General features: G+C 50.4%; 2 protein-coding genes across 2 annotated transcripts; both read right to left on the bottom strand.

The window, feature by feature from the left end:
• Positions 1-7543: 7543 nt before the first annotated feature.
• On the bottom strand, positions 7544-11552 carry LOC119106933 (ribosome production factor 2 homolog). The gene is made up of 2 exons (XM_037230280.1): positions 11463-11552; positions 7544-8993 (listed from the first exon to the last, which is right to left on the bottom strand). Exon 2 carries the CDS (start codon positions 8968-8970, stop codon positions 8032-8034), a length of 939 nt encoding a protein of 312 aa, XP_037086175.1. The 5' UTR covers positions 8971-8993; positions 11463-11552; the 3' UTR covers positions 7544-8031.
• Positions 11553-16054: 4502 nt separating this feature from the next.
• Positions 16055-17638, bottom strand: LOC119106923 (trypsin-1-like). The gene has a single exon (XM_037230275.1). The coding sequence runs from the start codon at positions 17630-17632 to the stop codon at positions 16379-16381; it is 1254 nt and encodes a 417-aa protein (XP_037086170.1). The 5' UTR covers positions 17633-17638; the 3' UTR covers positions 16055-16378.
• Positions 17639-51757: the final 34119 nt, after the last annotated feature.

Here is a 51757-nt window from a genome sequence, read left to right as displayed (position 1 = left end):
TTTGGCTTTGGCAAACCAAATGCCATTGATTGCAGCTGCATGTGAAAACAAACCATAGCTGTCAGTACATACATCTAAAATAAATAGCATGCATGATTCAAGAGCCACAGCTAATAACAGACCCATATGGACACAGGCAGACATTAATAACATAACTTTACAAACACAGCCAAACCATAAAGGTTTTACTGTAAGAATAACACAGCCATCTTCTAACATAAATGCTGCCAGAAAACCATGATGTGACAAATATGTATGAGATAAAACAGTCAAAGACTTGTCAGAAAAGACAATTACTGCATGATAGCAACAAGGCCACAATTTGAGGCTCATTAAAGGTTTTGAAAGCAAATCAAATAGGTTCTGAAGAAATGGACTAAACAAAATGGACTTGACATTATCTCATTCTCCAAGTTTGAGCCAATTAGTAGCCTTCCATGCATGCAGCACAACCTGGCCTTGATCCAGACATTTATCCTTTATTGGTTAGCTGGGGTTAACACCTGTGAGTAGTCAGTGGTTGAATATACATTATAAACACATTAGGTATCCATATATTTGTTTCTAGAGCCTGTGTCAAGATTCATGAATATCTATATAGTTGTATGTTAAGAGGCATGCAGGATTAGCTTCTGGTTTAGAAATGGAATATCATGGCTTCAAAATGCAGGAGTTTGGGTTGGTGCCCATTAGCAATCAAAGGTTTTGCTGGCAAGATCTATGTAGCTGGTCTGTATCATGTGATCTATGCCAACCTTTCAGTCTGTTCTCAGTACAATGCTTTCATACGAAACAGAAAATCAGTGCTTGATTACATGACCTCAACTGTTACTGCAATGGTATCCATTCTCTCAATGTGGATTCCCAGTTGAACATTGTATTTGCACTAGTCCCTGGTTCTGAAGCCAAAATTGTTATCTTGCCTGGTCATGATACGGCTTATATTGGAATACAAAGCATAGAGTAATGTCTGGGGAGCAAGGTCTGCATACCTCAGCATCAAGGGCTGGCTCTGTCTTCTTCTTCTTTTTCTTGGTAAGCTTTTTCTTACCCTTTTCTTCATCAGTAGCCTTTTTCCTTGCTGCTTTCTCCCGCTCTTGATCAGAATCATCCTCAATTTTTAATACTGAGAACCTGGATGCCATAACTGATGCCATCTTGCCTTTCCTGACAGGTAAAAACGTTAGGCAACCAAATCATCAGTACTCTGAAATACCTATATGTTGCACTTAATTACAGGACGAGCCCTCCCCCTCCCCAGCCCGTTGCATTGGCACAGGAAGTAAAACGAATGTTTTGTTGAATTTACTCATTGATAAAACATGGAATGACAACATTGCATTAAAACAACAGCCTGCAGCCAGCACAGAAAAAATGTTGTGAACAGGTTGGTAGCCGCTCCACTTAGCTTGACATTTCCATTGTGTTTCGTTCAATCCTTGTATCCGCGACATACAACGGGAGCGAAAATGACGGTAAGCCACGGGAACAATATAATGCAGTTAACCATACTTACGTAGGTTTCAAATCTTTCCCGTCTACAAGGCAACCCGAAAACCTTGCAGTATTTGCAACTTTCTTTATAACTTGAGGCGAATCACCACCCGCGCAGCGCACAGCGCAAAACACACCGCGACTCAGCTGTCGTCAAGGTGAAACAAATGGCGAGGTAATAAAACAGTATGAGACGGTACCATCGAATGACGTCAGATATCGGAAGAACGTCAAAAGCGGACATCCATGAATAACGTTACGGTAATGTTGTTTTGTATTTCCCCAAGTTCCTGGTAACGGAATAGCAACATTGGCAATTTTCTCCCCTTGGCCACGCTACGTCAAGCGTAACGGACCAAAAAGGTGAGGTTGGCTGGCTTTGACAAGAGGTGCAAACATACGGGCGTGCTAAGCAGCACGTCACGAGAGAAGCCAACGGTATCCAGCTTCAGAGTTTTCAACAAACTCGATCAGCAGCTCCATCTCAATGCAACGTTACGCTATCCAACATCCCTCACCCTGGTCACGCTTTGGTTGTGCACTTCCCCGCCCCCCCCCCCATCTCTTCCTCATCCGCAACGAAATGCATGGATGGACACAAACTCCTTTTCCATCGTCTCTTTCACTAGTGCTGTACCATGAACGCAGGACATTTATGTTTTGTATACAACATGACTGATGCAGGATTTTATACGTTCTTCAGCTCACGAATAGGTGAACAAGTTTGCTGAACGCACTTGCTCGTTCTGCGTGACAATAGAGCACATCCGTTCCGACAATCTGCCGTAGTTGGTTCCGGCGCACAGAAGCAACGGAACTGTCAGTGGTAGACCGAGAAGCCATAGAGCAAATCACACATCTCATTGCACCTCGCAGGTCTTCGAAAACATCATCGCTAATGCTCGGTGACACCAAAAGACGCTCGCAACTGGCAGTTACGTTCGCAAGCGAATGCGCTGATACAATTCCACGCACCGGCAGTGACGAACCACTAATGAACCTTGAGCTGATCGCAGCATTAGAGCCCGTTGTGAGTCAATTGCTGCCATATCATCCCTAAACCACCACATGGCGCGCTCCGTCGAGCCCGGATTTTCACTCGGAAGATTTCGCTGCCGTCGTTAGCATTTACTGTGCATTATCTAGACTGGTCGGTGCACCACAAGCCAACAGGCAGCGATAACGGCCGGATTTCTGGCACCGAGGACAGCGTCTAACACCACGCAACGCATCAGTGTCTAGCTGGAGAGCCCGCTGGCATCATGCGCACCACAATTTCATGAATGCGACAGCAGGCGTATGACACACATCAGATGGGGCACAATCCTGGGCAACAGCTGGATTCTGAACGCCCTGCGCTCAGGCGAGGCATCGTCGCACGTATCAGACGTCATAGAAGAACGCGTACTTCTCCACGGGCAACCGCCGATAGCCGCGCGCCGTGAGCAGTTTGTTGAGCTCCAGAATGCGCCACCACACGGCCTCCATCATCGGGCGGGTGTACACCTTGTCGTCCGGCACGATTGGATGGTCCCGGTTGTGGAAGCCACCCTCCACGTGCTTCAGCACGCAGCGAAGCCGCTCCAACGACGGGGTCACACCGAGAAAGCGCAGCATCCGGTCCAGCTCGTGCGCCGGGTTGGCCTCCAGCCTCTCGTAAGCCACGAGCAACGTGTCGCGAGGCCCTGTGGCCCAGTCTTCCGCCAGCTCGAACCAGAACTGGCTGTAGCGCTCCACAAAGCGGGTCCAGTTTCCGCCCGCGAAGGCAGCGTCGGTCGCGCGGCTGCGAGCGACCAGCCCGCTCGAGCGCTCGTGGTAGTGGCGCAGGGAGATAAGCGCCCGGAACGGGTCGCGCACGAGCAGCACGGCCGGCAGCGGGTAGCGCTCGCCGCCGTCGTCGGCCCGCGGTCGAGCCGTCGCTGCGCCAGTGAGGCGCGAAGGCGTGCGTCTTGCCCACGAGGCAGGCGCGACTCATCGGCGAGAGCGCCTCTCCAGCGAAGCCGGAGTCACGCAGCTCGGGGGAGGCGCCCGCAGCGCCACTCGAGTTGGCCAGCTGACTGCGCAGCTCGACGATGGATGACAGGCGGCCGGTCGGTGGGCTGTTGAGCATCTCGCCCTCCCACGTCGCGCCGCACGTGAAGAACCCGGTCGCAGCCTCCAGCAAGTAGCGACTCCACGTGTTTCCGGAGCGGAAGAAGGACGCCAGCCGCGCGGCCGGTAGACTACCGGAGCGGGCGAAGTGCGTCGTGAACCGTGCGCACGAGGCGTCGTTGGAGAACCACGACCGGCTTGGAAGAGCTGGCTCCACCAGTTTCCGGAGAGGTAGCACCAGCTTACCGTGAATATCGTTCGCGTTGTCTTCTACGGCGGCTGACTGCAGCCGGGACGCTGGCCGGCCGGAGGTCAGAAACAGGACGCTGCCTTTATCTGATAAGCTGGCGACCAAGCCGAGCAGAAAGAGTGCGGTGGTAACGCAGATGACGAGGACGCCGCAGCCGTGGTTCGCCAGCTGCCAGCGGCGGGCGCGGCGGAACGTGCCCCACCGCTGCCAGTGAGCCATTCCGCCGACCGACCAGTTCATCTGGAACACGCGGAAAGGCAATGGACTGTCAGCCAACTGCTTCGAAAGCGTCACGAGCCAGCAGGTGACGCTGCAGTTTTTGAAATTATGTCGGGGTCAGGCGGACGCTTATGAAGCAAGGATTACATAGTGGTATTTGTCCCATAACCACGCCCACGAAATGTTTCAACTGTTGCAAATGCTGCATCTGTGCACCAAAGGTTCATTTTATCAACATCCGCAATGTTTTCGTTTGTGTGCTAGGCATTTGGGAGCGCATATTGAGAGCAGAGAAAGTGACTTAACTGCTAAAATCACTTTGACCGGCATGCTTCCCTGCTTCCTTTGGAATTCGTCGTCTTGCAAACTTTTCACCACTTCCACATCAGCTCGTCAGAAGAGTTTTACATAGCTTCAGAGAAGAGCTTCACTGACGAAACCCTTCTGACAAATAAGGAATTCGTGTGGTACGTCGTAAATGTACATTAAGATTCGCACCGCTAGCCCTCGCGTTTCAGGCTGCAGAGCATGACATACGCTGAAATGAGCTTGAAAAACCTCGCTAGTGAGTTTTTTCAAGCCATTCGTTGTGACGTGTGCTGTGGGCACTGGTCATTTGACAAGTTTGACGCGAGCATGGCGCTTTTGAACGTCCACCCGGTTCTGGCACGATATGAAAGCCTGGATTAGACCTTTTACGGCTATCATTTTTCAAAAAGGACCCTAAGTTGGTGCCAAATCTGAAATGTACTCATGTGAGAGCAAAGAAGAGGGAGCCAAGAGCTAGAGAATGGTCACATAAGAAAATGAGAGCAAAGTGAGGGAAATGAGAGCCCATCGTTTGTCACTGAAACATCCTGATAGCCAATAAATTTTACCACGGGAACAATGTCGTTTTGTCATGCCGCAGCCATTTTCTTGGCGTTCGCGAGTTATGTCCCATCGGATAAAATCATTAAGTAGCACACACGTGAAATGATGATTCAGTGCATGATGAGCCAAAACGTTCCGGCAAAAAGGGACGCCACTCTTCATAGATCTGAGAACAATCAATGGGTTTCGTCCAAGTTAATCTTAGTTTTCATGCATTTGAGAGTTGGCACCAACTTCGGACCCTGGCCTAATCGTGAACAAGACTATTATGAAGTAAACTTCATACCTTGCCCGCAGACGAGCTTGTCAAGCAGGCCAGTTACTCAAAGGTGTCTTCAAACGCATGCGTCCAAAAACACGATAAGGATATCTCGCGCGCATAACTCGCAGGAAATTCAACGAATAAACAGTTACTGCATGTTTGCTGTCACCAGTGACAGCAAAAATGAAGCTACCCGCACAATTTCCTCTCACCACAAACGTGGCATCTGCTCACCTGTTGGCGGCGGGCGGCGGGAGCCGGGCTGTGCTCGTCCGCGTCCGAGTCAGCCGCGCTGCGCAGCTCCCCGGCAGCCGCCGGTGCGTCCGCGGTCCCACCCGGCCGAGTCTCCGCCGCCGGTCGCAGCGGAGGTGAACGGCCGCGGCTCGCCCGACCCCCGGGCCAGCCTCGCCGCCGCCTCGCTGCGGCCCGACCGCACGGGCCGGCTGGCTCAGGGACGGGAGGACGGCCCGGCCGACCGCTCGCCGAAGGGCGGGCTGGGGTGGCGTCCGGGACTCGGGCGCCACGTGGAGAGGACCAACAGTGGTCAAGGGTCACATCAAGTGCCCTTGACCGCGTGAGTACACATGAGGCGAGTCAAACAGTGTGCCACCAACGACCCAAAGACCACGAGGAGGCTACCACCAGCAGTTTACATGATACAGGGCATCCGTCGTCTGCACGCAGGTTACCAGTAGTGACTGCAATGTCGCACAGGGTGCATTCCCAGTGACAAAAATACCACCCTGCGTGCATCACCACTGGTGTAAGCGCCGCACGGGGCGTCCCACCAGTGACTTTACGGCCATAGCGATTTCACCGCAAGTGATTACACACAGTACAAACTCAGCGGCCCACGAATCGTTCCCACTCGCCACACGCTACGCACCGGTGGCCCATGGGCCATACAGCGGGCGCCACCAGAGCCTTGTTCCTCATTGGCTGGAAAAACCTTGAGACGAGTGCTCGTGGAAAAGTACAAATCTAACCCCTGACATGTCATTGCAGGTCAAAAGGGCGAGTGCACATGTTGCGCTGACCCGCCAGGCTGCATTAAGGTCTAACACCAACGTGATAACGCCTCAGACAGGCCCTAAGACGTGTACCATTACTGTTTAAATAATGTGAGTCATAGGGTCAGATCTGGTCACGGTGGTCAATTAAAAGATCATGAACCACTAGGGTCTACAATCTAAAATTTTCATAGGCGTAGACATGCTGCCAGGTGAGCTGCCGAGACCGTCAACACCGTGCCCAAAGCTGTTAAGGATTTGTTTTTGAAAAAAACTTAGCGGATTTTAGGCTGCCTTGCAGGGCGAGGCTTAATTTGAACATTTGGCGATGCGTCTCATCTTCGAAAGCCAGAGCCCGCGAAACGAATGTCCACCCAAACTTTACTGTGCCTCCACAACCTCCTACATGTAGATGGGCTCAAAACCTCCTACATGTAGATGGATTCAAAACCTCCTACATGTAGATGAGCTCCCCAGGTTGGCCCACTCATGCGCCTCGACGGAGCGCATATGCCGCGAGCTTTGATGCGAATACAGAGGATTGAAATCGTTACACGTGCGCACGCGTTCCTTGCTCTGCAGGGTCGTCGCGAACGAGCAGGTTGGGTGACGAGCGGGCGGGCCAACTTGGCCCAAATTATATGCACACCGTCATATATTAACGGAAGAAGCATTCCATACACCACCCGCCGAAGTCCTCCAAAGCTGCAGCGGAGATGCTGGTTTCCACTTTATGCAAGCTCTGGAATGACTTGACGATTTTTGGTACAGCTTACCCTGTCACTTCTCCGCGAAATCAACCACCAGTGTTAGTAGAACCAGTAAAAAAAAAACTTGTGGCCAGCAAGCTGCCAGCAGAGCATGTGACCATAATGGAAGGGCGGCTGTACAACTCGGGCCAAGACACTCATCCTCGTTCACCAGACATGCACGAAAGACCGGAGCTCAACTCACAACGACGCTTGAGGCCGGTATAGGTCGCCTATACAGAGACATTCGGCAGCGACTGAGCGGGAGAGGCGGTCGACCCGCCTACACGCGACTGAACACACCCGTTTCAGGCAGCCGCAGGGCCAGTACCGTGCTCAGACTGGCCTGTGATGCGTCCGGGTCAGGTCTCGGCAGACTGTGAGGCGTCCGGGTCAGGCCTCGGTATCCTCCTGCGCCGTCACAGCTCGTCAAGGCGGATTGAGGTCGGAATTAGATGAGTTCGGGTGTCTTACGCGCCAGGTGCAGGTGAAGAGTAACAACGTGATTGATTGATTGTGATTGTGGTGGTGATTCGCGCGGTGCATTAACCGGTTCAACGAGTTCTGCGGTAAATGACTTGTTCCAAACAACGACACATTTCAGACATGTATATTTCAAAATACTTAGCTGTTTTAGGCGGCTTGGTGAAGGTGCGTCATTCTGAGAGCACAGCCGTTATTCGTGAGCACATGACGCGCGTACCAGGACGCTTGCTACGGCCAGTTGATTAAATAAAAAAATGCGTATGATGTTTGGACATGGGCACATGGAGAGAGAGCACCGCAGCTAACAGGACGATTGAAAACCAAACCCCAAACCTTCCACCATTTCTCTGACGAAATTACACAATGCTCAGCATTTTGCATAAAGATACCAACAATGGCATTCCAAACGGCGTGCCGCAAGCCACGAAGCGACGAATTACCAGTGCCGGCAGCAAAACGTCCGCACCACCTGTCGAACTCCGCCCGCGTCACGTGCCCCGACTGAGTTCACACCGAGGGCACCGCTCCGATACAAAAACGGTGCATACGCATTCCACGTCTACAAGTCCAGTATCGCTCAGCACCGAGCTGGCGACGTCAGGTGGTCACCTCGCCGTCCTGCACGTCCATCGGGTTCTGCACGTCGCCGGCGCCTCCCTCCACCGCCGCATTCTTGCCGGGCTTCAGTCCCTTCAGCTTCCTGGTGGTCAGCTTGCGCAGGTCCTGCCGCTCCATGTGGATGCGTCCCATCTGCGCACCCAGCTTGCCGTCCGACACGTTCTTCACCTTCTTCGCCTTCAGCTGCTTGGGCTGCTTGAGCGCGCGCCGGAAGAGGTCGTCGGAGGCGAGTCGGCTGCGGCGCACCACCAGGTCCAGCGACGGCCCGATCTCCTCGAGCTCCACGCGGGGCACGCGGCCGCCCGAGCGCTGCGTCACCACGCGGTAGCTGCGCATATGCAGGCCGGCCTCGGTGGCCGTGAAGGCCAGGGCGTGCTCGAAGCCGCCGAGCCGCACGGCCGTCGCGTGCTCGCCGCGAAACAGGTCGATCAGCAGGCTCTTGAGCCGCACGTACGTGTCGTCGCTGGAGAAGCGCTCGCCGGCGAACAGGAGGCACGGCTTGGTCCCGGCAGCCACTTTGGCGTTCTTGAAGTCGTGCAGCGACTTGGCGCTTTGCACGCCCAGCTCGACCATGTCGAGCAGGTGGTGGTCGAACATGCGACCCAGGATGAGGTTCTGCGGCCGCTTCTTGCTGTGGGAGCCGATGACGAAGAGGCCGGCATCCAGTTTCGCAGAGAGCTGCTCGACGGGCGTGATGTTTTCGAACGGCACCAGATCTCTTTTCCGGTTGAAGAAGATCGCGTGCGGCCGCTTTAAGGAGTTGATGTCCTTTAGGCATTCTTGCAGAACATTGTTCGTTTTGTGGCCCTTCAAGATGAGAACCTTCTTTTCATTTTCAATGAGCTTTGGTGCTCTATCTTCTATATGTCGCTTACCCTTACGAGTCTTCGTTTTCTGGATTCTGCCCGCAATACCCATGGTTCCTGGCAGCTGCAATGTGTCTGAAAGTGAAAACATGACATATTAACATGATTGTGTTCTGATATGATGTCCGCACTCAGTTCTGTGATGCTTAGCTCAATGCTCACAAAGCATGGTGCTAACACATATTTATAATGCCTACTATACCAGCCTTATCAAGTAAGAAAACTATCAAATAAAGATGTAAGTAAGCTGTTCGACCCATAGCTCACCCTCTTATAAGACCTGGCTCCCAATCCACAGGTAGGGTGAGGGTATGAGTTACTGCTGGTGCTGACTGACTGATCCTAATTGGGAGGGCCAGCAGCCAGCAGGATGTCCTCTCAAAGTCAAGCCAGATACTGACAAAGGGCAGGGAGAAGCATCCCAGCACATCAAACATATGCCACAAGATTCTGCCTCACCACTGGAATTTCATGATCAAATGGTGTGGTCATGGGTTGCAGCTACCACCCAGTGTGATAGCTCTCAACTCTTGGAGCAACATTTTATCTAATCAGAACAATTCATGCAAAATTTGTTATAGGGCAACATACATACCTACCTGAAACACACATGAGTGCAAAATGAGCTTAAAGGGCTTCTTAATATCTATCTAATCTAACAGGGCCTATATCTTTTGCTGTATTAGAGCAGTGCCCTTGCTACACAGTGCATGCTGTATGAGCCCACCTTACAAAATTCCTGGCCAACTGCATCACTTTATGATGAAAGCTAAACAGCAGCATCCTCAACATGGTCTGCCCTGCCCTCTGAAGTCATCTAACCTTAAGCACTGCTGCTGCCATTGCCACCCACCACAATCCATGCCAGACAGGCAAAACTGAGGGCCTACAGTGAACTAAATCCACCTTACCACAGGTAGGCAAATGGCAGGCAGGCACTAACTGAGTTAACACTTCGGTCATTAGGCATAGCACATACATGGCTGAAAGGCAAGCATCATCCAGTCCTTCTCAGGACTTAATAACATGACCAGAGACTAACCGGCTAAAACAGTGTATAAATGACACACCAGATGTGGACAGTAGTATGAACAATAACTTAATTGTGATCCCAATATCTCATCTCATTTGGTAAAACTTTGTATCCATCCCCAACTATCTATAAATGTAGGATCCCACATACAAATTTGAAAAGTAACTTAATCAAGATGATATTCACATTAGAGCAATGTATGTTTATCACAGCATATACATTCACCCACATCAATTAAATCCAAAATTACACCATCTCCTGTTTCTATTCAATATTTTGACTGTTACATAACATTGAGGACCTGGATGGAGACAAATAATTACCCTGCCCACCTCAGGATACTTCTAAGCATCACATATCTGAAATTGGTTTACCAGACAACAGGATAATTTTTTGGTTATCATAACTATTTTTCATTCCAGGCTGGCATTGATAGGGTCTGTACTCTGCTGGTTAATGCAAGGCTACACAACCATGCTTTTACCTAATCTGATTACAATTTGGACACTTTCACCCCACTGACTAAACAAGGGAAAGTTTGACTCAGTTCTACTACAAGGAGGGGCTAGAATGACCAGGCTCATCAAACCTACCAATTGTTATCACAAACTTAAAAAACCCAAAACAACTGTGACACTCCCACATCTAAAATTTGTAAGTGACTACAATGCAATAGGCCAAAAAACTGGCATGGTAAAAGTATCCCTATTACGCACTTGCCCCATACATGTGTGTGTATATGTAAATACCCTACACCCAGGCTGACACTTCTTAGAACCTTTACAGTGCAAACAGAAACTGCTGGCCAAATAAACATATGCAGTACACCAAAAAAACTCGCCACACTTTTTGTCATTTGACTGCTTCCTCCCTATATCGAAAAGACCCACAAAAAATTGTTGATGGCCAATCATCAAGAGGCACAGTAAGCATTAGGTATTTGCACCACAAAAGCACTGAACAACACATATTATCATGCTATGATATATCTACTCAATTGTGAAGAATCCCAGTGCACTGTCCAGTTCAAAAATGCAAACTTCAATTTCCTGCCAGGGCCCACCTTGAGTGCCTAAACACATTGTTTTACAAGTCAGAGCTTAGGGGTCAGACCCCCACATCCAGCACAGTAGCCACAAATCTGCCTGCCATTACATCATTGGCAAACAAACAATACAAACATAGCCAACATTCAGCATAGGCTTACCTAAGAAGGCATGGACTAGCAGATTCCACAATTCTGCACCCCCAGCATTGCAAAATCATACATCGGGTACTCCAATCATTTGAGTGTGGAAATCAGGCATTAGCTAAAGAGTTTAACAAGATGGATGTCTTTTTATGAGGTGTGCCATGATACTGACCATGCCTCCACAATTCTGCAAAATTGCATCAAGTTTGTCAATGTTGTCTAAATATTATCACGTCCGACAAACAAATCGCAACCGTTCCACGAACTCTGGAGGATAACACATCACACCACAATGAAGCGCACGTGTCTCCTCACGTACCTGCAACACTACCTTGTTACATACGCCCGGCTACCACCGGCCACACCACTCGCTCGTATCCTGCCCGCTTGAGCCAAAAGCACGTGCCGCCATGAAGGGTTATTACTTTACTACGGCAGTTGCAGGATACTCGAACCAAGTGCGCAATATATGTATATGAATTTGGCATCACTTCATGTGAAGGTAAAGTAATATCATGCGTGTAGGAACATTTTGGGGAGGAACGTCGCAGGGATCTGAACTCAGGACATGTCTGTCTAGCGTACCACAAATGATCGGATCGAATCTTTGGATGGCAGCAAAAACGGTCTGTTTGTGGAAATACTGCACCGAGACATTTTAGGAAAAACTGCCAGCTCATCGGTAGTCGCTGCAGCCGCTGAGACATTCCTTCGGGTTTCGAGATCGCGAGCGCGATGCAGTACCGCAAGCAGAGGGGGGGGGGGGGGAGTGGCACAGGATGCACGCGCCCCCCTTGGCTCCTACTATTAAGAACCCGATTTGAAAGCCCGAAGGGCCCGAAAGGCCGTCCGGAGGTCGAATTCAGGGGCCCAATAGAGAATATTTGTTGACAGGCACTGGAACGGGACATTGAATGAAAAAGGCCTCTTGCATGGGTCGGGGCCCTCTGAAAATGAAAGGAACCATGACAAATTATGAGTGTTCGCATGGAGGTGTGAAGGGTCCTGTGTCAGTCAAAGCCTCCCGTAACGAACGGTGGGCCCTCCAACCCAATTACAGCATGGGCCCGTTAAGCCCAACTGGAGTCTATGAATTTAGGAGCTATATATATATATATATATATATATATATATATATATATATATGTATATACATATAGCTCCTATATATATATATACATATAGCTCCTATATATATATATATATATATATATATATATATATATATATATATATAGGAGTTTATCACCTCACTTATTGCACCACCTGCGGCGATCAGGGATGTTCTCGCGTTAGTGATGGTTCCCACGTCAACTGCGCTGATCAGAAGGGCTCCCGAGTCAGGGAATGAAACGATATGATGTGATGTACCCCTACATGGACCTCCGGATCGACCAGGGTGCCCCGGCCCCTGTCGCTAGAATGACAACCGGAAGACACCCCGCGGTGGGACGAAATGGCCCTTCAGCCATTGACCTGAAGCAATAAGGTGTCCCCTAGCGTTCTACTCAAGGGAACCCCCGACCAGAAAACGAATAAGGGGTCTTATTAGTGTTGAGTATATTGGGTCGAAATCAGTTCGAAAACGAATGAAGTCGTGCCATATTTGTCTGAAAACGTTTGTTCTTGTGCAGAATCGACTAATAAAGCAAACTACATCGAAAGGGTTGAGCATGCGCGCCCACAATGTCAGGACTAAGGACAGCTACGGCTTCCGCAGTTTTCGTAAATCCGAACGGCGTCGGCCACTGCGAGTGACGCCAGGCGGCAGGCGCCGTGCGCGCGAGGACGACCGCAAGGGTGAAGAAGTGCCTTTTCTGTCACCGATGAAATTTGGAGCCGTCTAAGTTGTCAGCTGGAGGCAAATGTTTAATGTTTAATGTTTAATGTTTAAGAAACCATTGCAATATAACTCATGCGATACACCACAAAAGCAAAGGCAGCCAAACTACAATGAGGTATAACCACCGAACATTTTCGTGTTGGGATTTCATTTGCATATGAGTGTCATTTGCTGGCCACCAAACAATGAACAATGGTCGAGGCTAAATAAACGCAGTTCTTGAAACCTGACTCATGAAATTATTCGATACGGGCGTACTTAACGTAGCCAACCAAGAGGTGTGTGGTTTCCTATTCAGTTTGGCGGGGGGGGGGGGGGACTGTGCCTTCTGACTGAGGATGAAGTTTGCTATTTTTATCTATAATTTTTCACCTTCTTTTTTTCATTCATTATCATTTTTAGGGTTCAGCTTCAAAACAAATTTCTGCACCTGTTTTTCCGCACGCTACTTGAGCAAACATTACTTGAATTGATCCGATTACTTTATACCCTAAACACTGACCTTTGCCTTGGAATTTGCTCTAACAGATAATTACGAACGCACATTTTATGTGAACCAGTACACTGAGTGCATACATTTAGATGCACGTGGAGGAATCCTACGTAAAGGCCGCGGAGTCCCACCGTCTTTGGTCGATCCACAAGAGCCTATCCCAGAAATGCCACGGTGCGGAGCACCCTGAGAAACCGTTCATCACGTCTCACATCGTGCCCGCGCTGGGATCGGACGTTGGCTTCCTCGCGCATGCGCAGCACTGAGTTGCGGCACCTAGCATGCCTAGTACGAAAGCGCCCGACACCTAGCGGCCGGCCGCGTCTCCAGCACCGGCGTAGCCGACAGCCCGGGTGACGGCCGCCTGGCGGTAGATCTTTGAACCAACCACTCCGAGGTTTCGGGTGCAACTGAGGCCCGCGCCATACACGGGCGGCGCCTGCGCTCCCTCCGGCTTGTGCGCACAATGCCGACTGCGAACGGCAAGCAAGTCATACACCGCGACGGGCGAAATGTTCAGACTACGAGCGTTAACGTTAGCGTTAGCGAGTACTGACTAATACAAAGCTATAAGCTTCGTTTAGCTGGGATGGTCTGTTGTAATATGGTTTTGATATGTTGTAATTTGTTGCGATTTTCGCAATTTTGTCTCAAATTAGCCCGCAAAAGTGTCTGTCTTTGTCACCGATCACATCTGGTAAATCAAAAGCTTTTTTCATCCCTGAACGACCGTCGTAAAATAATGGTCTCGAATGTCTTTTCAATATTAATTCATGCCGTTAAAGATGAAGCTAAGCGTATCTCTTTTACAAATTTGAGGATTAACAGTTACAGAAACACGACAAACGCAGATTCTTCTTTTAGTCCTCCAGTTCTACCGCCAGATTCCAGCACCACTTCGTGGTAGTGCGAAGGCCAATCCGTTCTTATCGCCAATCTAAACATCACAGGTTGACAGATACACCTGCACTACATTCCAAATGCGCAGTTTGATGTCCTACAGCGTTAAAAGATGCTTGTTTAAAATGCGTCATCATTTTCGTCCACGCATTGACCACGACCCAGTATGAGCTGCGAGACCGACGCCGTACTGCCTGCGGAGACAGCAACGCCTAGTATCGAGGATTTCGCTGCCATGATTCGCGCGCTCAAAACTGCGTTATTAATTTGCTTCACTAATCAATTCCGACTGTTTGTGTTATATTTCCAGACTAACATGGCCGAGCCATGTTAACACGAATTATTGACCCTTTTGTGCCTTGTCTTCTGTGTCCTCTGTGTCTGCGCTGTATACTCCAGTCTGTGTTAGCAGCGTTAGCAGTCTGTACTCCAGTCTGTGCTAACATGCGGGCGGGGTACTTACTTGTGTGTAGCAGCACATCGGCACTGTGCTTAAGGGCTGTATGGCACGGAAGGACTGCGTGAGTCGCACGTGTTGGCACTGCTTGCTGGTGTTTTTAGGCTGTGTGAAACATTCTTTTTAACATTACGTTCATTAAAATTGTTAACTCCGAGCCCTTGATTCATTGAGCAAATGGTGCCTTCGGTTTCTTAAGTCGGTTTGACCCCCTGAGGCCTCAAGAACTAAGAAGGCTAGATATTTAGAATTCACGGCGTTTGTTGAACGTTACGTGAACTCACTTGTGTCATAATTGGAAGTTCCTAGGTGATGACACTCGGGTCAAATCAGGTCAAACAAGATCAAACTCCAGATTGGTGTCTAAAGTGCTCCCAGACGATCTCATGTAACCACCGTGCACCTAGATACCTGTTCTAAGCAAAAGATTGCTGTCGCTCATTTTAAGCCAGTGACTTAGTTTGCCTTTCGAGGGCCATGGTGACCAAGATCACAAAATACTGCTCAGATTTTGCATTTGAATAATCGTTAAGAATTGCGCCAGGCAGCATGTTGCTAAAAACAAAATGTTGATCTGAGTCATTTAAAGTCAGCGGACTATTCTGACTTTTAAAAAGTCCAAGTAAGATGCATGATGCGGCTTATCAATAAATTCAGAATGAGCGCAAAAGTTCACCGTATACAGCAAGCTGTACAATAAAAACAGGCTGGTTTTGACCTTGATTTGACCTTCATACCTAATCCCAGATAAATGGAATTTGTTTATCCAACTGCTGTGTTACCTAAGAAACTATCTCAGAGATGCATGCCTTCCTCCAACATTCCGTTGCTGGATCAGGTTGAGCGATTCCCTAGAAACTATCTTCACTGAAGCCGTAGATCAGCGACCTCAGAAGGTAAATCTCAGTTTTTGGCACCAAACATCCGCGATTCAATTGTCTCCAGTTATGCCAAATTTGGCGCGGCTGCTCCGCGTGGTTAGCAAATTGTTCCGGAGCCATCTTCGGAGGGAAGGCTCAAACTGCACCCAGCCCAGCGCGTGTTAATGCATGAACAGTGTTTTGTGCCGTTTTTGGAGGGGGGGAGGCTTATTAGTTTGTAGTATATGATCTTCAGTCAAGCAGACCACAGAGTTGTTGGCGTGAAGATTGGCAACTGAGTTGCGTTGCTGGATGTAGCGGAAAATGACCTTTGAAGGTTTCTTCTCTTCCCAAAACATAAAGCTGAACTTTATATTTTCAACGTCAACGGGGGAGACGTCATAGATACAGGTTATACAAAGCTGTCTGAACCCCAACAAGCTAGCCAAGCAAGCAAGCAAACCTATTTCAAGACAATTTGTGACCTGAAATAAACTACAATAGTGAATCAGGCCGACAAATGAAACCGTTCCATGCTACAGCGAAACGAAAGGCACACTAAAACCAAGACAGGACCCCATAGCTATGGCCTACGTTCATTCTTGACGAAATACACGTCAGGCAAGTGCAGTTGTAGAGACGCCCGTCAGCTCAGGCCGTCGGGCGGGCGGACCGCCGCACTCTAGCTACAGTAGGTGGCATCCGCCGTGTTGCTCTGGATCCAGGACAGCACCGCGGTCACCCTGGCGTAGACGTCGGGCGTGTTCGCCACGGCGCACGGCCGGCCGAACGAGACGACGCCGATCAGGGCGTACTTGCTGTTCTCCAGCGTGACGAGCGGACCGCCGCTGTCGCCCATGCAGACCGATTTACCGCCGGCAGGCAGGCCGCCGGCGCAGATCATGGTGCCGGTGACGAAGCTCCACGAGGTCCTGCACTCAGCCTCAGAGCGGACGGGCACCTCGACCTCCTGCAGCTCCGTGGCCTGCGGCCGCGAGGCGCCGAGCTGGCCGAAGCCGGTGGCGATGGCCGTGGCGCCGGCGTACGTCTGGCCGGCGGTCGGCAGGCACACCGTCGCCCGCCGGCTGTTGAACGTCACCGGACTGGACAGCTTCAGCAGGGAGATGTCGTACCCCTGGCTGTACGTCACGTAGGACGGGTGATCGATGATCTGGCTGACAGTGTGGCGCGACTCACCGTCGGCGACGCTGATACGATGGTCGCCCAGCAGCACCTGGATCCCCGACGCCGACTTGCCACTGGTGCAGTGGGCCGCCGTCACCACGTACCGGTCGTTGATGAGACTGCCGCCGCACCAGGTGCGGGTCCCGCCGGGGCTGACCAGGCCCGCCTGCCACGGGTACTCGTTGACCTCGGCCTCGACGCCGCCGACCACCCGGGAGGCGCGGTTGGCCACGCCGCAGCTGCAGCTGCCCGAAGGAGCCTGAGTCGTGACCCCCGACCCGGACGCGGCTGTAATGGTGCAGGAATAACCACTCCTGACCACCGAGTAGTCGGCATGGAAGTCAATGGTCAGGGCCGGGCTGTTGGAGACAGAGGGGCCTTGGGTACCGCAAAACTTGTTTCCGTTCACACGCAGCCAGTCCCACACACAGGAGCTGTGAGACTCGATGTTGAACGCAGAACAAGTGATGGAAAGACTTCCAACGCCCGAGCCCGGCGTCAGGTTGTAGCCGCAGTCGTAGTTGTTTCCGTAGTTGGAAGGATGGTTCGGTGACGTGATGGTGTATGTTCCCGCAGCCAGAGTGTGGGCACCACAAGACAGAGAAGTGCGTGCAAAGCCTAGCCCATGGTCAAAAGGTACGGGCTCCAGAGACTTGGCGTCCTGGGCGGAGGGCGGTGGTCTCCGCAGCAGAGACGGCGGCGGCTTGGCCGCGGCCACGCCCAGAAGAACGATCGCCAAGAATGCTGTCATTGCGGCTCCTGGTACACTGAGATTAGCTGGAGCCGCACGCGTATAAATACCGGACAGAAATCTGCTTATCACTGTCGGCCGTTGTCTTGCTGAGGTTGTCGGGTCTTTCTTTTGTTGTATGTCAACAAAAGAAAGAAGCCACACAGCGGCACCACAGCCTTCCACGTAGCAGCTGGGCTGTTGTCGGCGGGGTTCAACGCAGGTGTTCCATTGACCACACAGAAGGAGATCTGCATGTCGGCAATGGCACCGGTGCACACGCGTACGGCATGCAAAAAAACAGCATGAGAAGGCATTGGTACTGCATAGTTACGCAGAAATGCACCGTCACATTTCTGTGGGGAGGGAAGCGTAGGCGAATACTGCCACCAAATTACGTTTTCTGGTTGCCCGCAAAGCGCTGCTGCGTTCGCCGTACAAACGAATTGCAAAAAAGTGACGGGCTGCTTTCTTGAGCTCACAAAAAAAGTTTAGAAGTGAGGGGCTCATGTTTACCATTATTGGCAGTGGTCCAACCAATTATCAGGTGGCGCGTCGAGAGGAGTCATCTGATATACTCGCAGGGCGTCTGAGCCCCCCCCCCCCCCCCCCGCAGTGCTGGTTTGTGTCCCTCCAATGCTCCCCTGAGCCCCCTCAATGCATATGAGCAGAGGGAATGCTGTGCCAAATAAATGCAGAACAATTGTGTTAACATTGGCGTACCAGGTAATGGGTACTCAACAACATTAATATTAGCATCATTAATATTTGGTGTTAAATAGCATCCTGTGGGTACCAAATGTTTTTAACCATGCTAACTCCCTGATATGTTAAACCAGCGAGCAAATGTTTGACAAGTTTTTCAAAAGATAGCGCCTGGATTAGAATAAAGGGCAACTAACTGCCATGTGCGGTAGCTTTTAAAAGTCAACAACGACTCTGATAAAAGTTAACACAAGTTTTCACCCAACAGTGGCAAGTGCATTTATCGCCTTATCTTGGCTGTGGCGGTTATACAACATGATCAGCGACAGCGGTGGTCATCAGCGATCCCTTATCGCGGTTTACCGATACATTTTTGTGAATTACACCCCGTTCTGATCTTTTCACAAAAAGGGGGCTCCCCTTAACTTGAAATGGGAAGTCATTCCTCCGCAGGAAATACATTTTGATGATATGAATTTTTTGTTGTTGAAAAATTGCATCGAGGAAGCAAATTTAAGTACCCCAAATCCGAGGAGACGTCAGGTTTTGAGGGCAGGTAAGGGTCAACCCTTTTGGCTGGTCCCCAACTGACAACCAGGGATGGACCCCTCCCAGGTTCGCTCTTGGTCGCGGTAAGTGCCTACGTGCAGAAACAGTGTGCGACGGCTCACTATCCTCTCCCAAAACAGCAACGTACCGTGTTGTGCTTCAGGTGCCGCTCTCAGGTCGGCTGGTCCATGCTGCCTTGTGTAACAGAGTAATTACTAATCAGCACCACTATATGTAATTATTAATCAGCACCACTCGCGGTGGACCCGCGACTTACGTGTGTTTCGACTATTCACGATGGGTTCGTGGCTATTCAAGTACGTCGTCACAGCATTAAAACATGGTGTCACTTGCTGCACGAGCAAACACACACACACACGCACCCCCCCCCCCCCCCCCCACACACACACACAACTCACAAACATGCACATCAAGAAACACAAACGCACGCAAACACGCAACTCACAAACATGCACACAAATACAAACGATTGCGCATGCAAACACGGCTCGGACCATTCCGTGGTCAGGGTGGATGTCAAAGTGGTAAGTGGTGCTTCAGTGCACGGCCAAACCTTGCACCAGGGAGTCCTGCCAGGTGACGGGGAAGGGAGTTATACTGGATGACAGCTCGGCAACACAAGCGTCTCCCTCCCGCCTTTTTATAAATTTGGTCCGAATCCTTTGAATGGATGGATTTCTGTGATCAGCACTCACGCTAAGCAGTGCTTGTTGTATGAGCCCTGACCCCCACCATCCGATCGCGCAGTTCCAGGCAACGGCAGAATTTAGTGGCGAAAGCTTGACGTGCCGCAATGCTCGGCACGGCCCGCCCTGCCCTCTGACGTCAACTGACCTTTAGCGCGACCGCTGCCACCGGCCGCACCTGCCAAGGGCAAATAGCGAGCGCCCTAAAGCGACTCGAGCCCACCCCGCCACGGATGGGTGGTCGGAATGCAGGCACTCTAACCAACTGAGCCACCGGGACGGACAAGTCTCAGTGCGTGACGTAAGGACAAAAAATGTCCATCGTCTGCCCTGTTTGAGAAACCTCCCATAACTCACGGGTCAGCGCTTCTGGCTTACTAGAGCGTAGCACCCTGTGTAAAAGCGTTAACGTACGATATTTGACGAGGCCGTCCGTAGAAGGTCAGGCGAGTTTCTCCAGCAGATCAGAAACGCGATCGAGTTTTACACCCCAAGATTACTTTTGCTGTAAGGTTCATGGCTTTTTGGATGCTAGGTGTCGTTTAAGTGTCATTCCCATAAGCCGAACCGGAGCTTTGGATCTGCGAGAGGACCACTGTGCTCAACAGTGTGGATACGACGATAAGAGGCAGGTAGTTCCTCAGATCTGGTAGACCAGAGATAGGACCAAAGCAGCGACGAATGACGAAAAAGACGTGGGAATTCCGGCTGAAAGACGGATCAAATACTAGTCCTCAATTTTTCACCTTCGAATAGGGGGATAATTCATGCTCACGAAAGTTTACAAAAAAGATCGGGGCCTGCACGGATCTTGGGATTTCCAAACAACATTAACTGGGTCTTCTCAGTACTTACTTCAGACCGCTTGCGTGAAACCAAACATCGGAAGAGGCCAGGACATGTTTCATCTCCCTGACAACAGTTTGAAAATGACGTTTTTTGGCGCTCACTAGGATTTGGCTGTCGTCCGCATACTGCGCAACGAATGCACCCTCTGCGAAGGGAATAAAGTCGTTCGCGAATATGCAGCAGAGTGGGGGTCTATTGTCGATCCCTGCACATTTTCATGCTCTTGGGCAGTTTAGTAGAGAGTTTGCTGTTCCAGAAACTGTCAGATATTCGCAAACTCTAAGTGCAGTTTTTGAGTACGTCATATGCATCATGCGCCTCACAGAGCGCCGATCACGCGCCAATCACACAGGGCGCCATTTTGGCTCCATGTGCGCCAGGATGGCAACACGTCATACCGAGGTCAGGGTTCACTTATAAAAAGCCCCTGTGCGGCCAATACATTAGGTAAGCCCAAGCCTCCGACCGGAACGAGCGATCTGAGGCCGAGTGCCGCCCAAGCTGCAACTGGTGTTATTGCGCTGTTCTCAATACAACACTGCCGCACTTGAGCACCGTTTTTGTTTAGAACTGGGAACTGGAAAAGTTTTATTCCACCAGGGAATGACTGTGGAAACTTCTTTATATGTCGGGAGATACATGTGCAGTATTCACCTTTGTAAGCAATTGAGGTGCCCAGTCGTGACTAGTGTACCTATGAGTGGCAAGCAAATATGCAGCAAGCAGGAACATAAGAATCCAGGGTGTCGTGGGGACATACAAGAATCTATGCACCTCAAGAGGCTCCTGAGTGGTCCATGGGGCCTCTGAGAGGCCTCTGAGTGGGGCATCTCAACACCCCGAGGGCTCTTTGAGAGACCAGAATGACTCTCCACTGGTAAGAGCGGTTTCGAGTTGTCAAAATGCCCGCCACTAGCTGAAAAGACTCCTGAATAAACTTAAAGAGTTCTAACAATGTAACTAATGTTCGCTTGACAACGTCGCATAAAGAGCATTTCCCGTTGTATTGGTATCCGACTAATGCCAGCACAGGAACTCAAACTTCAGTAAGTGGTGGGGAAGCAATAAGCTGACAATACAAATGCTCACTCTGCCTGGGTGACAGCGCAAACAATCCTCCAAAATTATTGGGCGATGGCACTGAAAGCTATTGGCTCACCGTTCACTGTACATCGGCAGCCATGCTCATCAAGAATACCGCTGGCGTCTGCGCCAGATAGCAGAAATGTGTAGCTCCTCCTTCAGATGACAGGCAATGTGAAGTTCCACCGACGAGGGCGGTGAAACTTGCAGCATGATTATTCCCATCGTTTCCGACCGGCGCTGGTCGGCCCGCCGTACGTAATGTGCGGGGCCGCCTCGCAGGCGCAAAGTGGTTTTCTGATGTTATCATGTCGTAACTGCACGAAGCATCAATATTAAACACCATCACGACATGACAAATAGCCATCAAGCGGCCGCATGATCCGGCATAATGTAGTAGAGAGTTTGTAGAAAGAGTTTAGTAGAGAGAGTTTAGTAGAGAGTTTGCTGTTCCCGACACTGTCAGATATTTTCAAACTCTTCGGTAGTTTAGTAGAGTTTGCTGTTCCCGGAACTGTCAGATATTCACAAACTCTTGGGCAGTTTAGAAGAGAGTTTACTGCTCCCGAAACTGCTGCTGACGGAAATACTGCTGACGGATATTGCGCACTCACAATTGATGGCCGTCTAGCACTTCATTGCAAAGTCGAAGAGCTTTGCTTGAAGTCCCTTGTCAACCGAAGGGCTTGCCGGCGGTCCCTGTTGCGGCTGTCGGTCAGTCAATGGGACACTGTCGTTTCCACTCTTGCTCGTTGTTGCGCCACCACCGGATTTTATCAGCGCTCCTAAAAACCACAACCGGCCCTTAATCGAGGAGGAAAGTTCGGTTGGGATGGGGTGGGATGGGAGGGGATGGGATGGGATGGAATGGAATGGGAGGGGAGGGGAGGGGAGGGGAGGGGAGGAGAGGGGAGGGGATGGGATGGGATGGGATGGGCTGAGTTGGGTTGGTTTGGGTCGGGTTGAACTTGAGTTGGGTCGGGCGACGTTGGCATGGGTCTGGTTGGGTTGGGTTGGGTTGGTCTGGGTTGGGTTAAGTTGGAGAAGGAGAATGAGTGGAACCGGACGAGCGAGCCCAACAGCAGCACTTACTCGACCACACCACTTCATTGTAAATTTAGGCTATGCTAAGTTCAGGTAACAATAAAAAGATTTCAAACCACAATAAACAAAATTAAACCAGAATGAGTAAAACCCCGATTAAGAAAACTTAGATCTAACTTGAAATAACTGAAACCAAATTCAAAACAAATCAATATCAAGTCATTATCAGGCTAATTCAGAGCAAATGTATTAAATTACACAGCTGTCAAGCAGGTGCAACATACATTGGCGAAAAGAAATGATACACACCAAAATAGCATGGAATTGTGCGTGTTTAGATCATCAGTAAAAAATAGGGAACGGATGGGGGACTCCAAAGGATTGTATTTACCACCATACGTAAGGTCTGTGATTATGTGAGCTCCATACGCGTCTGCCACTGCACCAGTATTATTGTGTTGTAAATAGTTTTGTTCTTATAACTAGTTTTGTTATTTAAAGGAATTCATTATTTGCCGGCAAGATGTTCCGACTTCATTAGTGAACTACGCCGAAACAACGCCACTTAATACTTCACAAACATCTGTAGCGTCGGTAAAAAATACCACCTGCCTATGTGCGTCTGTAACGTCTGTATAAAAACGTCAATAATACCGAGCGACATTCCTTCTTTTTAAAGCACCTCAGCCCCCCCCCCCCCGCCCGTAACGGTGATAAACATGTCGTGCCAGGTCGCCACTAGGGGTCAGGGCGGACGCCGCGGCGGTCACGGCGCCCAGGACGGCTGAGAGCTGGCACCTCGTGGGAACGTGGGTGCGGCGGCCACGTGCGCGACGGCGCACAGCCCCTGAATGCGATGGTGTTGGCCACTAATGGTCGGATCCCTGAATGCGAGGCACATGGCGAAGTGTTCTTACGCGTGGTTACAAAACTGCGTGCACACCATGAGCTCGGTCTTAAGTACGGATGCGTAAATTATGCCTTCCAGGCGGCACAGGCGGCTCTCCCGCGTAAACTTTTATGCCAGGAAAAAATGCCACTTGCGTCATGACGGGTAGGCGGTTCTTCATTTCCGCTGAGGAACATTCCAGCACATTTCTGCCGGGCACGGCGGAGCGCTGTAGGGCCGCGCTCTCAGGAGCACAGAACCTCTGAGATCCCGCTTCTCGACGGTCGGCTCCAGGCCGGGGTGTGCCGGCCCGTTGCCACACGCGGCCATCAGTTCACGCATGAGATCCTGCACGGAGTGAAGCATTGATGGGGCTTAATTACAGCAGTCCTCTTCTTGGAGGAGTCCCAGTTAGGTTAGTGCTGCTATCAGGCCCGTTCGCCTGCTGCCACAAGCATACGACTCATACCCTACCCACCCTTATCCCTCGGGCTAAGAATAGACATCATCCGAAAATTAGCTACCACTTTAAGCATAATTAACATTTGCTGTGCTAATTTATAACAACATCATACCATTAGTACTTTCTCGCCCTACCGTCTTCAGGTTGGGGGTCCCTCACGTTTGATGTGTTCTTTTGCGTTTTAGGTCTGACCGGTAACAATAGTTGCTTGTACATAGCAACGCACCGATAAAAGGCGCGTGCAAGGGATCATGGTGGATTCAATGACAACACCGTTGACATTCCTCCGACTTCCTGCTATGCAACGGCAGCAACCAGTCCCACTGACAAAGGTCCCCTAGCCGCCTATGACGACGACTGCTATCGGCGTAAATAAAAGCGATTTATCAGAGCCCGAAAGCAAGAGAAGTTAGCGCGGCGAGCTGTCAGCAATTGAAGCGAAGTTCAAAAGGGGTTACGAACTACGCTATGCAGCATTGCAAAGCAAAACAAAACTACGCGAGCATTCGTACCGCGCATTAAAAGCAATGAAGCGGCGCTGGCTTGCCCAACGCATCGACGTACGAGATACAATTGGCCAGTGTGGGAATGTGCCTGTCGACCGCGCGCACCGCCCGCATGGAGGTCGATTGTTACGCCTCGGCACGCCTGTAGGCAAACTTGGTGCAAAGCCCGACAATGGCTTATTGTCTCGAAAGAAAGTTGGGTAACGAGCAGCGAGGAGCCGGTCAGGACAGGGTCAGTGTGGGGGCTGCGCCAGGTCAGGAGGGTCACGGCAGGTTGTTCGCGGGCCAAAGGCGGATCAGCGGAGCCTGCCGCGGCGGACTGCACACTCAGACCGATGCCGGCCGTGCAGGAGAAAGTGGTTCAGGTATACGTGCCGAGTGCACGTTTGATCATTTTTATTTCTCGTGCAAACCTGCGCGCATGTCCCGACAATTTACGTGCACGTGTGCCAACGTTCTCAACTTTTCGCGCGCGGATGTTCCCATGCGCTCAACTTTCCCACACGCATGTGTTCATGTGCGCATTTTGGTTACACGCATTACGTCCTTCTATCCTTGTCATTTTGGAAGCGCAAGGTGGCATGCCATTTTCCTCTCCGTTTGACATACACACAAGATTAAAACGGTTGGTCTGGGTCTTTCTTTGAATACAACGTGGTTAAAGTTAATCAGAATTGGTTTTTGGTGTTGAGGTCTCCCATTCAGTGCTTCTTCCAAGCACTCTCAGTGGTGAATTGTTGTATGAAATGTGATTTGGTTTCCATGAAATGACGATGTTAAGTGCAACAACTGGTGCAAAATTGGTCGTCATAGCTCGTGGTTCTGCCGACCTGGCGGCAGCACTGGGTCAGTGCGCTTGCGTGGTCGACGTTGTATTCGCCGTTGCTCGAGCTTTTCGACATGTTTACGACGCCTCTGCTGTTGCAATACTCGCTTCCTCGGCGCATACGAAAAGCGTCGTCTCTCTGATAAATTTCAAAACATGCTCCCGCTTGTGTGCGCGGCGACGGACATCAGCGTCAGAGGGAGTGATTTTATGTCGTGGGTCCCGCAAAGGTCGATTGCGCGAACCCGTCCGACCCGTGAATGTACGAATCGCACAGCAATCCATGCAGCGATTTGTGCTTTGCGTTTGACTAAAGACGTGCAGGCAGACAAACATTCAGACCAGTGCTTGGAAAAGAGCGAATTACAAGGAATGCTTCCAAAATGGGAAACTGGTCAGATTTAATTAACACGCGCTCGGGTGGGGGGTCAAACTGACCCCAAAGACTTTTCAGGAATGAGTTCCAAACGGCGCGGCGTAGCCGCACAAAACTGTGCGCAGCTGTAGAAAACTGAATAGCAGATCTTTTGATGCAAAACATAGATGTATTTTGTAAGATCACTGGACTTTTGTCAGGGAGAGATATTTCTCTGGAATCGCTCAATGTGGGGGAGCAAAAACGTGGTGTTAGATGAAGTTACACATGTCTGATATAGTTTCCTGGGCAGCATACCAATCAACTTAAGAATAACAAGCTAGGGATGCTAAGAATAACAAGCTAGGTATGCCGGTCAGAACGAGGCCAAAACTAACCTGTTTTTTTTTTACTAAAAAAAACTGGTTTCATGGGTTGCTGCTGGTGCTCATTTCGGGAGCCGCTACAGAATGCTCCATGAACTTTTGAAAAGGCGGAATAGGATCAAATAACTAGGTAAATATTTTGTTTTGAAAACGCGCTCGGGTGGGGAGGGGGGGGGGGGCTCAAATTGACCACCCGAAGGCCTTTCCAGAATGGTTTCCGAACGGTGCAGCGCAGCTGCGCCACATTTTGCATGGCTGTAGACAATTAAATAGTGAATCGACACCAGCAATTAACATCAACAATTTAGATGTACCTTGTAAGGTCACTGACGTATGACAGGTCAAAACAGGCCATAGTTTTAGCGAAGACAATTTCTATGAAATCGTTCAAACTGATGCAACAGCGGATTGTTTGACGAAGCCATACATCTCTGAGATGCCTTCTTAGGCACCACAAATATTGGATGAGCAAATAACGTTGACCTAAGGTCAGGTATGAGGGTCAGACCAAGGTCAAAATCAATCTGATTTATTACTCTAGGGATTGTTGCATGGGATAGTTTCTGGTGCTCATTTCCAATTTATTGACAGCAGTAACCGCATTACACATCTCCCATTGACTTATTAGAGGTAAAAACATGCCATTAACCTAAAATGACCAGGGTCGACATTTTGTTTTAGGAACATACTGCCGAGCGTAATCTTTGTCGCTTATCCAGATGCAAAACTTGGAGCAGTCTTGTATGATTTTGGTTACCATGATCTTCAAAAGGTAAAAAAGTCACTGACCTCAAATGGGCTTGTGACCTTTGCTTAGAAACAGTTGCCTAGGTTCTTGGGGCACTCGTGAGACCAACCTGGAACTTGACCTTCTTTGACCTTATTTGACCTGAAGATCATGACCTAGGACCAACTTTGACCTAAAGGAGTTCAAGTACAGGTCAAGGCACCCTGTATATCTGGTGTCTAGCTTTCTAGCTTTTTAGCTAAATCTGGTGTCTAGCTTCCGAGATCTAAGGGGGGTCGAGCTGACCTCCCACCCGAGCGAAGGGTATCTAGCCGGCCACCCGGCCGCGTGTTAAAGAACATACCACCCAGCGTAATCCCTGACGCATATTCCAATGGCAAAATAGGAGCAATCTCGTAGACATTTGGTCACCTTGACCTGATAAAGGTAAAAAAGATCACTGACCTCACCGACCTTTTGCTTAGAACAGGTACCTAGCTTCACAGAGGTTGCATGAAGGGTTCTGGGGCATTTGAAACACTAACCTGGAGTTAATCCTCGTTTGACCTTATTTAACCCACGCCCATGACCTTAGAACCTCAAATCTCGAAAAAAGTGTGTGCACATCCAGTGAAGCCTATCCTGGGAATTCGGTGTCTCTAGCTCTCGTAATTTTTGAGATCTCAAAGGTTAAAGTACCCTCCCCTTCACCCGAGCGAACGGCATTCAGCCGGCTATCCGGGCGCGTGATAAAGCAGCGCCGTACATCAGTAGCGTAAGACCTGATCAGGTGATCTGAATACGACCATCTTAGACTGCAATGATCACCTTTATTTTTGTGGGTAAACAGGGCATGCCATTTACCAGTCATTACTACGGTCCCACATTTCAAAGTCTGTTGGACCATTCAACTAGCAAAATATCATTTATCAGTCGTCTTCAACCTGGCAGTCTCAATCAGTATAATAGCTAACAAATAAGCTAGTGGCCCAAGTAGTCCTTGCATTTCCCACTCCCCCGGCCCCCTTCCAAAAAAACAGCGAAAACGCTATGCACTGCACCCCAGACAGCACCGGCCCTAGTTGCACGAAACATTCGCTATTCCACCCGCAACACACGAAAGCTTCTGCGGTTCAAAACGGTACTGTTATATTTTGAGGGCAGTGAAATGCCCCTCTATCGCTACACACAAACCACTGGAAGCCACATTTGTGACATGATGTCAACGAATCTGTAAGGTCGGGTGAAGTTGCACTGGGGGTTGAGCTGTAAAATGACGATCGGACCAGTTGGTTCTCGGATTGCTGACAGGAGCAATACAGCGCATCCTATGGCTGCTTCCTCATCGCAGGGTTATCATTGTAAAAGCAGACGCTCGGCGTCAGCAGAAGCGACACGTACGCCGAGCAACCAAAATGCGTGCCGCCTCCTATGACCGCCATAGAAGAACGCCATCGGCGCACTAAGGTGGCCTCTAATGGGGCGCTTTCACGTGCCGATCAGAAGAGACGTGTGCGTCCAGTGCCTGCTCCCTGGATCCAACCTTGCATGACTTCTATGCTGCCTAAGTTAGACGTTTATAAGTTAAACGAGGATTAAAAACACATATTGCGTTTCATCAAAATAAAGTGGGCTGAATCGGGTGCCAAAAATGGGGTGGGTAAGTTGTCGGGCGTTCGGTTGGCCCCCCGCCATAATTTACAAAAATTGACACTCCTGCACGCTACTGCCCAAGCCGAACGTACCGAGACCGCGACATTGGCACAAACGTAAAATCCAATTCAGGGTTTCCAGCATGCATCCAACATCTTGGCGTATTTTGCAATATTTTGGGCGTAATCGCCGAAACGTCCGCCAACAAAAAATTTCATCTGAGAAAAACACCGCGCTCACACTCTGGCCCACCACCAATCGCGCTTTGGCGTTCACGCATCCCCCGGCCACGACCGTGACAAATCACAGAGCGAAAACGATCCAGCTGGGACAGCAGTGTGCAACCGCAATGTGGCTCATAGCCGTTCTCGTGCGCATCTGGCCACGGACTGTCGACTGCGATCGCTGGACTGGCCGAGCCACTTACATAGCGTATATGGCATAGGCCCACACGGGAGGCATGCCGACGGGGACCAGACGCTGACGCTGACGTTTCGTGGTGGACGTGGACGTGGGACGTGGGACGTGGGACGTGGGACGTGGGACGTGGGACGTGGGACGTGGGACGTGGGACGTGGGCCGTGGGCCGTGGGACGTGGGACGTGGGCCGTGGGCCGTGGGCCGTGGGCCGTGGGACGTGGGACGTGGGACGTGTGACGTGGGACATTCGATAGTCCGGGGCCGTGGCGACGCGGTGCTCTGCAGTCCGATTGAGATAAGGGCGTGTCGTTTTGGCTCGCACATCCGGCCTGGTGTGCAGCTGGCCACACACTCCCGAACGCAATACGTGAATCGGCAGGCAGAGTACTGTGCTGTAGTGGACTTTCAAAGCTTAGGGCACGGGACTGAACGTGAATTTGCCTAAGTCGCTTCCAAATAAAACAGGCGCTAAAAAGCTGCGCAAAATTAAAAAGCTGCTCTGATATAGAAGCGCAGGGCTTTCAGACGCTTACGTCATCAGTATTACAAAGTCAAACCTTGCCTTAAAAATTACTGCGCGCAGTGTTCCTCGAGTCCTCCTCGAGTCCTCATAGAAGAACTTGTGCACATCCGTATGTAGCGGCGCGAACGCGATTCGCCGCTGCCGGCTTCGTCGCCGCCGTCGGATGCAGTTAACCCGAGCCTGTGATTTCCCAGGCTGCCAGCGCTTTCAGCGCGCCAGTACGGCAGAACAAGATGACGGTCAGCCTCGCGGGTGTCGAGAACATTCTGGATCGGGGGCAGCGGCGGTCTCGCAGACTGGCGTGGGCCGTCGTCATCGTGTCAGCCACTGCCCTGATGACGTACCAGGTGGGGAAGCCACTGCCCTGATGACGTACCAGGTGGGGAAGCCACTGCCCTGATGACGTACCAGGTGGGGAAGCCACTGCCCTGATGACCTCCCAGATGGGGAAGCTGCATTCTCATGACAACGAATGGCACGGAAAGCATTTCTGAACATCCGCGCGAGAGCGACCACTCGAGAAGTCGAACAGATTACCGCATGTCGCCAGAGTGCGACAGGTGACATGGCCAATCAGTTGGCACCGCGCCCATCTGGGTGGTCGAGCGTGCGGCTGCCTGACGTGCCAGTGTCTGGACGCAGGCATCGCTTTGTCTGGAGCTCGATGTCTGGAGCTGGCCGGGTGTGCCGATGCGTGACGTGGCGCTACGTAGCCGCTGGCGCCACAACGTCTAGAGCTGTGTGTCTGGACTCATGCCGTGTCCGGAGCCCCGTGTCCGGAGCTGTGGGCCTGGACTCATGCCGTGTCTGGAGCTGTGTGTCTGTGCTCATCTCGTGTCCGGAGCTGTGTGCCTGGATTCATGCCGTGTCTGGAGCTGTGTGTCTGTGCTCATCTCGTGTCCGGAGCTGTGTGCCTGGATTCATGCCGCGTCTGGAGCTGTGTGTCTGGACTCATCCCGTGTCCGGGGCTGTGTGCCTGGATTCATGCCGTGTCCGGAGCTGGACGGCGCGGAGCTCTGAAGCACCATCTCCTGGACGCAGGTTTCGCTGTGCTTGGAGCGGTTCAGGGAGCATCCGGTGACATCGGTGGCGAGGACCACCAGGAACGCCTCCCTCCTGCTGCCGGCAGTCACTGTCTGTGACAAGACGCGCTTCATCAGGTCTCTTGCCTCTCCAGACTGGAAAACTGGGACATGGAATGCATGCCTCACCCCCACCATCGCGCCCTTCTCGTCGGCAGTTAGGGGGTTTCTTTTGCAATATGGAGATTGCGTGCAGTTGTTTCATTGCGTCCACTCATCTCACTGCATCCGTTGATGTCACTGGGCTCGATTCGTCGTTGGGTTCGATTCGTCGTTGGGTTCGATTTTCTTCGGAAGTCAGATTTTGTAATTGCCATTGATTACAATGTGATTATTCTGCAAGCCCGTGGCTGCTATGTTCATCGCTTGCATTCTCCTTTGTTCTGGCCGTTAGCAATACTTTTACTGGAAAATATAAGGTACCAATAATCGTTCATGTCATCAACCCTATCATCACGCTTGTTGTCCCGTCCCCACAGCTCCAGGTTTGATGTTAAACAAGACATTCGTAATCTGTTGGATATTTATGCATGAGTGTTTGTCGCCATTGACAGGTGGACATAACCCTGCTCCGACTGCATCAGAATCAAGTACATTGTTCACGTCAGGTCCAAATACAAGGACATTGCTTATGTCAGGGCCTTTGAAGTATCCGCATGATGATAGGCTGTTAAAAGAAAACCGCAACGCTTTTGACCAATGTGAAAGCAGTTCTTGTCCAGCACGTGCTCCAACCCGGCTGTGAGCATGAGCCAGACCTGTCCACCCGCGATACAAGTCACTGCGCCCGACGTTCTGTGTGTATTCGCTTCCGGGGCGGGGCTCCTTGTCCCCTCCCTTTTGACGTGGTCCTTTCCAGATCGCGTTACAAGGCCAAGACCAACGGCTCTCAGGACCTGATGTCGCTGGACTGGAGCCGTCTTGGCCCGGAGACCATGTTGGACTTCCTGACGAACGTCACCTCACCCCTGCAGGATGTCGTTGTTGAGGTAGTTTGACAGTGCTGTTGCGCTGGAAGACATCAGGGCAATTTGAAAAGGTTGCGGACTGTGCTCAGTTTCTATTCAGCTGTGCAGGAACCCACCAACTCCAGAACAGGCCGGAAGCAGGTGAGCGAATACATTAGTCATTGATACGGACGCCGCCTGTACACACGTGGTGTCCGAGAGAATGGGCCTGAGAATGGGTCTGAGAATCGGCCTGAGAATGGGCATGACGGTTGGTGTCGGTGTCGGGTGTTACGCGTCAAGATCAAATATGGAATGCATGCCCGTTATGACTATTTAATTGTGTTACCGTACTTAGGCGCTCAGCTTAATAACGACTGTACTTTACGATCAACCCCGTTAAAAGGCATCTATTTTTGTCAGTGCCTGCTGGATGACCAGCAGTGTGACGAAGTGGGCCGTTGGACCGAGTCCTTCCCTTTCTCGCTGGGTCGCTGCTTCTCCTTCTATCCAGGTCAGTGATATAGGTACATTACTGGCACCGTAGTGCACAACCGTCCGCTGATACCACATCCGTATATCGGCGTCATATGCCTAGCGTGCGGCAACGAACATCACACCTGTTTCTCGTTACATGTCCCTGTCGCCGACACCTGTCTCCTGTCGCCACCAGACGCTGCACACTCCACCACCGGCCGGATCTCGGCCGGGTACCGACTGAAGCTCCACACCCAGCACCGTTCGGAGTACTTCAACATACGCCAGGCGGGGCGGACGCCGCGTGGCTGGCGCGTGTTCGTGCACGGTGTGCACGAACCGCTGACGCTGAAGTCCTGGATCACTCTCAACACGCCGATCGGTGCGATTGGGTTCTTATTGTTCACGCCTGCAGATGCCTTTCGGTGTTAGAGAATGACCCCATGGTGCACGATTTGATACACCACGCTGTACTTGTGACCATGATGGTCAACGCTATCCGACATGACTCAAGACCTGCATGACTGATGTAAATAATCAATACCTGTAAACCAGCGGTCATGAGAGAAGCATTTGGTAGTTTATCCTGGCAGCACGGCGACCACCACTGTGTTTAAGCTGTGAGTTGTCCTACGTTTTGTTCCAGACGTGTCACCGTCTGACGAGCGGCAGGTGGCGATCCGGCCCAAGCAGGTCCGCTTGCTGGACAGGGACGGCAGTCCGTGCCACTCGCGGAGCTCGTACAGCAGCGTCCTCTGCATGGAGCGCTGCCTGACTGAGTGGGTGCTCCATGTGGGACATCGCTGCAGGTAACGCTCAACATGAGAGGGAACTTCATGTCGGACATCGCTGCAGGCAACACCCAACACGAGAGAGGACACTATGTCGGACAGGTTCTAAGGAATCTCGCTCCCAGTCGCTGTTTCACTGCGGACACATCTGTGCAGTACCCCTCCGAAGTTACACCTCGTGTTACACAAGACTGATGGTAATCCTTGCTCGAAGTCGAAGCTCATGTTGATGCTCCCCATCCATGGGCGCAAGATAACCTTTGACGTTGGCGCACCTTGAAACTCCAGTCATCGTCGTCAATCGTCGGTTATCCTCCTTGTTGAGCTCCTTGGATGCTAAGCCCCCTGGCTGCACGTAGCGTGCTACGGCAGGGTCCTCAACATACACCAACATGCCGAACAGCGCTGACAGAATTTCGGCGCCCAGCGTCATCCTTTTCGCTTTGCTTGCAGAAGAAACCTCTATGCACTTCATCTAGGTTCTTGTCTTTTAATCTGAGATACTGGACTGGACTGGACTGGAGATACCCTCAGGCCCGACAAGCCACGCCCTGTGCTGCAGGACCGCCCTGAGATCCTGGACTCTTCCCCTCAGGCCCGACACGCTACGCCCCGCTCCGCAGGACCGCCCTGAGATCCTGGACTCTTCCCCTCAGGCCCGACACGCTACGCCCCGCTCCACAGGACCGCCCTGAGATCTTGGACTTTTCCCCCAGGGTCGACACGCTTCGCCCCGCTCCGCAGGACCGCCCAGAGATCCTGGACTCTTCCCCTCAGGCCCGACACGCTACGCCCCGCTCCGCAGGACCGCCCTGAGATCCTGGACTCTTCCCCTCAGGCCTGACACGCTACGCCCCGCTCCGCAGGACCGCCCAGAGATCCTGGACTTTCCCCTCAGGCTCGACACGCTACGCCCCGCCCCGCAGGACCGCCCTGAGATCCTGGACTTTTCCCCTCAGGCCTGACACGCTACGCCCCGCTCCGCAGGACCGCCCAGAGATCCTGGACTTTCCCCTCAGGCTCGACACGCTACGCCCCGCCCCGCAGGACCGCCCTGAGATCCTGGACTTTTCCCCTCAGGCCTGACACGCTAGCCCTGTGCCGCAGGACCGCCGTCATGACAACCGAGCTGGAGATGTGCGGAAACGGGACGATGTACTTGGAGAATCAGCGCTTGTATGACCGCGACACCGAACAAGTAAGTGTATTTACGAATACGTAAGCGCATGAGCTCTGCCAGTCATTGGGTTGGTGGGCTGTAGCACAAGCACAATAGTGCCGAATAAGTCTCCGCAGTCGTGTGTCCGTGGGTGTGTGGGTGTTTGTTAGTGTTTGTGTGTGGGGGGCAGAAAGCCATATAACAGACACGGTTACTCAATAGGGACATACAACAGATTCACAAAGCAACTTCGGTGCTGCGTATTTGGGTTTGGAAATGCCTTCGTGCCACAGGATTTACCGTTTCACTTTTCAGCAGTGTGTGCCGCAGGAGGGTAGTATGCAATGCGGTCATTCCTGTTCGACATTTGTAGCAGTTAGAGTAAAAACACAAGACTGTTGCACACCAAGCACAGAGGTAGACAACAATTCCACGGATGAAATTATTTATGCTGGCTACCAGGTTCCAGACGCTGGTGTGTGCGGGTGAACGAATCCCTCGCGTATCGACTTGAAAAGCAATACCTTACCATTTTCCTCGAAGTCTGGATTCATGCGGGGGCCTTTTTGACCCACCGCTTCCCCACCCTCTGAGATCTAACCGATGGTCCCGGTCGCGAGCGGTTGCAAATAACCCGCGTGTTTTCTTTTGCATACTTGCCACAGGTGCTGCTTTCTGGAAGTTCTTGTCCAAAGTCTAATCCACAGCCCAAGGACGGACCAGCTGTCCGCCCAAAGAGTGTCCAAAAATCAAATTTACAAAAGTTTCAACCTAAAAAATAACATAGCTTCTAACTACAACCAATAACCCCAGCCACTACACGCATGGCTGCATTCCATCATTCGAATCAAATGAAAAGGAAGAAAACAATCGTGGATAATAAATGTGTATGACAAACCGTCGCAAAAATTTCCACAATTAGCAATTCACATCCACGTCCGCCAAGCTTGACTGTCGCCAAGTTCGACGACGGCAGTTCAGTCACATGGCTAGTAGTAACTAAGTAAGTGATGAGTATCACAGGTTTTGCTGAAGACATTAGCATCAATACCCTTTCTATCTATGCCCTTTATCATCAACATGCGTTAGATTGATATCAAAACATGCTTGCGGCGAAGGTTTCCAGTTTTTGCGTCCAAAATTACCTTAAACACCTGTTTATTTTTAGCAGTGTCTTGCAGCACGCACACATACAGGCTGGTTATGACCTGGACCAAGTTCATGTGCTATGTGATAACATGATGGTTGTGCATGTGAGTTGGCTTTCTCTTTCTGACATACAATCTCAAAAGCTACGCAAAAATACGTACATATTTGCGTTCTTGACGAACAAATCGCAAAAACTGACCTGACTTCAGGTCACTGACTGCGTCTGTTTCAAAAATCTAAAGAATACAAACTGTAGGCATTATTGCGTTGCAAGTGCTTCAGCAAGTTTGAAGAAAGACAATTGACCCACCCAAACGTTGATGTGTGTTCAAGAATTTTTGCAGGTTGACCTCTCTGACCAGACCTAGGCCACTCTGATCTTCGCCGATCAAAACTTTGAACCTACACATGGGATCTCAAAATGATAGATAAACAGACGCCGAAAGTTTGTTGCTGCTGTAAGCACTTGTTTCTTGAGCTGTGCTCGAAGAACCGTCGGGAGAAGTTAGCTCTCCCCGGCCGGACGTGGGTGAACTGTACATATGCCACGACATATAATAAAGCTTGTATTAATGAAAGCGTACTGTGTAAAAAAATACACGCACGTGCACAAAGACATACACACACACACACACACACACACACACACACACACACACACACACACACACACACACACACACACACACACACACACACACTCACACACACACACACACACACACCCACACCCACACCCACACCCACACACATGCTTGTAAGACCTAGCTTAGTGACTCGGGCCGGTGTGTGACCAGACACCATCCTGGCGGGCCCAAGCAAAATGTCAAGGTATGTTTACGAGGACGATGACAATATACTACAGGGGGTTTTTGAGGATGGCCAGTGCAATGGTGTCATCTATGTTTGTCTCCAACGATGTTTACATTCTGCGTGTAAGCACCAGCTTGCCGTGTCCGGCGCCCCGCTGGGTGGGTAACACAGTGGTAGACAGGTGGGCGTAACCCGAAGAGGGGACGAACTGAATGGGTACCATTTCAGAACAGAAGCAGCTCCACGTGCCACTGAAGATTAAAAACACCTGCATGGAGGGAAGCGATAATTGAGTAGCACGCCACGCCGGCAGTGGTCAGGAGGGTGGGTGTCATCAAGGGTAGGGGACGGAGGCAAGCGGTCGGCAGACAATTATAGCATTCCGAGGCGGTTTGCCAGTGGAGGGGGAATGGCGAGCAAGATACAGCGGATCGTGCGGGATTCCAGTAGTTGTCACTCAAATAGTGCAGGGTTATTTTCAATCATGAATTCTTTGCATTAGCTTAGCGTTGCATTAGATCTTAATGTTACCAAGCCGTCATATAAACTGCAAATGCATTGCCATTGTTTAAATGTACATCAGCTGGACTGTGACAAGATAAAAAAATGTAGGCGCACAACCCTGATACCATGCGAGTTAACATGCAGTTTTAATTTAATTGTGTTTGAATGCAATATCCTCGTTTTCGATGAGCAAGTGAACGGTGCATTTGTTACATTTGCACATGTGACGCAAACGCAGAACCAGAACCAGCATATCTCCTAAAGGAGGAATCTCCTTCACCATAGGGAAAGATAAAGGAAGTGAATGTTGAACGGAGATTTTGACAATTAGGACAGATAAATATGTGACACGAACTGTACGTTCTAGGCCATCCGTTCCAAATTGGGGAGGGGACTTTCTCCAGAGGGGAGTGTACTAGAGCCCCTGGAGGCATTCCCGATGTATCCAATGGTCTCTGATTAAAAAAAGACGGCCGTCCAGGCAACACCAACAGGTCGGCACTGACTGAAAAGTGATGTCGCCTCATGCATAGCCATGCACCACATGCAGTAAAACGAAATGGTATGGCGTAATAGCTAAACCCAGGTGCACTTTACCGCTCACATTAAGTTCTCACGCAAACGCGATGCATTTGGAGTGATTCATTCTTTGACCATGTTTGTGCCACCCGAATGCAATCGATGTGGAACGCCTTTTTGATCTATCAGCCCCTAACATGATTCGTTTCACCATGTCCCTTTTTACACAGATATCGTCAGAGGTCTAATTTTGTATGAAATTTTTGTATGCTCCAAAACTAGGATATCAGGCAACAAAACCCATCATCTCTCACCTGGCCTGTGGAAACAGCCGATTAAATTGCCGTTTTAGTAGTTTGGTTTTGTTACGTACGATTTCCCCATTTCACGGCTTCTAATGTAGTCTCTAATGCGGAGTTTAGTTTACGTTTAACGCGACCAATATCCAAGCTTTGTGCTAAGCCCGCTGACACTGCTCGGATAGCTGTAACCGGTCTCGCTGATTTTCTTGGGCATTGCAATACCTGAACACAGAGTTGTGACAAAATGGGGTGTTTTGCTATGGACAACCACCATGGTTTTAAGCCGCGCGTGGAACAGATCATAAGAATACACGAGCATCGTAATTGGTCTGACACACTTGAAGCACACAAAACCGAAAGTTGATCTTGTAAACATTGCTTGGGTGTTCCTGTCGTCGCGTCTATCGTCGATGCCGGATATCACTGCTAGTGGCCGTAACGACACGCAACCTTACAAAGACAAAACTGCTAACATTGAGACGTACCAGCAATCGGTGGCAGGCGAAAGCACGACGGCATCAGTAACGTCTTGAAGTACCTTATTTGGCTTGACGCGCACAGCTTTATCAAGCATTGAAGAATATATGTCCTTCACGCAACTGTGACCGCAGGTAAATGTATCAGGTGACCGCAGATCGCCGACACTGTCGGCAACGCAGCACAACGCCAGTGCGAGACCCGAGATGTCATCTGACACGTTTTAGCGAGTGTGTACGGATAAGAACCGTCACCACCTTTGCTAGCGTGGAACGCAGGAGTACGATCGGCTTGCATTTATTGTAATCCTGCGTAACTTTACATACCGGTGGAAGAGAGACCTGGAAGAGAGACCGCGTGTGAAATTTGCAGCCGGTGATGTGTGTTGTGTGCGAGCATATTACTGAGTTTCAGCACGTGCGCATCGACAATAATCTTTTATCTTTCCGATATCTTCTAATATCACGACTTACGGCACTGCAAAACCACGCAGGTTTGGATTTGTCGTAAAGTGAAAACTGTATCGGAATCACATTTTTTGGGGGGCTGGGTGAGGGAGATCTTGACACGTCTACCCCACACGGAAAAGGACATAAAAAGGGGATGCAGGCGACATACTTGTCTTCGATTCCAAACATTTGAATTGGCTCAGAACCGGCTCACTGGAACCACATTAAGCTCACGACTCAAAGCCGTTGAAAATGTCAAAGCCGTTCAAAGCCAAAAATGAGTTGTGACGTTCAAAGTCAAACAAGACAAAGTAGGCTGATAGTTATAGGCTGCATGGGTCTCGCAATGTCTTAAACAAGAAGCACTCTGGTCTCCTTAAGCTGTTGGCTGTGTGCATAGTCTTCTCATCTGGTCTGCTCAGTTACAAGCATTCTGCTGGTATAGCCAGCGATATCGCACCCATTTCCCCGGCACGGCGCCTTTTGCCAAGGGGTCATGGTGGGCCATAAATGTAGGAACGTTTCAAAAAAGGGGGAGGGGCCAGGCTCACGGTGCGCTTCAGGAACTTTTCCTGAGAGGCAAGCCCAGTGCCGCGCGAGGGGTGGAGGAAGAGATGGAGGCTATTGTCTGCTCTTTATTCACATGACAGATTTTGGAAATGATTATTTGAGCCCTGCTTCCGTCCGCCGTCGGCGGCCACTGTCCTGGTCCGGCCGTCCCACGCATGGCAACCAAAGTCATCGCTAGAATATCTCACGGCATAGATAAAGTCATGGGTGCCCTCAAGGAACTGGTTGAGTTGGCCATCTACAGATTTTGAGACATTGTGGGCATAGGTACTGGTAGGGCTAAACGTTTACGAGATGTTGGGTAGATATCCCAAAGGATATTCCACAGTAACAAAGCCTGTGCTTTTTTAGTCATAGCTTAGCTTCATCCACACCTCGCTTCCAATTAAAACCATAAGAGACAAACTGAGATGCACGGTTTCCTTAAACGCCACCCTGATTCGCCGTTTTCATAACACGGACTGATAGGGATGTCAGGTATTGCACTTGACGTTTGCCTTTTAATTGCTAAACTCGTCCTTCATTAACCGCAAGGCCTATCCTGGCCCTTGGTGCAACCTAAACGAAAAATCAAAACATCGTTTGGCAATGAGTATACCAAGATACTTACCAAAATACTGGCTGATATACGCCACAGATCACCATCGACGCCCACATACCGTAGCGTCGCATACCAACAAAGTAGTACCGCACTCCCATGTCCGATGCGGTTTTCAATATGCCACATGTCACAATGTTTTCCGTATTTTAACTTTTCGTGATGTTCGTTCCATGCGCTAGAGGTTTATATGAAGCATCGTAGAAGTGTTGACACCAATATATACCAGCAACAGTAAAATCAAATCGGACTAGACTTCAAACACTAAAAACTTGCATGACAAGATCAGCCATAAGCATGACCAACAGCACACTGAGAATCTCGTCGATGCTATGCAGGATAAAGTTTTCACCCAGTGCATAAACAGAAAATCGCTCAGCATGGTGAATTCAGGTGATGCGTCTCCAAAAAAGCAGCATAGGTTCTCAGGTTTCTTCATAGCTATTGGCAAAAAATCATCTATCCGCATGGACCTGATAGGAGATTGGCATAAAAATGATAAGACCACAGCATGCTTGATATTCAGTTGGCTACTATTAACTTCTACAAGCTGTCCCTGGGGGTATAGGAACGCGTTCTCAATCCGATTTACAGAAGTGTCCCTGGAGCGGAAAATCTCCTCAGACTGGTTGGCCTTACTTCGACCACCTAGCCTTCATGGAGTCATCAATCATCGCATGGTCCCTTCCAACACCTCACCGCTCCGGACTGCTCGCCGACAGGCGATACCGGAAACTAACTGATAATTTTAGCACGCACTTTCCACCAAGATGTGGCTGGCTGGTGGCTTTCTAAGGAGTTTTTAACCGGCACGTGTGCTCTTTTACTTCATCACATCCTTACAAGGATAGCCGAAAGCAGCGATTGACACTTAAGGCTAGGTGAGGTTTGTCAGGAAAATGCGTTGCATTTAACCTTTTTACCCCTCATGTTGAGAGGCATGTCGCCTTCTTGGCATAAGCGCATGAGCCACGTTGTATGACATACACATACATAATCACGCTCCGCGTCGATGGCGATGACGCTATGCACTATGCAGGCATTTCTGATGTGTGTTCTGGTGTTTGATGTTCGACACAAATGTAACTGCGTTTTGTTCAGCATTGTGAAATGACTTCCCGAACTAGCAACAAGCTCGTTTCTGAAGTGCAAGCGCCGAATGAATCGTGAGGTTCTGCGCCTCGGAGCAGTCCGACTCGCCGGTCGGGGTCGGGCCGCCGCCTTCTCCCCTTGACCACCACACGAGGGAGGGCGCCTTTTGTGCGCGGCGTGTCGCGGAGTATGCCACGGTCCGGCCGGGGCGGCGTCCCCCTGTCTGCATACCACTGGCACCGACCCTATAGAATCGCAGTTATTTCTGGCGTGGGAGGGAAGCTTTTTCGGTCACCCTCAAACACCCGGAGGATAAAAAACATGCCTGAGCTTTGTCAGCTGCGCATTTTTAAACTCTTATCGCAAATCAAATGGCATGAAAATGTTGCAATAATCATAAATCCAAGTACCCCACTAATATTCAGCTTTTTGCAAACTATAAGTTCGAATAAAAAGAGCGCAGTAATACAAAACGTAGTAAAATTACCAGCTGCACGCGATGCCGCAAATGCCTGCCTACATGAAGCCAAAAATATGTATGAGGTTCAAAGTCGAACAAGAAGGCAAAGTATACTGATAGCTGTAGGCCGCATGCGTCTCGCAATGTTTTGAGCAAGAAGCACTCTGGTCTCCTGAAGCTGTTGGCTGTGTGCATAGTCTTCTCATGTGGTCTGGTCAGTTACAAGCATTCTGCTTGCATAGCCAGCAATATCGCACCCATTTCCCCGGCACGACGCCTTTTGCCAAGGGTCATTGTGGGCCAGAAACGTAAGAACGTTTCAAAAAGTGTGGGAGGGGTCATGCTCAGCGTACACTTCAGAAATTTTTCTGGGAAGCAAGTCCAGTGCCCGGGGGGGGGGGGAGGGGGAGAGAAAGACATGGAGGCTCTTGCCCGCTCTTTGTTGACATGACGGATTTTGGAAATAATTATTTGAGCCCTGCTTCAGTCCCGCCGTCGCGGGTCACTGCCCTGGTCCGGCCGTCCCACTCATGACTGAGTATGCGCTGATCGTACGGCTGCTTTGCTACATGTTTATGGATCAGCATTGCTGCTGATTGGGGTATACAATATAAATTGGACACCTGCTGCACTGCGTTTTCCAAACTATATGTCCTTACACCACGCCACCGCAAAAAAGCTTTCAGGAAATTTGCTTGTCTTAGGCATAAAATCGTCCAACCGACACTTGATTACCCCTCATTTAACGGAGTTGATTTAATCTGTTTTTGTTTGTAGGCAGGGGCGTAGCCAGAGCCTTGCTTGGGGGGCACAGGGTTGATAAAACCCCCTAATGGTCACCCCCAAGATAATCACCGGATGTAGCTTACTTGTGAAGAATGGGCGCGGTTTTCATTTAATTGTTATTTCTTCCTGTAACCAGAACAGAAACAGAAGCGGCAAACTACCGCGATGTCAATTTTGTTTGTATTTTCAAGTGAACAAAACTGCGCAATCAGGCGTTAAACGATTGCATGGAATAAATGATCGGCGCTATTAAGTTACAAATATCCCAGTCGACTCATTCTAAACCGACATAATACAGAAGCTTTGTCCCGAATTTGTATCTGGGTTCTATAGACCAGATTGATGGCTCGCGAATGTAGATTGTAAATCGCTGCCATCGGACGCAGACCATGTCGATCAAGAATAACAGCGAGCGCCTTAAGCGATTCGAATCCACCACCGTCCGGGTGAGTGTAATGGAATGCGAACACTCCAACCAGGTAAGCCATCGGGACAACAAATTCTTGCCAATGACAGTGGTTAGAACTTCTGATTACAGAAGTGTGTGTTGTTGAAGGGAGTATGCTACTCTTTGTAAGTAGGACTCACTTATTGGCATATCAGACGCGTGCAATTTGATCAATAGTGCCAGTTTCTCGAAATTCTTCTGAATAGCTCAGAATTTTGATTTGGAGTAGCCGGTCAGGGGTGGTGAAACCTGCCGACTTGGTGGATACGGTCGGCGACAAAAAATCATTTATTCACGCGAAGCCTGGTGCCAAAATGTGTTTGGACAGCAAATTTGGGTGACGGCCAAAACGACAAAATACAGCACACTATGTAAACATAAGATTAGGTCTCCATCCATAGATATCATGCCTCCATGGTAAACAATTTTGCTACACAACACAACCAACGTTTCTGTAAAGACCCCTTGCCGTAATCTACAGCACCCTGGTGTCTTTGCTAAGTTTCATTCCAACCTAGCGACACAAATATCCTATGATTTTTAATTGGTCGGCCGACTCGGCTGATTGGCCGGCGATAAGTCAGTGCATTTTCTATGGCCCGGCCGGTTGGCCGATTCGCCGTTTTTATCAGCCCGATTCTCAGTGTCCCGAACTATTCAGTTAAATTGCTGAAAATTGTGATGCAACTGATATAAAGTGGGCAGTGAATTTCAATGCACTGCAAATTTGCAAGCGGCATTCGCATTGCATATATTTCTGATTTGTTATAAAGGAATACATGTGCTAGCATTCCAAGTATGTTTAGAACGTGACGCACTGGTATGAGTGTCACCCACTCAACAGCCGAGGGAAATGACACATATGACGTCGGCGACACGTGAAATTGCGTTCGGCAATTGCGTGGAAAATTGATCGGCGCATATTCGACTACTGCTCTAAGGCGAAGGCACCAAGGGCAATTGGGACAAAACCGGAACGATCATGAGTGCCACAGAAGGCCAACAAAATCGCTCCCGTCAACCAGTATAGGACCCTCAGGGCGAGCAAAAAGAACCCAAGAGCAACGGGGGTGGACCCTAAGCGATTGGTAGTGCCCGGGCAGGCTGACATTATGTTGCCCCACCCAGAGCATAAGTCCCTTTGAGCAAAGGGGAAATCACCCAAGATCATGAATTAATACCCTTTTGCGATGAAGAGAATTGAGTATTGAGTTTGGTCAGGAGTATAAGAGTGTGCGAGAACGTTAACAGAAAGAGCCTCGATAGGAGTGAAGAGTCCTCTGCAAATCATATAAAAGGGAAAGGTCCTTTGATGAAGGTAGAGAACCCCTGAACATCGGGTGTCTCGACGCCTTACCTTATTAGGGCCCCAGCAACAGCACGGGCCCTCCAAGTAAGTAGAAAGAACCGGAGACTAATATAAAGGTCCCCTGAGCAATTGAGTGTGCTCTGGCATATGGGGCCCGAAAAACGTATAAAGCATTTCGGGCGAATGGGAAAAAATCCATGGAGAAAAACCTGACCGATCAAGAGCACCCAGAAATGGAAGCAGATAGCGTCTCAACAGCAGCCTTGGGCCCTACGAAGAAATGCAAAGAGACCAAAAGAAACATGGAAAGCTCTTTAGCGACCAGATTGACCCGGCAAGTGGATATATAGGGCCCGGGCAGCAGCGTAAGACCTCTGGACAGCATAATGAGCCCGCAAACTCCCCCCCCCCCCCAAGTAACATCTTTTCAATCAGGAAATAATTATCTTCGTCTGCTCATGAACTCTTTACTCTTGCGAGCAATTTTCTTAATCGTCTGTACGTCCAAAGGCGTCCAATTTTGATGCGAAAAAACTGCGTTTTTTCAGCCGGATATGGGTCCCTTCGGAGCCTTTATGTCTTCTCGGCATGGGACACGGGACATGGCCCGTGCCCCCACCCCCTTTGCTTCCGCGACCGGCCCGAGGAGCTTAATAGATGGGGCCCGCCAAGAACATAAGGCCACCCATTCAAAGAGGAAATACTGACGACAAAATATGTACGGCTCCCAACGATCGAGTGTGCCCGAGCAGTTTAAAATATAGGGTCCCCTTCAATAGCGTGGGGCCCTCCATTTAAATAGGAAGTACCCAAGATCCAAAGTAGAGAGCATTTCTACTTTGAGCCCGAATTTCTACTCTGGCACACCCGAATGGTCGGGTGTGCCAGAGGAGGTTAACAGACGGGGCTCCCAACAGGAGCGTAAGGCTGTCCAATCAAACGGGAAGTACCCAAGGCCCTAAGTGAATGCCCCCTCAAGCGATGAAATGTGCCCGAGCAGGTCATCAAAAGGGGCCCGACAAGAGTGTAGGGCCTTCCATTCAAATAAGAAGTGCCAAAACCCAGTGCGGGTGCGCCCGAAAAATGGAGGGTACCCGAGCAGCTTGTCATATGGCCCCAACAGGAGTGTAGGACCCTAAATTCAAACGCTAAGACCCAATATACAGGGCGCCCAAACAATCCAGTGCAGCCGAGGAGGCAAACAGATGGGGCCCCCAACAAGTGTGTAGGGCCCCATTCAAATAACACATACCCAAGGCCCAATGTAGAGGGCCCCGAACGATCGAATGTGCCCGAGCAGATTATCAGATAGGCCCCCCGCAAGAGCGTAGGACTCCCCATTTCAGAAAAGAAGCACCCAACACCCGGTGTGGAAGGTCCCCGAACGACTGAGTGTGCCCAAACAGGCCATCAGATGGCCCCCAACAAGAGGTTAGGGCCCCAAGCAAGTGACAGAGAAGTGGAAATACTCTAGACCAATGTAGAAGGCCCATGAGCATATCGCAAGGGTGTCGGTGGGTTGACCGAGACCCACGTAAAGGGACATTGAGCAACCGAAAATACCCCGGCTCTAGCTCACAGAGCCTTTCTGGCGAATTGAAAGAATCTGTGGAAGGGCCGTGAGGGAAAACAGTGCCCCGGCACGCTAACATGAAGGGCCCCAACAACAGCGCGGGTCCTTCCGAGCAAATGCAAAGAACTGGAGAGCAACGTGGAATGCTCCTTAACTATCGAAATGATCTTGTAGGTGGGCGTATATGTCCCCGGAAACAGCATGGGGCCCTAGACAGTGAAATGGGGCTCAAAATTTCTAGTTCACAGCTTTTCCAATCATTGAATATTTTTCGAGTTCTCATAGGCCGTTCACTTTCGCACACAGCTGTTTAAAGCCGCCTAAAAGTCCAGAGATCCCCAGTTTTGTTGCGTTTTGTGTTTGAAAAAACACCACCTGTTCGCCCGGCCATGGGCCTGCTAGGAGCCAATGAGCCCCTTCGGGGCCCAAGGGGGAGGGGGGTCATGGCCCCATGGCCCCCCTCTGGATCCGCCCGTGGGTGCAAATTGCATTGCCATCCCCCACTTTGCCAAAAGTTTTACTTCATACAGCAGGTGGTTTTATGGTATTGTAGTCCAACTCTCCTATGAGGTCAGTGAAAGGTTGGCATTTAGTTGTCTCTGAGGATATTGTTAGCTGTTTCATGATGATAGCACCAGGAAAGCTCTGGAAGCCATTCATTCTACGGTGCTCATTCATGTGCATATTTTCTTTGCACTCGTGAGCATGGCATTGCATGGAGCCAAGTATGGCATGTTTCATTACTGTTTTTGCTAGCGTTGAATTGTAAAATTGTCCTGATAGAAACATTAGCATAATCACTGCACACATTTAAGTACAGGCTGTAAAGGCGGACAGCCTACCATATATACCGCCTACATTGATAGTAGAAATCTATATATGTTGTGTGGTGATGACATAATGACAGCAGTGCTAATTTTTATATGTGATTGGAAGGAGATAGCAGCCCAATCAATAAATTAAGTCCAGATAAGGTGGTTTTGTGATACAGTAAGCTTTTATCTCATCCTTTTGTAACTTTCCAGCAAGAAATGCTGATGGGGGGAAGGGAATCAGCATTGAGGGGCCCGGCCCAACATAGATATTGGGCGGTGCCCCAGAAATCAATTGGAATTGATACTCCTGCATTATGCATGCCAAACATTACAGATAACCGGATAATTGTTTTAGATTTGCATATTACTTGCATGCAAATGACAGTATTTGGCTTCCTGATTGGATTTCTACCGATGTTTGGATGTTGGTAATGAAATGTGCTATTCTCCTGTAGCAGTTGATGTTAACATGATCTGAAATACAGATGTTTACACTAGCATACATAAAATAAATAAAAAGATGGCAGCCAACAATTTTGTTAATCCTCACCCCCTGATTCTCCGCTTTTGTACCGCGGACCGGTGGAGGGGGGGGGGGGGGGGGCGGGAAGCTTCCCTGACGTTTGCAAACTAAGAAAGGTAAAGCCTCGCAAAAAATAAGCAACTGGTGAACTGTCTTTAGTGAGGTCTCGTGATTGGTAAGAAATTTCCTGCTGTTAACTGGCCCCACCAGACCAAGTCGAAAGGTCAAATTCTCCTGAAAACCAAACATCAGCCTTGCATGTTCATATATATGAAATCATGCAGTGAAGTGACATGGAACATAAAGAGGTGTGTCCCTTGTTTAATCATGAGTACAAATGGCATGTAGTTTTATCTGTCTGAAGCCTATATTTATAAGGTAGGGTTTCGTTCATGTAACAGTGCCAACCCTCCGCGCGCGGTCCGCAGATCGTCACTTGCCCCCGGCCGCACCCGCCGGCCTTAAATCGTCCTGCAATGATCGCAAAAAAAAACATCGCTTCTCTGAGACCAGAAATACTAACGGGCACTTTTTGTATCAACACGCGCGCAATGGATGCCCCAGAGGCGACCAAAGATTTTAGAAAGACTGCACAAAATGCCGCATTGGTATCCTCAAAAACTGTAGGGGGGGGGGGGAGGTTCGCATCGCCCATCCTCCCCCCCCCCCCTGTCATGGCGGGTAACTGGTTTAGAAAGAGCTATCCGCCTGATGTGAAGTTTTTGAAGAAAAAATCGATGCAATTTACTTGTTGGGCACGGCGGAAGGCGCCCACCAGTCAAAACATGCCGCGCCAGGCTTGGAGCACGCCTAAGGTATGGTGGATAGTTAAGTGACGGTTGAGGAGGGGTTCGAAGCACACATTCGGTTTTCATAACTTTTCATTTTTTGGGGGGGAGGGGGTTCGAGGGAAAGCAAAACCAATCGTAGATCGAGTTTCAACGTGAGGCCTCTAAGTCCCGAGGGTGGAAGAAAACTCCTGTTGTGATTGGGCTATCTTGGGCGTTCTAGGGCACGTACACCTGCTTTCCTAGCAACCAGCACATACCCTGACATTGGTTCAAGCGTAGGGTATGACTGGACGTTTCGGTTATGTACATTGTGTCGAAAATTGCAGTGATGGAAAAGACCTTCGCTGATAGGCTGATTACTGATGACGCTACTCGGAGCATGGCCCTAATGTCCATTTTGCCACATGACATCGCATTACGCCACTGGCGACAATTTTTCCTCCAAAAATCTGGTCTGCGACAAGAAGTACACTTTTACCACCCTTGTAGCCGGTCCTACGGTAGAAATCTTTCTTGACCTCTCGCGCACCATTATGAAAGAAGCATATTTTATTGGTCCTGCTTTTCGAACGATTATGTTCTGTTATTGTTTGCAGCGACTTATAAGTGCAGCAACTGTTACGAAGCCTTGAAACACTCTGTTCAGGCAAAAATATATGCAAACACGAATTTATTATCCCGCAAGCTCAACGCATGTTGTGGCCATAGCTTTGATTTCTCCCTGTGGAGCGTTTTGCAATAGTAGCTCTTCGAGGCGCACCTTGGCTTCGAATATGGAGTATCACAGGGTCGTAGTGACGCAGTGGCTCAAATTTTAACCAATGCGCTTCCCAGTAAGAGGTCCTTACCGCCTGCTAGGCCAATCACAACGTGCTTTCATTCGCAACAATAGAGGTACCATGGCGCTTGTTAAGAGGACGGTGCTGTCGAAAATTGCAGGGAAAAGCGTAGCGCTGTTTAGAAGCGTAACCAATATGATTTGGACTTCGTAGGGCTCTTCTGAAATCATGAAATGACATCTAAGGGTAAACGCTTAATCCCGAGTGGAGCCTGTCTGAGATCCCACAAGGTCCATCTCAGAGGAAGGCCAAAGTATTGTTAGAGGGGTGGGGGGCGGCACACAGTTGGATACAGGCTCCCGGTGAAAAAGCACCCAGATGAATCACCCAGATTGCCCATTCTGTTTCGCTGGGTCCAGCTTTCTTCATTTGTCATCACTGTTCGCCGAGGGGCCCAGTGGATTCAACATTAAGGAGACCCCTTACCTTTCGTGGACATGGAGCCCCGTAAGTAGGACATTAGGCAACCTTATTGCTTTTCCCGGTCAGAGATTGGAAGGGGTTTTTCCGTCCAAACCCGTCAACCGGGGTACCTGCCGGCTACTATTCTGGAGACACAGTGGCTGGGGCCCTCTAGTCGATCACGAGGTCACAGAGGGATGCACATTGCATTGGTCCTCTCCCTAGCGCGGGAGGCCCTCAGACCGGAGCAGTTGATTCCGGATCGACGCAGGGGGCCTCACTGATGCTAAAGGATCGCTTACCGACACAGGGGTCCAATAATCGACAGATGATTCCAGTTCAGCTCATTCGGCCCTTGACCGAAATCGAGTGGAGTTCCAGAGCTACATTCATTATTGGGCCTATTCCGACACAGTGCTCTTTCACTGTCTCGTCGTGAATCATTGTCATTTATCGCATCTCTCATTATCAGCGGGCGGTCAATTTAAGAGACTCTGTGACATCCAGGGTCACATTCCTGTCCCTACTCGGAAAACGGAACCATTGCTGACTCGGGCCCCTTGCCGACATGGGGTCCCCTGTAAGGCATACTGACCCCCCCCCCCCCTTGACCAGTACAGCGGCCCTCATTGCCCGCAGGGGCCACCAATCGGCGCAAGGGGTTCACTGACGGACATTTGGGGGGCCAGGATCCCTTGATACAGTCTCTGGCCAATTCTTCGAGACCCCTAGTCGGACCCTTGATCATCGGCCCCGAAGAGCCTTCTGGACCAAAGTGGAGACGTGTGCCCCCAGTGCCTTATGATCAAGTTATTAGGCTGATAAGGTAAACATCCCATGTGCCCCGAAGGCGCCCCTCATCATTTAGGCCCGGGATGAGCGCACGTCTGGTTAAACTCGAAAACAGCACACGTTAGGTCTGGGAAGTGTCATTTTTGTCATGTCCAGACGAGCCACAGGTCAAGTCCGGAAAGATCAATTTTTGCTCTTAGACCTGAGAATATGGCCTGCAAAGACCTGGGAGGAATGATCCTAGTTAGGCCCATAATAGGGACCGAGATGAGCCCAGATGATAGGCCCAGAATGAGCTATCCATTCTGGGCCTCTCCCCATCCCCATTATCGGGAGAGGACCGATGTTGGTACACCCACCGGCAGAACACATCGGTAGCATAGCCAGAGTTTTTTCTGTCACCAATATTTCAATATTCGATAGAATCTGGAACCTCTAGAACCGGCCAATGTTTCTGCTTCTGAAACAGTTGCGCAGGCAGAGAGGGCAGGGTGCTGGGCTATGTGCCCCCGCTTCGTATCCGGGAGGCCCGAGGGTCCCCTCGGGACCTACGATTAGGGGTCCGACTTGAAGGCCCGAAGGGTGCAATAGGCCATTCGGAGGTCAGGTGACTTTAATGCCAGCCAGACGGCCCTGTACGGATCAGGGGTCCCTGAGTCGGTAACAGGCTATATGTCGGATCAAACACCATCAAAAACGCACAGTCGGCGTCATGGCGGCATGGCCCGGAGTGCCCATTTCTCAAGCAGGTAAAAAACCGGAGCCTGCGATTTATATTGGCCGCAGCCTCACAGCGCCTAACGGGGACCCTGTGCTGGCAAGGGGCTCCAAATCGGTCTGAGGCAATGATGGAGGAGGCCCGAATAGCCTGGAGGACACACCGGGTCCGATGATCCAGAGCTCGATTGGAAGGTCTAAGAGTACGAAGGACTGGTCGGTGTGTTATTCAGGGGTGCCGGCCTGCGGAGACCGACCCTTGAATGACAGTCAGAGAGCCCTTTGTACCGATCAGGGGTATCCTGAGCCGATATATGGCTATATGTCGGTCAGGCACCACCAGTGCTTCACAGTCCGCTCCTCATTGGTTTAGGAGCGGACTGTGGGACGTAGGCCTGAGGGCTCACTTCCCAATCAGCTACAGAGCTGGGACCAGTGATTTACACTGGTTGGTGCACCTGTATTTATGAGTGACACCCAGTACCTAACAGAGGGCCCTATACTCGCAATGGGCCCGAAGCGACCAAGGGTGGTGTTCGATGACGCCCGAAGAGGGACCCGGGCGGCCCAACAGCACAGACTATCAAAGGCCCGGCTGAAGGGCACAACGGCCCGCAAGATTGGCTGTAGGTCACATGAAAAATCGTGGTCCGTGGGGTGATGACCTGAAATATCGGTCAGAGGTCCTCTTGTACCGTTAAGGACCCCCTGAGACAATGCGGATGTGTAACTCGGCCAGGGACCGCGAGCACCGAGCATCCCTGTCATCCTGAACCTTTGGGGCCCATTTGCCAGACAGGGGGAGGATCACGGGCCACGATTGGTATTGGTCTGGGTCTCTAAAACGGAGGTTGGGCACCTTTGTCGCCAGGGGCCCACAGTGCATAACAAGGGGATATGTCTCGGCTAGTGGTCCTCAGTCGGTCACGGACTTTGATGAGGTTCGAAGAGGGACCAGAGGACCCCCTGGAACCCTGATCAACGGCACGACTAGACTCGGACCCGGCCCCCATCCGTAGTACCACGATCTGAAACGTCAGTCATAGGGCATCTATTAGGTGCCTCTCTCTAAGTTTCTGTATCCCTATTTTTGGGGCCTCGACACTGAGCCAAACAGTCGGCTCCATGTCCGTCTGAGCCGTTGAGACCCATTTCACAAGCAAGAATGAGGCCGGGGCCCGCGATCTGCAATGTTCGGGATTCCTGACGCAATGAGAAGCTCCTGTGTCGGTCAGCGGTCAGCTGCGCGGGTCAGAAGGCCTGCCGCATCAGGGGGCGGATCAATATGACATGACGTATCACTATAAGGGCCTCCCGTCGGCCAGGGGATGCCGCCCCGTGTAGCCAGCATGACGGCCGGGCGACACACCGCGGTGGGACAGAATGGCCCTTCAACCCTTCACCGGAACCAAAAATGTGCCTTGTAGTGTTCTACTCAAGGGGGTCATTGTACCGGAAATGAAAGGTCTCATTAGTGTTTGAGTGCAGTGGGTCAAAATAAGGTCAAAACGCGCCAAGCCGTCCCATGTTTGCCTGAGAACGTTCACTTTTTCCCAAATCGACTGGTGAAACAAATAATATCAAAAGGTTTGAGTCTGCGCACCGGGTGCCGATAGTGTAATGGTTAACGCGCCTACGTTAACCGCAGCGCGTCTAAGAAACTTCAGGTACGGGGCTCAATTCCTCGCGGTGCTCGCCCTTCCCGCCACGGTGAGAGACTGGCGACGCCGTCTAGCCCCAGCAGCTGAGTGCGTCATAAAGCCCCGATGACACGCCCGTAATGTCGGGGAGCAAGGATACCGAGGGCTTGGGTTGCAGTTTTCGTAAAACCAAACGGCGCTGGCCACTGCAAGTAACGCCAGGGGGCGCCGTTCGCGTAACAACAACCATGTAAAATGATGTTTCTGATTTTGTTTTGAAAATTAACTCGTACAGTCCAAAAACAACACCGGGCGAATATTTTCTTACAGCTTTGAGATTGTCCTCTGGGCAGATTAACAGTTACAGCAACACGAAAAATAGAGATTTTACCTTTACTGCTCAAGTTGCACCACCAGATTCCAGCACTACTTCGCAG

Source organism: Pollicipes pollicipes, unplaced genomic scaffold (genome assembly GCF_011947565.3).
Source record: "Pollicipes pollicipes isolate AB1234 unplaced genomic scaffold, Ppol_2.1 Scaffold_6473;HRSCAF=7676_pilon_pilon_pilon, whole genome shotgun sequence".
NCBI classification, from domain to species: domain Eukaryota; kingdom Metazoa; phylum Arthropoda; class Thecostraca; order Pollicipedomorpha; family Pollicipedidae; genus Pollicipes; species Pollicipes pollicipes.
This window is presented reverse-complemented; position numbering and strand designations above follow the sequence as displayed.

What these genes read in the sequence shown, in the direction of transcription:
- LOC119106923 (XM_037230275.1), bottom strand. Translation starts at nt 17,632, where the DNA reads ATGACAGCATTCTTGGCGATCGTTCTTCTGGGCGTGGCCGCGGCCAAG.
- LOC119106933 (XM_037230280.1), bottom strand. Translation starts at nt 8,970, where the DNA reads ATGGGTATTGCGGGCAGAATCCAGAAAACGAAGACTCGTAAGGGTAAG.